The following is a 72,089-nucleotide window of genomic DNA, read 5'->3' on the forward strand; positions in this document are numbered from 1 at the left end:
AACCTTAGGTGAGGAGCTTTTTAAAAGACAGAGTGTACTGAGTCAGTGGTAAATGGTTTTGTCCATATCTGCCATGTAGGAAGAGGACAGAAAGGATCAGAGCAGGCTCTAGGTTTCACATGAACCTCTTGTTTCTACACCATACTGCCATTCATCTAGCAAGAAAAAATTCTGATAGGCCAGGTGTTGCTAGCCCATTTGTTAGTGAATTGCTTTAATTTCTGAGTGCCAAGCAAAGATACCTCCCCAGCACACCTGATTTCCAGCAGTGTTTCAGTATCAAAACTGAGCATGGACCTGACTGAAATCTGTGCTACTCTCTACTACTGAATTTCTGTGGTCAGCAAATACACAGCAAGTGGCAGTAATGCACTGAATCAGTGGCAGCCCCTGGATGAGGCACTGGAACAGCTTCCCCTGAGAAGCTGTGGATGTCCCATGCTTAGAAATGTTCAAGGTCAGGTTGGATGGTGCTTGGGACAGCTTGGTCTAGTGTCCCTGTCCACTGTGGGGATTGGAATGAAATTATCTTTAGGAGCCCTCCCAATTCAAACCATTCTGGGATTCTGTGACTCCCATCCCTCCTCTATCCCATGATAATAAATGCTACAGAGTAATCCCTGTGTAAATAACTCCAGATTTCTGACCAGAGGTTTTGCTCAGAAGAAGGCACCCCGAGCACTGGACCAGTGTGATCCTTGGCACATGGAACCCTGCATCCTGAGCTCAGCCTGCATTTCACATTATTTGTGTTTTAGACCTGTACCACATGTCACACAGTCATGCAGGGAACTTACTAAGACCCAACATTAAATTTGGCCTAGTGCTGCAAAGTCCAAGTCCCTGTCAGTTCCTGATACTGTCTTGTCATTGGGAGTTCCTGAAGAAATTTGGTACCTGAATAGCCCAGTATTGGGGCTTACAATCCCTGACTTTTTTTTGCACATATTAATGCCTAGGAGCCAACCTTTAGTCACTAGTTCTCTCTTTGGTAATGCAGCTCCCATTAATAGCAGGTGAATATTGGATTAAACCCACTTACATTAGAAGTCTGCAGAAAAAAACAGTGTAATGAAAAGAAACTGGCACTCACAGCATGTGATTCTTCTGTATGATCTACCACAGATAAACTGTGTCTTAAGAGTGCCCATTTGTCAGAGAATTCTCCAGCTTTGGAAATTAGGTATCATTACCAAGATCTGTTATATCTTGGGACACTGAGCAGATCTCCAGTCTTTCATAATATGTTCCCTAATGCCAATTAAAACTAATGATTTGACATTTTGAAAAGCCTTTTGACTCTTTAATATCTTTTTGACACCTGGCCTTTAAGGAATCTTCTTTCAGACTATGTCACTAAAAGCACCTTGTTCAGAGAAGCTCATACTAAAAAGGAATTTAAAACATGCTATGGTGTGGGGGTTTTTGTTCAAGTCCTTCTTATAACTACGAAGAACTGCTGATCTGTAGAAAAAGGTGCACTGATTTTGAATGGGATAGAGTTAATTTACTTCACAGTACTGGTATGGGGCTGTGTTTTGGTTTTGTGCTGGAGACGTTGATGACATGGGGATGTGTTTGTTACTGCTGAGCAGCTCTTACACAGCACTAAGGCCATTTCTGCTCCTTACTCCACCTGCAAGTGGGCTGGGGTTGCATAAGAACCTGTGAGGGGACAGAGCCAGGATGCTGACCCCAAGTAACCAGAGGCATATTCCATAGCACACAGCATCATGTTCCATATATAAAACAGGGGGGAGATGAAGAAAGGGGGAGGACATTCAGAGGGATGTCCTTTATGGTGTTGGTGGAGGTCCACTCCCTGTAGGTGTTTAGAAAAGACTGGGCATGGTACTTAGAACCACGGTCTACCTGACTTGGTGGTGTCTGGTTGGAGGTTGGACTCAGAGATCTCAGAGGTCTGTTCCAACCCAATTGCTTCTGCGATTCTGCGATTCTGTTTGTTTTTCTTACCACATCACTGTTAACACATGATGGAGCCCTGTTCTCCTGGGGATGGCTGAATACTTGCCTGGCCATGGGAAGTAGTGAGTAAATTCCCAGTGTTGCTTTGCTTTATGTGCAGCTTTTGCTTTACCTATTAAACTGAATTTTCTGATTCTCTCCCCCCACTTACAGGAGGAGGAGTGCATGAGAGACTGTGTGGGGCTGATGGCTGATGTTAAACCACAATAGGATGTAGATGAGAAAACACAAGAGATGAGTATCAGACACAGGAAGACAATCTAGGGATGTCTACTGGAAACAGTAAAAGAAAGCAACAAAAAAGTGGAGAACAGCAAGACTGCAAGCTGTGGGAGCAGCAGGCACTGAGGTCTCTTGTTGGGTGGTTAGCTCAACCTTTCTTGCAACAAAGGAATGAAGTGACTTTGGAGCAGTTTCTGCTTCACAAGAACTTGGCAGCATGTTTTTACAGCAAACTTGCACAACACTGGCACCACAAAAAGGGAAGATGTTACCCACTGTGGAGCCTAGGGAGAGTTTTGTTACTTTTATGCAGCATAGATGAGGGAGTGAAAACCAGCGGCGAATAGCTCTTGCTGAAGATCTTTTTTTTTGTCTCTTATTCTAAAATAAGCAAAGAGTTCCTGCAGAGCCCAAGTATTTGGTCTGCTGGAAGACAGAGTCTGCTGTGCTCACTTGCAAGGTAGGACCAACATAAGGGGAGCTGGTTGTGGACAGCATTTGAGTAGGTGGGTGTAACCTGGGCAAAGGGCTGAATGAGTAACAGGATCTGCTGCCTGCTCTGATATGATTTTCTTCTCATCTTACTGTATTTCCCCCAACATCTATCCAACTTCAAGTAAGAACTTGCTTCAATTATGCTTTGTACAAGGTTTCCATAGATGGTGTCTTAGCATATCAGTGAAACATCAATGAGGTGTTAGAACTAGCTGGTTCATTACCATGCAAATAAGCTCACTCTTCATGAAAGAAAAGCTTTTACTAGCTCATTGTATCTCCAATACTCCAATTTCTTCCATGTCCTACAAATAACATTTTTATAGGTCAAAGACACATATGTGTGTATATATGTGTATGTCTCTCCCCCGCTGTGTTTTGCTCATTCCTGTCCATGCTCTACCTGTACATGAATTCTAAATTCTGCCTGGGTGACACTGGACAAGGAAGGCCAGATAAAGTTATTCCACTATTTCTGATATCTTTCAGTGTCAGAGACAGTGTTTGTATAATAGAAAAATAATAAGCTCATTAAGAGGGCTAAAGAGCTGTTAATTTATCTGCAAAGATCTGCTGTAGTAGCAGTTCTGGTGAACTGTCCCACGTCCCACTACACAGTTGTATTGCAAAGGCCACAGCCAGTGCTAGAGCAGAGAGAGCCCTTTGGTTGTTTCCCTCTGTGCTATTTGGGAGGAGGTACAGCTGCCTGGGAGGAGAGGAGGTACAGTGCCACAGCTGTAGAGTTAGAGGATTTGTGTATTGGATGTGCCAGTGGGTGATTGTAGAGGCGTATCTGTGCTATGTGTTTTCATCTCTGTGTAAATGTGTTATTAAATCCCTAGACACACAGAAATCCCCTCAGCTGTGAAGTGCTGAACCTAGCAGAGTACTCTGGAAATGCAGAAATGTATTTGAACCATGCTCTTTACCTTCTCTATACTGACCATTGGGAGATAGGTTACTTTCAAGGATAGACTCCTGGCTTGAGTCTGTCTCTCCATTCTTATTCTTTCTTCTTCTACTTTGTTGCAATGTGTTTGGGCTTTTAATTATATGGGGATTTTTTTTTTCAGTCTTCTGAAGAAAAATAGGTAATGCCAAAGAGTTGTCGGGAGGAAGACCTTTGTACAAACCAGCAAGGGTGCTATGAGTAAAATAAATGTTTTAGTGCACGTTTCTATTGTAACTAAGTTGACATGCTGGCCAGTAAATGTCTACTGTCTCTGCAGTTTCCATTCTGACACTCTGTGTCAATAATGAGCTGCATTTACAGAGAAATGAATCATGTAGTAGAAGAGGTGCAGATCCATGCAAAGAAGCTGTACATGAAATAATATGTCACCATTCAAAGCCCATGTTTACTAATAAAAGACTTGTTTTCCCCTGAAGACAAGTTTAGTGAGAAAGTAACAGAAGAAAGTTCCTCTTGCATCTGAAAATAAATATGTATTTTGTTCTGAGAGCTCTGGATTCTTCTCAGGACCCAGAGTTAATCAGCAACAGAGATTTCCTGGAGGAAGAGTTCATTTCAATTTCTACACGCATGGAGTGCAGTTTGAGGGATTGATGTGAAGCCAATGCTCTAGTTCAGCAGTGGGTAATCAGAAACCGTTTGAAATGTCCCAAATCTATAAATTACACTGTAGTTGTTCCCTGCTAGCATAAAGATAAAGCAAGTTAACCTCAGTGTTCCTACTGCTCAGAATGGAGGGCAATAGAAGAGAAGCATGGAAGAGCTGGTACTGCTGCTGCCAGCAATCCGTGCTGCCTCGGCGCCTGCTGGGGGTAGCAGAGTCCACTTCTGCAGCGAGGTGATTACCAGAAGCACCCCTCAGAAACAGGTCTCAGCCAAAACCTTGTCTGCAGCTCCTGGAATTGCTCCCTTAGCCACAATGGTCCCAGACACACAGAACAAGCAAAAGCAGAGGTTTGTAGGGCCAAAGCATTAGACTCTCTCATACCAAAATTTCTACTGGAACTTGCAATCCCATTGATACCACCATCACTTTGATCTGCTGCTTTACTGACTCACATTCATCAGACAGGTAGGAATCATACCTGACCTTTTATTAACACAGTCCAGATTTGTATTTCTTGATATGCAGATGTGCTATATATTAAGCATTGTGCTTTTCAATGCCAAATCAAAACTAAAATTCTTTTTAATGAGTAGTGGGGGCAGTGGGGTGTGTATGTGTGTGCATGTGTGGTGTGTCACTTGCAGATGCCTTGGAAGAGACCATGCAGGAAGCTGAGCAGTGCACTTCATCATTTCTGCACAGTCAATACTAAGCTGGGCAGTTCCCATGAACAGGAGGAAAGAGTCTTCATGCCAGCTTCTCTCAGAAGCACAGACACCACAGTGAGGATGACTTGGGGGTGCCTTGTTCAAATCAGGATCTTCAGTCCCCATCACTGTCCTGGGATAACCATCTACATGCCCTCTCTTTCAAGAAGCTGAGCACATCTCACTTGGTTTTCGTTCTGCACAGCTGCTGGCCATAAGGCCCATTTCTGTGTCATTGCCTGGTGGTTACAGCTCTGGAGGAATGAACTTTGTCTCAGTTCTTACCTTTGCTTAAGAAAGCTTTTCACCTTGCAGGAGAGCACCTAATTATGAGTATTTTGTTCTAGGTAGGGTACAGTTTCTACATTTTACAGTAGATATTTACATGTCTAGGCAGTAAAATATAAGAACATTTCTGGAAGTGGGTACTGGAGACCCAGCCTATTTTTTTCCAAAGGAAAAGCCTAATTGCTACTCCCAAATATTAAATTGAAGAGGTTGCTCAACTTTTCTGTTTCTGTAGTCTATTAATGCTGCATTCTTTTCTGCATGACAGCAGATCTTTAAAAAGGGATGCAGAGTGCTTAGTGGCCAGAACAGATCCTGCAATGAGGTAGCTGCAGACTGTTTTGTTTGTGCTTAGGAAGGCATCAAGCCTGACTCCTTCTGTGTGACTGATCTGCCCAGTGAACTATTATGTAAAAGGAAATACGAGCCCTTCCCCATCTGCTCCTTAAATGAAGGTAGGCAATCAATTCCCTCAGGCACAGCCCGCGCCAAATGGTGTGTGCTGGGCATGTCCTGGGAATATTCACCCAGCTGAGCCCTGTAGAAATGTTTAAACATTTTGTTTTCTGATTCAGTTCTGGAATGAGTGTGAGCTGAGCTGCTCTTATCAAGGGTGGGGGGATTCTTCACCAGGCCATGGACACAATTACAGGTGTCTGAGTAACATAAAATAAAAAAGTGTGGCATTTATTGACGTACTTGACAAATAAAGTGCAGTTTTCTAAGTAACCATTTTAGATTGAAGTGTTTATATTCTACCTAGATCTTAATTCTGACATCCAAGTGCATTACAATTTTGAAGTGACAGAATTCAGACAGTACAAATTCAAAACTGTGAAAGACATGAAACATTTTTGGATCCTACATTTCTGGATCATCAAATTCTGCATTATACAATGAAGGGTATAGTACTTGGTTTTATTTATTTAGATAATTATTTTATGCAAAGTGAGCTTATATGTCTAGAAATTTCCCAATTTTTATTTTGAGAAACTGCATTTTCTCTGTTTTTTTCCTTATTGATTTTTATTAGAAACAACAGAAATTGCTTTCTTTTCAAGACCTCCTCAAACACAGTAAGTCATACTTTAACATTACGGTTCCAATACAAAATAATGACATTCCAATGTAAGAAAACGATACAAAATGATAGCTAGCAGGAAATTAATTCTTATTTTACTTCAATTTACTGGACTTTCAAAGTTGTGGGTTTCTATACCCAATCATACCTGTCAGTGAGAGCATATGACCTTCCATCAGTCTCCTACCTGCTACATAGCAATGATAAGAAACACATCCTCACCCTTCTCTTAGTTCTGCCAGCACATCCTGCATTTTGTTTCCAGATTTCTTTTTCATTCTGATGTCTAGAGGACTGCTGAACATAAGGTTAAAAAAAATGAGCATGAGGCCATATAAGCAAATTTACAACATAAATTTAGATAAAATGTTCCCCTAAGGGCTACCAGGAAATCATGCTGCACGTCAGAGGAGGAAGGAGAGGGAGTGGTGGGATCATGCTCATGAGCAGTAATGAATACAACAGATACAAAACTCCTCCTCAACCAAAGCAGTTAAGGCAAGGGACTGTGCTTACACAAACTTAAAAAAGCTAAAAGAACACAGACCCCAAATTTTTTAATCACATTTTTGGTAGGCAGGAAGTAAATGCCTTGTTGTAGGTGTTCTGGTCTTCTGAAATTCAGTTCTGTTAGGCCTGCACTGGTCTAACTGCTGTACAGTACATTCTCTCAGTTTTCCACAGTAAACTCAGTTGATAGTGGTGCTCTCTGAAATACTCCAGTACATTCCTGACAGTTTCACCAGGAAGTGTTTACCAGAGTGTTCTAGTCAGTATTTTACCTCTTTTAAAAGCACCGCCACTCTTCAGCAGCACCACGTTACCTAAGGCTGCAAGAAATACAAATTCCCTGTCTAAAACTGCTGCCTTCTCAGAGTCCATTTTATCTTCAAGTCAAAAATAAAGAACTTAAACAGATCACAAGCACTAACTTATCAATCAGCTGTCTTTCCTGTGTCAGGAAAAACAGTATATACTTTCATCCAGAGTATCCTATTATCTGTAAATATTAACTCTGCCAAGTTCTAAGAAATATAAATGGGATTTTTTTTCTACAGAGGCTGAAAGTATACTGTTATTGTAGTTCTAGTTCTCAGTTCTTTGGTTATTTCACACAAAAATTGTCCAGTTGTTTTTAGGTGTCTTGTCATTTCATCAGATGTCACATTTATTTACTTTATGGACATGAAATTCCTCTAAGTATGCATGGGATTTGAAGGAAAATTAAAAAAAAAAATAGGATATGCTGTACTGGAATTTAACCTATTTAATAAACACTCTAATGGTAGCATACACTAAATATTATTGATTACCCAATTTTAATCTGTAGTTTTGCAATTTAGTCTTAAAATACTACCAAAAAATTAACAAAATTTCTAAGCACTGAAGCTAGATATCAAAACCACATTTAATTAAACCTTTAAGACAACATACCAGATACACTTCTTTTTGACAGCTACCCCTCATGTTTCATAATACAGCACTGCAAACATATTTAAAATATTTATTTTGGTGATATTCATCAAGATTATTAAATAAATTTGTACTGATCAGCCTTTGCACTTCCTTGTTTTAGCAAACAGCCTGGTTCAAACATTAGATCTACAATATACTCTTGAGGAGGAAGCAGAAGCCCTTTGGAAGAGTATTCAACCAATTTAACTTCATTCCAAGCTCTGTTATACTTGCCACGAACTAAACTACAGCCAATGCCAATTCTGTCTGCTATCACCTAAAAAAGAAAGAAAATGCAGTTAATTGCAGTTAATTCATGTAGCTTCTGTGATATACAGCAAGGCCCAGTGATGCTTAAAAAACAAAACACCTGAAAGGCCTAGTGCTTTCTTGAAACAGACTTTATAAATTTCTCAAGTGTTCCAAACTTCAAACCTTTAGTTTTGCGTAGAAAGTGTAGGCTTTTAAACCTTATTTCTCACATATCCTAAGCACAACATGAAAAACATTAATTTTAACTCTTTTCAAACACTGATATGGTTATCAGCCAGTCCTTCAGATCTCAAATGAAGTGCAACACCCACAGTACCCAGCAATGTTTTTTGTCTACTTGGAAGACTTACTTCTGAATAACATTTTGAAGTATATTCAAGCAATGAGGTGTAGGCACACTGCACACATAGAGCTAGTATGAAATATTAAGTGTAAAAATGTAACATTTTTATCAGCATAAGTTTAGGACTGTTGCTTCACTCTGAAGCACACTCCTTGCTTTTCAGCCCTGGAAATGTGGGAAGCAATGAAATGTGAGGCAAGTGTCTGCTAGATGAAACACCTGCCTTTCCTCTGGGCTGCACTATCACAGACAGACCTATAATGGTTTCCAGCTACCAAACTGCTTTTTCAACACACATCTGCTGGAGTGAAATCCTGGAATCCATCTTCAAATGAAGAAAGAACAAATAAAACTTCCCAGTTTCTTCTAAGAAACTAGAACATAGAAGCTGTTATATACTATCACAGAATACTGGATAGATACCAAATTAAAAATTGTCTCAACAAGTTTACATTTGCAGCATGGAAAAAGAAGGAAGCTGCATAATTCAATATTTTGCAGTTTACAGAAAATGTAAAATGTTTTGACTCCAAATCAAATACTTTGGCTTTTTGCCATTTATCAAGTATTCTGCTGATATCACTTAAGACAATTTAATGACAACAAGAATGTTTACAGAAAAAAGCGATGCTGGCTTTCATTCACTGGGAAATCAACTTTGCTGTCGAAAAATTATGAAACTGTATACAAAAGATTTTACATGAATATAAATAATGTATTATACTGATGCAAATGTACTTTAGTTTAGATTATCCATTTAACAACAATATGTTATGTTGCAAAATAAATGATAATGTACCTTGAAAAGCAAAGCTCTGTGATAGAACGTCCCTCTTTTGATTTTCCCGATAGGCACAATGTTGCTTTTCAGTTCAAATTCTATTTCACTCATGTTAAGTTCCCAGCAGAAGTTATGCAGTTCCTCTCGTTCAACAGTGCCACCCATCTTGTCTGCAACAAACCTGTTACAAATGCATACAGGGATCAATTGCATTTATAATTCCTCTAGTATTTATTGCAAAAATGTAGCACAATAAAATGTATACAAGCAAGAAGTGAATGACCTTTAAGACTGTAATACTTTTTCTACTTTTGCTTAATTAATTTTTTGCTAATTCAGTAATTGGTATTTTAAGTATGCTTACTGATAAATACAGATAACCATAACTCAGGTCATTCGTATTTGTCACAGACCTAAACCAAGGTGCAAAAGCAGAGATTCTGGAGAGCTGTAGTATAGACACAAAGTCCTTAGAAAAAAGTCATCAATAACAGTGTAATTACTGAGGAAGTAATTACAGAAGCTGATGGTCATGTTTACAGGTAACAGATTAGGTGAGTTACATATCACAGTCTCCAGACCTATAATTTGTTTGAAATAGTAATAAAGGCACGAGAATATGTATGACAAAAATAAAGCCATAGGTAATGATCCCAACATAGAAAAGCAGCTGTATTCATTGAAGGCTCTTATCTTCTACATGTTTTTTCTTATACTGAAGCCAATATTTTGGAGGTGAGCGGTATTTATCCATTTAACAAATGGCTCAGAAATAGGAACAGATCAGAACTCACTGTTAGTGCAAGATCTGCCAAAAGCATGTCTTTTGGGGGACTGTGCACACACAGGACCAAGCCCTGGTTTGTGAGTCTCCCCATACACACAAACCCCTTCATCTCTCCTGTGCAAGGTCACTGTATGTATAAAGACCTTTGTTCCCCTCAGTGTTTCAGCCACAGAGACAAGGGTTATTGAGGTCTCTCACTCTGGACAAGACGTTACAGAGCTGACATGAAAATCACAAGCCATTGCTTCAGCCAGGGAGCTGAAATCTGCATCCCCTCCTCTGCAGAAGCAGTGAACGTGTTCCTCTGCCCAGCACAAGCAAGGCAACCTCTGAGGCCTCACTTTTCAAAATTTAGAGTTGAGGAAGCATTGGTTGCAATAGCATGGGCACAGCCAAGCGTGTCAGACAGGGTATCTTGAAGCTGGGAATTACTGGGTGAAGCTAAGTGTGGGGCTCGAGGCAGCCCCTTGTGCTGTGTGTGCCCATGAGCAGCCCTCATTAAAGAGGGCAATGCTGCCCCAGCCAGCTGCTCACCACCACACAAAGGTGTGCTGTGTTTGTTCCAAAGGAGACATCCAGCATTACTGATGTGCCTCATCTAGCCTGACCTCCTCCCCAGCGAGCACAAGGGGAACTCCAGCCAGGCTGCCGAGGGATGCTGCAGCTGCCTTCTCCCCCACTCCCTATTCAACACATGCTATTCAGGCAGGCGCCTGCAATGGAACACAGGCAGAAAAATCCCCACACATTAACATTCTACTTAAATTTCCCATGATTGTTTCACTGGGTTTTGTGTCTGCAAGTATTTCACTGGTGTGTTAGAAGAGCAGATTTATAAGAAAATTTTATGGATTCCACCTTGAGGAAGGCAGTATGATTTATACACAGCTGGATAGTTAAGGATGAATATCTGTCCTGTCAAATTCTGCAATCAATGGAAAATTCATTCCTCATATCACATTAGATGACTTCATTAAAATGAGAGTTAGTAAAAGTAACAAATTTTGTGAAAGTAAGTGGGATCTGATGCCAAACTCTCCAGATTCAGGAGGCAGGCTGGAAACTGCTAAGGCATAAAGGTTAAACTGTGGAGAAGATGAAAACAGACACACTGCTTGGAGGTGACAGTGCCCAGGCTGAGCAGTCAGTGTAACCAATGAATCACACATTGATACCAACAGTCTGTACATGTACTATTGCAATATTCTGGCACTATTAAATCGTCAGGATATTAATTACAAGAGCACTTAAAAGCTATGTTAGAAAACCTGTATAATGCTTTTGGCCCTACAGAGAACAAAATACAACAGAGTTGCTATCCCAAGGGGTTCCAAAACCAAGTAGGCAGGAAAGATGGTAGGAGAAAGAACAGATGTGATACACGTAACTTGCAACCATCTTGACTGTTAGGTTTGGGTTCTAATCATGTTTTTAGGCTTTGCAAAACCTGGAACTCTGGGGCTTCTTGATTATGTAGATACTATATGCAGCTGATGTGTTCACTGGAAAGAATCAGTACAGATGTACAAATGTGAAAAATAACCTGAAATTGTCTATGAGAATATTTTTTTAAATGAGAAATTGATACTCTTTTGTTGCAAGTGATACTTAATTTTAAAATAAATTAATTGAAACAAAATTAGAAACAAGAAGCTTAAAATCTAAATATGTCAGTATTCTGGGCCAAAGCTGGTTTGGATTCCACTTAAGCACGGGAAAATAACTATTTTGAAAAAGTTGACTTTAGATAAGAAAACAGTTATTTTAACAATTCAGCTTATGGAAATACGATTTGGTACTCACTGTGCAAGAGCCACAACCTGTTCCTGGGTAGTAGTCAGTGGTAGAATTGTTTTGGAAGCATCATTAATGTAATCCATTAAAATGAAGTCAGGTGGTGGTAGCCAAGGGGAATTTTCTAGCTTTATCTCCTCTGGGACTGTAGATGTAACTTCTTTTGGTTTTTCCTCCTCTTTTTTCCCTTTCCCTTTTCTTACATAGGAAAAAAAAAATTATACACTTATCTAGAATACTGTATTCTCTAAAGAGCAAATTCAAACACATTAGTTCTCTAACAGGACATTTAGACAAATTGACTAGGGAGAGGTGGAAGGTAGGAGATATCTTTTCTCTTGATAACAAATACCCAAAATCTACAAAGCTGTTGAGAACACTTGTGGAACATGCCCACAGCAGGTGGCTGGGAACAAATGCCGCTAGCTCCATATTAACATTGTTGTCAATTCTCATTTTATTTTTACTTAATGGCTCTGATATGCCTTTCCTAGGTATGGATTATATAGAGGAGGAGACACTTACCTACTTTATACATAAAGGGCATATTTTTAGTTATGGTTTAGTTTTGTATGGATATGAACTAAAAACCACTAACTCCAATAAGTTTTTACTTGATAAAAATCTGGTCTTCAAATAAAGGAAAAAATGGTATCAAAAGAACAGCTGAAATCTTGGCAGGACATTCCAAAAGATAGCCTCTGTACTTGCAAGTTCAGGTACTTCAAGCATTATGCAAACTACAGCATGGCTTGTCAGAGAAAGATTTTACAACAAGTCTGTATTTCTGCTGACTCTTTTTCTTTGCACATGCTTCCCATTTTCCTAAATCTTGGGACCTGAAAAATAACTGTGATCCTAAACAGGCATCTTAAGCACCCAGCAGAAGTATAAATGAAATTACTGTTCTGCTTAAATTAAATACTGTGCATTTCACAAGTTATGCAGCAACTATAAAATCATTATCTTACCAGAGATTTTACTAAGGTCTATACAGTCAGACAATTTAGGATCTTTCATTTGTGGGAACACATGAAATTAGTGTTTTGTAAGCATTGTGTCTTTTTTCAGTGTAGATCCTGAAAATTTTTACTGTGAAATACAACAAAACTTCTTTCTTTTGTTTAACAGTTCTGGCTCATTTTTTAAAATCTGTAATACTTCTGGTGATCTTGGAAGAAAAAAGAAAAAAAAAAGAAATAAAGGACCTCTAGAGTACATGGCTCTAAGACACACTATCATTATTGCATGCTCTTCAAATTATTCTTAAAATTTATACTATGAATAGCACTCTTAAGATGGAAGGCACTGAACAAAGCAAAAGGGCATACATCATTATCAGTAGTTGAATTCAAGCAATTTGTCTTCAGAATACTTTGCAAACTTTTCTTTAACCTATTGAGATTTACCATATTCACAAAGAGCCCTTTAAATAGGTGTCACAAAGCACATTATTTTAGAAGGATAACCAATTAAGATTTAATCTTAAAATTATAGAAAATTCACCACCCTCTTAAATAAACTGTTCTGGTTATTAATTACACTTATACTTGGAAAAAAGCAGACAAACAGTTTTCTTTATCTAATTTGACTCTAACTAACTACAGCCAGAGAACCTTATAATGCTGGATTAAATACCTATCTACTTATTAATTTATCCATTTATACATTATGATTAAAAATACTGTGTTTAAAAAATCCTGAATTATTTCAAACTCTCTGGTGTCCAGTTTAGGAGGTTTTCAAGAGAACACCATTTACAAATGCTGTAATTCTTTTTTCTCTGCCATTTTCCCTTTTTCCCCTTCTTCCCTTCTATCCTTCCACTACTTTCTTTTCTCTATGAGAAATGCACCATTAAATCACAGTGCTATAGGAGAATTAGTTTCCTATTCCTATCTATTCAAATGACTCTAGAATCACACTTATTCTCCTCCTTTCCAATTTTCAGGAACAAAACACCTGAGAGAGATGAGTTTGAACACTGATTTGTTTGGGGATTTGCTGCTGCTTATTTCTCTCAGGTATGACTATGTTGTGCTCCCTGCTGGAACAGCTGATTTAAGGTTGTCTTCCACACTTGTCTGTCTTACTCCTCAACTCTTTGGTTCATCATATCTGTCTAATCCTTATCTCATAAGGAACTGTGGAGCTGCTGTCTTACAGCTCAGTGCTATAAAATAACCAGTAACCACTACAGGAGACTTCTACTGCCCTTTTTCCTTGCCCTCTTTTTTAATCCCCATTTTCTTGCCAGTGGGAATTGTGACATCAGAAAAAAATCACTCTCATTTCTCAGAGCTGTCTTCCTAGTCGTGAGACTACTTGCTGTGAAAGCAGAGGAATATTGCAAAGAAGAGCTCATGGCACTTTAATAGTCTCCAAGCTGTTTCTGATTCTTTGCAAGTTTAGTACAAGAGTCCAACAGGTCACCAGAGCATCAGCTGGAGGAAGAAGGCAGCCAATACAATATCCTACCATCAAAAAGCAGCCATGACACCTATGTTCTTTCCCATTTTGCATAGCTTAAATGTCCTGGATCTCTTTTGAAAAGGAACAAATGAGCATTGGGGAGTGTTTCCTTAAATGCAGTACTGAAACACAGGACGGAATAAATACGCATTTATTAGTCTACATTAAATACAGTCTTTTAGCCCAGTCAATGTGTATATCAGATATGAAACTGCCTGGTTAAAAATGTTGCTGTCAATGAAAATATATGTCAAACTATCAACTAGGCACTTCCTCACATCTAATTCAAACAGTTCCAGCAGACAATTACAACTGCCCTTTCTCTTGGCTTTCAACTATGGTTTATATAAAGTAGTATCACTTTTTCAAAACAATGGTTTTAAACAGTGTTCAGTAGTACTTTGCAAAATAATGATGAACAGAAACATATGATCAAAGGAAAAAATACGCAGGAAAAAGTCTAAGCATGCTTGAGACTTGGAGTCAGTTACTGACCTTCAAGTAACTCCCATATATCTCAGAAATTAATAATAATAATGACGTATGAATTATGGATTCAAAATGAATGACAATGGGGTTATAAATCATAGAACTTGATCATGACATTCAAAAGCAATTATTTCACACTTGAAGAAAGGACTCCTTGTACCCCTCCAAGGTTTACTATGGGAAATTGAGTCAGGTATTTGTTTTTTTCCTAAAGAAATTTTTTTGCTTTTCAAAGGAGTTATGGTTGCAAACAGAGCAGTCATTTACACTATAAGTGATATAAATTACATTAGAAAGCAACTATTCAAGTGTATCCTCATCACACACTGTAATAAACAAATATATTATCTTGTCAGAACAGGTCTCCCAGCTCCTGAGACTATACAAAATGGCTTATGACTAGAGCGTCTTCCAAGGTGAAGGAACTCCCCACTGGAGCAGAGAAAAAATAACTGGGGCTCAGCATCTCCCCTTGCCTCTGCTCCCGTTGACTAAACTGGCATAGGCACACTGGGTCATGAGCAGGGCATGCGGGGCAGCAGGAGGACCTGGGAGGGGGCAGAAGCTGGGACAGGCCTCCTAAGGCACTCAAGCTGCTGTATCTACTCTGGGGCATCCTGAAACAGGAACCTTCCGCACTGCAATTCATAAAATCCATTTCAGGTATCCACTGTAAAATTATTTAAACTGAATTTCAGAAGTGTTTGCAGTCCAAATAACTAGTCAAATGGGAATGTCTGCCTTGTAAGTCAATAACTTTTGGATAGACTAGTCTGACAATTTGGGTCCTGATTTAAGTCAAAACCTCAAACATTCACAGTCAGTAGCTATTATCTGTCAATAATTTGCATGTCTGTTCTAAACAAATTGATATAATTCAAACATACTCAAATATAACTCAAAGTATAATATTTTGAGCCTTTTCCTCTAGTGCTGCTTTTGCAGAGTGAACACCATTGTCCAGGTAACTTCTGATTTTCCTCTATTGGAGATACCACTGAATTATTGAAATCAAAAGCAGGTTTCAGTTTTGTCTTGATTTTTTTACTGCACATTTCATTTCTCAAGTGCAGATGCAAACATACAAAGAAATATACAAGCAGTGTCAGAAATCAGCCATTATCTCTGTCAATAAAACACCTGTACAGACAGTAGGGTATCACAGTTCATAAACAAGCTCCAAAATAAAAACTGGAAACACAGTACACCAGTTCCTACAACAGACACGTAATTTCTCCTTTTTCTCCAACCCTGCAGCACTCAGCATTTTGTAATGTCCATCATTGACTAGAAGTCACAGCCCTTAGCCATTGCCAAGGCTCCCTTTACCATAAAGAAAGGAAAATTAGGTGGTCAGGACTGGGACCCACAGAAACCAGCATGATAAATAGTCAGCTCACTAAGTTAGCTAACAGAAAAGCCAAGGACAGTTGTAGATTGTATCACATTCCTATCAAGGACTAGAGACCATTCCACTGATGGCAAGGAGGCTCTATTTGGACTGCTTTTGGATTCCCCTGGCATGCCATCTCCAGATTCTGCCATCTCCAGAAGGCACTGTTTTGGTCATGACTGTGCTGCTGTTTTACAGAAAGGACAGCTGGGAGACCATGGCTCAATTTCCTTCCACAGGAACAAACTACAGGTCAAGTATTTTATATTAGACAAGAACTAAAGGCCTGGTCTTGGCAAAAATAAGGAGAGTTAAGTACCTGAAGAGCTCAAGTAAAACACCCTATTCATTACACCTCATCATTAGTGATCAGCTACAACAAACCACAAAGAGACTGCTAAACCCCAAATATCTTGTGGTCAGCTCTCTGCAGGTGTGAGGGACAGACTCAAATCCTCTTTCTGTAAAAGAAGGAAATTAATTTTCCACTAGAAGAGTAGAAGTTCTGATCTTGGTATGAAGAGACAGACTGCAGCACTGTACCTAGTGTATCGTATGGATCAGGACAACCGCTGCAAGAGTGAAGCATTTTTAGGCTAGTTGCCTGAAAAACAGGACAGCTCTGAGCACACCCTTCTCATCTGTCAACTGCACTGGAAGAGATTTAATCTAGAAATAAGGAGGCATGTAGGCAGTGTAGGAAAATTTTATGGGTTTAGGTTCTAAGCTGAGAAGGAACTTCTACTGTAATTTCCCTGTGTCTTGGTTGTTAAGTTGTAAAATAACAGTATTTCACTGCTTCCAAGGGATAATGAACAAAAAAAAAAAAAAAAAAAAAAAAAAATAAAATAGTGGGGGCCTTTGAAAAAAAGTTGGGGGAAAAAAAAGCAAATAAGTGTGAGCTGTTCAAATACAGTATGGGAAGAGAGGAAGAATGATCACTCTAAGATAGGCAAAGGAATGTTACTGCAAATAGGAGGTGAAAGAAAGACTCCAAAAATATTTAACATTGTGTTTAGGTATTCGTACTCCATTCAGAAACTGTCACTATTTCCTCAGACTTCTATTTTTAGTGTTACAGCAATAACACAACATTGACCGCTAGTAAATCTGAGAACCATACCTTGATCTTTCTCTGCTGCTTCTTTCTGAAACAGACGGTGATACTTCTTGTACCTTTTCTACTACAGTACTGAAACAGAATAAGATATTTTTGCATATGTTTGCAGAGTTAATATTTGCATGTGAAGCTATGAAAATGGAGTTTGGATTTTAAAGGACAATAAATATATTCATAGGTGGTATATAAGTGAAAGAAATAACATAACTATTAATAAACCAGACATTAATTCAGGGATCAAAAATGAAGTATGGAATCACAGAAAGACAGAATATGCTGAGTTGGAAGGGACCCATCCAGATCATCACATCTAACTCCTGGCTCTGCACAGAACCTACCCCAAGAGTCATGCCATGTACCTGAGAGCATTGTCCAAATCCTTCTTAACTCTGTCAGGCTTGGTGCTGTGATCACTTCCCTGGGCAGCTGTTGGAAATCAGGTTGGATAAGCAAGACTTAAGCAACTTAACTTAAGCAGCTCTCAGGAAATTGTGCTGGCTGTGACCAATGACTGTGTTGTCTTTAAAGTGTTTTTCAATACCTCCCAGAATAAACTTCTCCGTAACTTTACCAGGCACTGCTGAAGTGAAACTAACAGGCCTGTAGTTTCTGGGATCCTTCTTTATGCAGTGCTTGAAAATCAGGACATTCACCAGCTTCCAGACAGCTGAGACTTCTCTCCATTCCAAAGACTGTTCAAAAATCATCAAGAGAGGTTGTGCAATAACATCATCCAGCTGTTTGAGGATTCCTAAATGAATTCCACCAGGCCCCGTGGATTTGTAGGGATCCAGCCGGAGCAGCAGATCCTGCACAATTTCAGGGTTGACTGGGAATGGAACATTCTTGCAGTCATGGTTCTCCAGCTCAGGGCACCCTTGGTCCATCATCCTTGTTGAAGACAGAGGCAAAGAATGTGTTAAACACCTCTGCCTTGTCTCTGTCCCTGTTTGTGAGGAGACCATCCTCATCCTGTAATGGGACAATGTTGTTTTTACACTGCCTGTTGCCATTAATATATTTGAAAAAACTCTTTTTCTTGTCCCCCACAGTTCTGGCTGGCTTCAACTCCAGCCAAACTTTGGCCACATAAATTTTCTCCTTACAGTGGTCAGCAGCAGTTCTGTGTTTTTCCCATATCATCTGACCTTGTTTCCACTGGGCATACACCTTCCTTTTTTGCCTTATTTTTAAGAGAAGATTCCTGTTCTGCCAAGATGACCTTCTGCCTTATATGCTTGACTTCTGACATTTGGGAATTGCCTGCTCTTGTGCCCTTAGGAGGTGATGTTTAAAAAGTGACCAACACTGATGGATGCCAGCATCTGCAAAAGCTTTTTTCCCAGGGGATCTTACTCACTAATTCCCTGAGCAGTCTGAGGTCTGCTCTCCTCAGGTCCAGAGTCAAGTTTTTTGCATTTTTATTTCTGTTAACAGAGATTTTAAACTCGATCTCTTTGTGATCGCTGTGGCCAAAATGGCTTCCAATCTCCACTTACTCACAAGATCCATCCTATTGACAAGGAGTAGATCAAGGAGAGCATCTTTCCAAGCCTGTTCCATGAAGTTGTCATTCAGGCTTTTAGCAATCTTCTGGCCTGGGTTGTACCAGCTGTGTGATGGTCCCAGTTAATTTCTGGCAAGTTGAAGGACCCACAGGGACAAGGGCAGTTGACTTGGAAGAGTCCCTTAGTTCCTCAAAGAATAATTCATCATTGTCCTGTCCAGGAGGTCTGTAGTGGACTCCCACGATGGCATCTGCATTATTTGTTTGTCCCTTGATTCTTATCCAGAGGCTCTCAACTGTGCCATTGGCAGCTGTGAGCTCCATTCATTCTACCCCTTCTATTCCATAGAGTGCCACCCCTGCACCTCTGCTGCCCTGCCTGTCCCTCCTGAAGAGCCTGTAACCATCCAACAGGGCACTCCAGGCACAGGACCCATCCCACCAGGTTTCACTTCTGCCAGCGACGCCAGATCTCTGGGACTGGGCCAAAGCCTGGATTCCCCTTGTTTGTCCCTCTTGCTGGGTGCATTAGTGTGGACACATTTCAGGTGTGGTCATTGTAGCCCACACCTCCTGAGGCAGATGGAGGAATCCTGTTGGTGCTCCTTTCCTCAAGTACTGACACCCCATCCCATCACTCATCACTCGCCGACCTGGCTTTATCTCTTTCACCCTTCCAGGCTGGTTTAAAGCTCTGCCAATAAGTCCTACCAGTTCCTGTGCTAGAACTCTTTTTTTCTTCTGAGAATGCCCAATGATGAATACAATAGTAACTGGGGAGTAAGGCTGCTGCCAATTGCAAAAGCAAGAAGCTGTATCAAAGTCAAAGAATGAAGACCTGATAGTTAAAGACAGCTCGAGGGATCAACAAAGAGCATGGATGTCTAATTTATCACAGATATTCCCAGACATCTTTATGGTGTCATATACAAGCTTAAAAGGGAAGCTAATGATACTGTAACCCAAATATGTGATGTGTTGACAGAGAAGAAGTTTTTGGACTTGCAAAATGTTGGTAGAGCAATCTTTGATCTGTGAGACTGTTTACAGGAAATGGCTCCCAGTTAAACAAGCCCAATACCAATTTCCTGCATTCAAATCTAAGAAGATTTGCTAGGCTGGCTTCAACTTAAACAGAGAAGAAATGGACACAGGTTCTTTATCAAGCCTGAGAGCTTAATGCTTGGCTTTGCCCCACCCCTTGGAATGATGTGCTTAAAATTCCATGCATTTGTCAGTACAAGAGGACTGTCAAATCATAGCTTTCATTGTCGAATGTTGACATTCAGCTCAGATGACATAATTATTGCAGCAGATGACAAGCTTTCTTATAACTAATGAAACACTGGGTGTCCCATCATCAGGAATCAAAGAGTGTTAAATAAATGAGTGTTCAAGGCTAAGATACATAAAGCAACTCAACGGAATAAGCTATTTTCCAAATTCTTATTTTATAAAATATGAATGTTTTGCCTCCTAGGACATAAAAGCACTGTGCTGGGAATAAAATAGATGTCTCTATTTATATATGTGTGTGTGTGGATAGAAAGATAGATAGATAGATAGGTAGGTAGATAGACAGACAGACAGATAGAATGAAGTTTGTACTGGAAACAGTGAAAACCATTGAAAAGATGAGCTATTACAACAAATACTAGTAGATGTAACATGACTCACACTTCTTGGGGTTTAGCATTGATGAAGATTATTGCCCGACGGTCAGTAAGCTCTTGCTTGCTTAGTTCTTCCAAAGACAAAAATTTCCCTCCATGTTTTACCTACAAGAAAGTGAGTATACAATATAAGGTTTTCTGTTCAGTTAAAGATGCAGAGAAAAAAATCTATTTAAAAGATACCTAAACATTTAAAATTCCTAATCCTAAACCAAAGACTCAATTTGCATTTCCTTAATTTTTCTTAGAAAAGATTGTTTATAAATAGTTTAGCTTGTAATTATTGGTTTGAAGCATTCCAAACAATTCCAGAATAAGGAAATGTTCCTGCATCTGAAGGCTTTACAACATAGAATGGAATTTTCAAAAGCAACCAAGTGCTTTAGGAGCAGGTATTTCACTGATTGTCAGTAAGACTGGTATTTCTAATTTATCTGAGTATTTTGAAAAGTCCTTCTCAGATTTAAATTGAGCACAGCACTAATAAGTGATACTGGAGTCAGTCTTTATACACAAACACTTCTTTTGTGAGAGAAAGGGTCATGACCGAGGTGAAAATATGAACTCTTTGCTTCCTTATGTAAAAGTTAACAAACAAAATGTCCATAGGTCATATAATGTCAAGTTAGCATTAAGTATAGTGCAGGGAAAGAGACCAGAAGAACTGAAGTTTGAGAAAGGATGTGGAAGGGTCTGAACATCTCGGATAGGACTGGGAAGATCACAACTAGAGAATACCATGAAGATGATTTCATCTATTAAGAAAGATAATCAAAAGAGATCTGTATAACAGCTGTGAAATTTCAGGACAAGAAAACAAAGTACTTTCTGTAGCCAGAATTTTGCTGTTGCTACAGTACTCTTTCTAAATTAAGAGGAAAATGTTACTCTTTCTAAATAATTTGTTTAGAATAGCTTACCTGACCACAATCATAGAATCCATTAGTAATTATATTACTTGATGATAAATATCCCATCCGGCTGTACTTTTGGGAAAGATTATTATCAAGTAGCTTTTCCAGAGCAGCTTCGCTAAACTTATTTTTATGCTTTGTTGACAAATTAATTTCTTCTAGGATGTCTAAAGCGCTGATAAATAAAATACAAAGGCTAATTAAACATTAAATACTAATTAAATGTTATTATACAGCTCAGCGGTAGTTTTCAGCATTACCAAGGACAAGATAGATTCACTTCCAAGCGCTGATCCTGTGCTCTCTGGGCCAGTAAGGAGTGGCTGTGCTGCACAAAATTCCTTCTCTAGGGAAGGAAAACAGTGCTCAAAAGCAAAAGCAGTGCTCAAAAACAAAAGCAATTTTTTTAGGTAGTTAAATGCTACCTAAAGAAATGCAGACAGGATGCCGCAACCTTTTATCTAGAAGGATGTTATAGAGCACTGTAGAGAACTTGGGAGAAAAAAGAAAATATGGGATGTAAAAGGAATAATGATCAGAGCTGACCATATGATACAGTCCAGGCAACCTCTCTCACTCTCTCTTTTCAGCTGCAAGGCAATTTGCAGATTCAGTTGTGCATTATGCAATGTGTGAATCCTTCTGGTCTAGCAATGTTACTGTGTTTGGGGGAGCACAACTGGCAGATATTTGCTAAACATGAACAAGCATAGAAACACAAGGAGTTATATCAACACCACCAGAATGGCAGGATTTTTGCAGCATAGATATAGAAACAAATAGTAATATGGGGACATGGGAGGATAGGAATTAATTTCCTGAGCTTTTTCTGGTGTTGAAACCCATAAACTGACAAGTTTTGACCTGAAAAACTTAGGAAAACATCACTAAGAAAATAAAAGAAACTGAATCAGGAAAACATTGCATACTGCAGTTCTAAGACTGTTCAGGAATGAAAAAAAACACCGGGAAAAAAGGATTGTATATTCTCATGTGTGTGTACGAGTACATATTCAAATATCTGTGTGTGACTATGCACACATTCAGATATTCTTCATGTCCCAAGGAATCAATTTTATATATACACAATAAATATATATATTCCTGTGAACTACACAGGGAGCCTCAGCTGTGGACATCTACAATGTAGACTTCCGAAGGGATGAATTCAGATGAATTTCAGAGAACAAGTTTTTCAGGCAAGGCAAATAACATCCTTTTCTTACAGAAGAGAGAAGTGGGAGAAGATAGTGGAAGAGCAGTTCAGGCTGTATATCTACAGCATATTGCAGATAATCAGTAAGTAACATAGGGGAAAATTAAAGGGGAAAATTAAAAAAGAAAGGCAGGTAAAATGTGTACAGCAGGGTCTAAACCAAATTACATTACAGGCACAATTACCCTCATATGGAAGATAACCCAAAACCAGACAAATAAAACAGCTACACCAAAAATTCCATGAAGAGTTGAAAAGAAAAAAAAAAAAAAAAAGCCAGGAATCAAACAGAAACGAATGACACTTCCAAAAAAAAAAAAAAAAAAAATAGAAAAAGTATGGGACAAACCTGAAAGATGAACAGGCAAAGTGAGACACAACTATTCAGGGACTGAAACAAAAATAAAAGTTTCATATGCTACAAGTAAGAAAGGAAAATGTACATCTATTACTCAGTGTGGGAAGAAAACTCATAACAGATGGCACAAAAAGACTGAAGAGTCTGATACCTTTTTTGCTTCAGTTTTCATAGAAAGGTTTCAAGCAGATGCCTGGCAGTAATATTAACTAGGAGGTGGAAACAATAGTCTTAAAATGTCTAGGATAAGTTTGAGGAGACACAGCCAGCAGTCCCTGAGGACACTTACCTCATACACTCTATGAATTTGCAAAAGCAACATTGGAACTATTTATAATTGTATTGGAAAATTCTAGGCTAGATGGCTGGAGAGTGGAGAAGGGCAAAGATACTATCTAGTTTTGAAAAAACTATGAACAAGGAAATTATAATAGAGATCATTCAGCCAAATTTCAGTGTCCAAAGAATACCATATTAAATTATTAAACCATCAGTAGGTAAGCAAGAAGAGATGAAATAGCAATTACGTATTTGTCAAGAATCAATCATGAAAAGTCAATCTAATCCTTGCTGCAACAGGGTAATTGACTCAACATATAGGCAGAAGAAGTAGATGTGAGAGATGAGCTGAATTTGAGATATGTTTTGACTTTCATAAGTCTTTTCACTTATTCCTACTTGGATACTCATGAGCAGATCAGGGAAATACGATCTACATGAAAATAACATGAAGTAGTGTCTGGTTAGTTGAAAAACTATGCTTAATGTATTATTATCAATAATATGCTGTCAAACTTGAAGGACACAAAAACTGGAGTCCTGCTTAGATACTGTAAAAAAAAAAAAAGGGATTAAATAAGAACAGTGCCATATGCAGGATAGAGAAAAGAATTACTGAGCTTTATTTGATGGTGGTATGGCCTCACCTGAAGTACCTCATCCAGGCTGGGAGATGGTACTTCAAAATGGCATAAAAAATTAGAGAAATTCAGAGATGTGTGATGAAATGATACAAACAAAACTTGTCTAACATTTTTACTCTGTCATGAAAAAGAAACAAGAGGGACATGAAAAATGAGAGAATTCAGTGAGTTAAACTCAAATTGCTATAAAAAGTGGTTATTCAATCTCACTAAAAGCAGGACAACATTATTTGTTTTAAGGGATATTTAAAACTGAGAAACCCCTTCTAAGTGTAAGGATATTCCAGCACTGGAACAGGTTACCTCAGAAAGTTGTCAAACTCCAGCAGGATCAGTATTTACCCAAATTTACCCAAGCCAAAATATTTCAGTGTACCTTATTCAGTCTTACACTAGGATAGATGGATATCACCTTTGAGGTCCCCTCCTGATCTGAATTTCTGAGAGTCTCTGAAATTCCCTCATAGATGGATTTAAAGTATCTGTGCAGTCATCAGAGAAGTGCCCAGCAGAGGGAGCAGGGCAATTACAAATACTTTAATTTAACAGTAACTAAAGAGTCGCCTTGTCTGAGGAGTCCCGTGTCATAATTCTTATAACCTAAACCAGCTTTTGTAATTCAGATACTAATATATGGACCTGGGAGTTCCTAAGAAAGAATAAAACTGAGCCACTTTTCCATGACACTTCAGCACACCTGCAGTTAACCAGAGCTTTTAAATAAAATCTAGCCTGTGTGTAGTAAGTACAATTTACTGTATATTAAACTTAGTCTGAAACCTTTATTTCACTTTCAAATGTATGGGGCACTGTAGTCCCTAATATTGACTGATATAAGTTATCTTCAATATAAAGCCTAATCCAGTCACAGAAACAAATGTTTCATAATTCTACACAGTTCTCTCAACAGGCTTACATTTTTGTCAGAAGATTCTGTTCCTTAAAATCAATACCATTTCATCTCTAACATCTGTGGTGCTAAAGTAGTTTCAGCTTACCAGAAAGCTTTGTTATTCTGCTATAAATATGCAAAGATTGACTTAAATTGAATTCTCTCATCAAACATTTTCTTTTGACTTTTGATATTATTTCTACTCACCCTAGCCTGCACAGTTCAACAGCAGTTAGTTCATCACTTCCACAGACCATAACAGCCCAACAGGCATTTCTTCTGACTTCTTCAGTCTTAGAATGCAGCAATTCAACGAGTGGTCCCAGCCCACCTACATTTCTTAACTATTAAAAAAGTGAAAACATTGCCACTTACATATTTCATCTATTCCAGCAGGAACAGCCTGTGAAATTCACCTCCCAAAATATTCAAGCTTTGTAGAAAAGCTACATTGGGCTGAAAAAAAAGGTAATTTATGGGGATTCTGTGTTTCTGTGAAGTCTGCATAGGCTGGAGCTTTTAAGTGGTACAAGGCATCGCCCCTTCTGGCTCTGCCCTGCTTTTCAGTTATTAGGCTGCAGTATGGAAACCAAAGAGACTATGCAACCCAAGACTGCCACAGAGACTTACACAGCTTTTTCTGTGTTCTGGTGCCTCCTAGCAACTAATTTACATCACAATACATTTGAATTTGTATTGTATGTATGACAATCTTATTAACATCCTATTCTCTTGTGTGCTACAGTATCTTTCCTATACATGCTGGAGGAAATATTGCTCATTTGGATTTTCGAAGAGAAAGACATTTTAAGGACACTGAAAGATGTAGATTAATTATCTATGCCCCTTATTCATGTCCTAATTAATAGCCTTGACCCATGAGAAAACCCTACTTTATGATTTATGAATGCACATAGCATCATTCTTATTTATGAGAAGACAATGCTATGACCAATTCATAAACAGCAAAGAGTTCAACTTGCTGGATGTCACTGATCAAAGGATTAATTATATTTTGAGTTTTGTCTGAAATACATTTACTCCATGCACATCCAGTATCTCATTAATCAAGGTCAGACATTGCTGTTCAGGCCTTGAAAATGGGCAACAGAACACTGAGGGAGAGTAAAGGGGACTGAACTTCCTATCTTCAAAGTTGAGCCGACAGTTGCAGCTGAAAGAAACCTTGATGTTTAATGCTCCTAAATATACAGATTGAGATATAGCCCTGCTTAAAGCTCACTGAAGTCACTGAAAAGCTGCAAAGCATTAATTTGGTGCAAGCAAACACAGTCGTGAAAATTCAAGTTAAAGAAAACCCTTTCCAAAATCTCCTAAAAAACTGAGCTATATTTAGCAGAACAATTATCACAAAAGTAAATAACTAAATAGAAAGCTCAGGACTTCTAGGTCAGACACAATAGATTCCTGGTTAATATAACTCCCACCTCAGATCTAGAAACATCACCAATGAACACAACCTCAGTTTTACCTCAGCTTGTGCATCAGCATCACAACCAAAGGCAGCCACAGCAAACGCTGCTTTGCTCTGCACTTTGCTGTTGGTTGAGCGCAGTGGCCCCACAAGGGCACTCATGATGCCGTGTCTCTGGATACTGATACGGGATGGCTCTTGCAGGGACAGATTTGTGAGCACTGCAATGGCATTGGAAATGGCTCCATCTCTCTGGGCATTCAAGGTTTTCATTAATGGCACAATTCCTCCAGCCTCAGCTACAACACTGGCAAAATGAAAAAGGAGAAAGAATATTAGTTATTTGGGACATTTTTTCTTCTTACCATGCTGTTTTTACCAACTAAACTAGTATTACAGTTCAAGGTTTGCATATATACATATGTAGGCATCTGTACATATATATGTGTGTTTGTGTGATTTCTATATGACTCATGGCAAGAAGTTCAAGAGGCACAACTACAGATAAACCAAGTCACAAACTTCTGGATTCTTTAACTTGCAGGGACATGGATTCTTTCTGAGGTATTGAATAAGTCAATTAAATCCTGCATATTTTCAAAGGTGCAGAATTCCTGTATCTTTAGTTCCAGGCAAATGCTCCTGGCAGCCTCTTACCACCTCTCCCCATAATCATTCTAGCACTACTAATGAGGATTATAGTGAACAGAGTATCCAGATCATCCAGTCTATCTATCCAGATCATCCAGTCTATCAACAGCAGATCCAGTTTACATATTCCCTCTGTTACCAGATGATATTGCATCCATGGCTGAGGGGGCTGCCCCCAGCAATGCTGGAACAAATGCTCCTGTGGACAAGTCCTAAGATAGATGTGCAAAATAATCTACTATTTTATTGTTATTTCAATATATGTTAATGTTATTTCAAATAATATTGGAGAAGATGGTTGGGATTTTTTTCTAAGGAGAACCTCATAGATTTAGGTTAGAGAACAGTCAAGGGAAAAAAATAGCTGAAGAAGCATTATTAATGAAATAACAACTTTGAGCATGAGACAACAGAAGGTGTAAGGAGCTGTACTATTAGAGGATATATAATTTTATTTAAGACTAATCTGTTTGTTAAACAAAAGTTGGCAATATTGTTAGCAATGGGAAAGCACAGATGGCAGGTTGAATTTTCACTGCAACTGCTTTTTATACCCTCTATTAGTATGTGTTGTCTACATCAAAGCCATAAAAAATAGTTTACACTTTTTATAAGTTCTGCAGAATTTCTGTGAACACAGTCATAAAAGACATCTGTATGTGAAAATCCTTTACTTTAACAGTACCTTACCAAATTTTGACTAATATTTGGATAACTTTCATGGATACAAAATAAACCAAGATTAGAAGTATCACATAAAAAAGACTGTTGGCATTGATAACAAATAAAAAAACCCATGAGGAATACTGACAGTCACAGTTTTATGCAAACAGAACAGAAAGTGGAATACATGCCAACCTGTGCCACCAATAATAATTATGAAAATAATCCCAAGACATGGGTAACACGATCTAGGTCTTACTGTGAACTCATCTTAGTGCAAGTATCTCCACATGGTCAGAGAGGGGGATACAGATGCTCCTGAGCATACCTGAAATGAACGAGCAAAACCTAATGGGGTTTGTTACTCTCTTCTCTGCCTCAGGTACAAGGCAGTGGCAGCTCACAAGCAGTGCTGGAGCAGGGATCTAACAATATCTGACAGGCAGACAACAGTTACTTGTTTAGAAAATCAGGGAAAAAGCAGCAATCCAGGGACTGAAGGTGCAGCATTAAGATACAGGGTCAGTTTGGTGTTGCCTAATTAACCCTCCTGGAGCACCAGCAGCTTTAATGCAAGCATTCTGGTCTCTATTCAGAAGTAAATCCCATATTTTCAGATGTCCCACACTGCACCCCTCTGTCTTCCTTCAAGTAGCTGGATTTCCCTTTGTGTTCTCCTTCCCCTTTCCTACTTGACCAGATCAAGAAGAGCTGAAAATGTTTTATTTGTTGAGTGGCTTTTTTTTTCCTTGGTTGTTTTGGTTTTGTTTTTTTTTTTTTTTTTAGGTAAGGCCACTATACTTATTTGGTTAATACTGTCTTGTCTTGCCCATGAAAATTTTATCCAAATTTTCAGCTTTAGGACTGTTGTAGCTCTATCCAGGCTGCTGTATGTGAAGAAATTCTGGACATGGTGATTGCACATGTAAGAATGAGCTGTACACCACATGTATCACAGGCTTGCTGGAAAACATCACATTAACAGCACGTGTAACAATGCCATGAGGTACCTGCTGGCACAGCTTGGGTGAGACCCACTACACATACACACACACAGCTGCACACAGTGAGCTGTGTCCATGAGCTATCAGATTTACTGCATCATGCAGTGCATACACACACACTTTACCCAGGAAGGAAAAAAACCAAAACCAAAATCAAGCTGTTTCTTCTTTACAATGGATCCAGGAATTCCAGGATTTATGGGACAGATTCACTACTCATAAAATGCAGCACTGTATCTCATAGGTACAGTATATCCAATATTTCTGCAGTAAGTACAGGACTTACTATTCCTATAGTACACCCAAGAATACACATATTCTCCCACAGGATCTCCTAGTAAACATATAGTCCCTAACAGACTGGCTACAGAATGATACACAGCACTGAATGACATAGCTCACATCATAAGCAGATTTACTATAATTTCCATAAAACCAGCAAGTACACAAGCACTTAACAAAAGAGCAAGGTGACGGCTCCTCATGAGCTCAGGGCTGACCTCAGCAAGGTACAGAGCACAGCCAATTTTCTCAAGTGCCACTCAACTTCAAAAAGGTTGAGAACCACTGATTTAGAAGATCATACATATTTATTTCTGTCCTGCGTTCTCCTTCTGCGCAGACTCGTTTTGAATCCCAGTTTCATGCACATAGTTTAATCAAGTAGCACATCTGAGCACAAGGCAAAAAGAATTTGCTCAAAGTGACAATGGCTGGTAACAAGAGTTGAAGGTAACCAATACCTTTGAGAATAAGTTTTTAAGAGGGCATGAACACCTGAGGCCAGTGCTGTGTCCTGGTAACAGAGATGCACACAGAAGGAGGAGGAAAGGGGAATCCATAGTTCAGCTCACTCCTACTCCACAGGCCTCTGGAGAACACAGAAATAGCACTGTCACCCTGGGCCACAGAACCTGACCTCAGAAGGGAGCTGAGAGAATGAACATGGCTAAGTTTAAGGTGCTGAAATGCCACAACACTAAGTATGGAGGTCCTTGTTCCCTTTTATCTTGGACAAAGACATGCACTGTTTAATTTTCTTATTAGGAGCCAAGAAAAGTCAGAGAATGTTTTTACCAGCTCTGTCTTTGCTTAATGCAGATCAGCACTAGACTCTCCCTGCCTCCAGACTCCAGAACACCCCCCTTCAGACACATCCTACTGAGACTGTGCAATTTATCAGTGCTTCACTACAGAGCTATATCTTCAAGGAAGAACTGAGCCTGAGTTTAGCCAAAAAGAAGTATATATTTTGATGTGGAAAAATCACAGGATTTTTCCTCCATGTTTTGTATATATTCAAAGTACATACTTTCCCAAACAAGGACAAAAGAGGTTAGGGAAAGTAAAGAAGACAAAAACAAGAGAAGGAAAAAAAAAACAAACCAAAAAGGATGTTGCATCTGCCACATCATTTTTTTCCTCAAACATGGAAGCTGCCTATCTGAACTACAAACGGGAAGACAATAAAAAAGACAAGAAAGCTGTAGGAACTGCAGAGTTTAAATTAAAGTTAAAATAATTGAAATGTTAATAATTATAAGCACATATTATGAGCCTTAGAATGCCTAACTTAACAAAGTTAGGCATTTACCTTAATCAAGGTATACAGAGTTTAGGTACCCTAAGAAGCCTAACCATGCTCTTTAGTGAAACAGTAAAATTTTGATTAGAATTGGATTCAAATTATTGTATTCAAGAATAGCTAAAATATTTTTTTCAGCTGTCATTGGGGACACAAATATTAAAAGGTTATATAATAAATATTTAATTTATTCATTTTAAATACACATTCTAAGCTTAAGACATTTTTCTTGAAAATTCTCTAAAAGATAACACAAGACTCAAACAATAAATGCTGAGAGACTGAGGATAAACAAACATTTTCTTTACTGCTTTTACTGCAAAAATAAATTAAAAGTTGACAACAAAATCATTACCAAAAACTTCACAATACAAACTTTTTTTTAACAGACATTTTGGAGATGTGTATGAATGTCACTGAAGTGAGCATTTTGTTGCTGTAGTTATCTGGGGTGTGATAGGAAAGCTCAGATATTGGGAGAATGCTGTGAAAACAATCAGCAGTAAAAATTTGATTAAAATCCTGTGGGTTTTTAATACAGTTTTTATATACATTTTACTTTTAGTACTATAAGCACTCTGCAGCAAGAACCACCTTTTAGCTGGCATCATAGGACCATAAAAGCTCTGCTCTGTGACCAAACCTTCTAGCCATGGCAAGAAAAATAACAGATTATTTACTTAGAGCATCAGGAATGGTCCAGCTTTTCTTCCTGAAGAGAAAGTCTAGCCTAAGGGAGAAAGCAACTAAGAGTGTTCAAGGAGCTGCCAGAAAATACTGAGATTGCTCCTCAAAACCCCCAACCTAAACAACCTGCGGGGGAGGGGAGAGAGAGGAGAAGAGCTGTACAGCTTGACACCACTGTTTACTCAGGATTGTACTAAATTTACACTAGTGAGATTGACACTCCACAAAAATGGTGAAGTATGTTTGGTTTTGTTTCTTCTACTATGACTGAACATAAACTGTTTTATAATCAAATATATTTTTATTCACTTCTATGTGGTTTACTCCCCCCCTCCTGACTGAGGATTTAACACAATTTCTGCTCAGAAAAAATTCAAATTTTTCGTCCTCACTGGACTTCATTTTTTTCAAATGTGTTTGCAACTGCATGTTTAATTTCTGTGCAAAATTACTGTGATTGTGTGTGAGGTGCTTAGCTAGCCATTTATGCCTGTGCATAGCTCATTTTCATACATAATTGCATGTAAATTATGCATAAGAATTATGCATCTAATTACACACATTTTTTAAAATCAACCCTATCTGTGTTAAATCGTATGACTTCTTTTTCACACAAGGCATTTTTGATCCATCTCTCTTATGCAATTTCTGTCTGAGAAAGAATACCAGAAGTTTGAAAAAGCGTTAAGAAATAGCTTCCTTTTTTATTCCTTAAATGTATTTGTATTCATTAGCCTTGTTATGCCATCAGAATAATCACATCCAATAAATGCCTTCTGCACTTATCAAAAATTTCACTTTGTGATTTAATTATTTTCAAAAGCAATTGACTGTTGTAAATAGTCACTCGTATTTTATTTAAAGACTAATATTACTTCCGTTTTCTTCACTAGACAAGGGAGATTAATGTCAGAATGTTTATTCTGAGTAAGAGAATCTTGCACAAGAGACTCTGATCTACAGTCTGGGGACCCTTTGTGCTCCAATAAAAATATTGATTATATCAACAAACCATGCCAATTTTTCATTTCAGGAACTGAAGCCTCTATTCCTATTTTCTAATGACAAGTATCTTGTTAAAACTGTAACAAAACCAAAACTCAATAAACCTCACAGTCTGGATATAATAAAAGCTTAAACTGTCTGAGTTTGCAGAGACTGTAATACCTGACTGTCATTTAGCAATTCCCAGAGATCTTCTAATGTCTATCATTGAACTCATCTGACAAAGTCACACAGATCTCAGTTCTAAAACTGTAGTATAACTAATTTAAAATATTACAGGAACATTGGTAATGAACTATCTGTTTATGATGCCTGAGACTTTCAGTTATAGTAATATTTGCAACCTTTGTAAAGAATTTCTGATATTTTCACTATTATGTGGAAGGCATAAAATTCAACAACAGAAACCCTTTTTGCTTCTGAAAGATCCCATGGTTCTTCTTCTTTGGAAGCACCAGCTGAGGAAGGATAAAAGAGCTGTGCCAAGTCAGTCTCTACACACAGTACTTTGAATTGTGAACTTCCGCTTTCACTTCTGGATAACTCTTTTCTGGACAACTGCGAATATATCTCAAATGACAGCTGTCTGTTCTGCCTTGCTACAAGCTCAAGCTCTTACCATGATTTAGGGTGCAGAAATGTATGTTTTTAGCTTTGTCTCTTTAAATTACATCTCTAAGAAAATACATGTATCTGACTATGTTATGATAAAATTACTAAAGTCATATGTCAAAATGTTAAAGTTACTTGTGAAACACTATTTTTACCAGAGGACAGTCTGAGTGGCCAACATGCCATAGTCAGTGCACAGGTTAAATTCACAGCAGGGCAGAATTAAACTTGCATGGTCAGTCATAACCCTGAAATTTCCTTACAGAAAAATTTCCTTAGTTCAAATAAACAACTTCAAAAATAAACAAATAAACAACTTCACTTACTTTAAGTTAAAATATGTACTTAAATAATTTAATTTAGAAATCTACTACAAAAAAAAAAAAAGTGCATGCAAAAGCACCAATACATTTGTCTGAAATATTTACTTATATGTAGAATAACCCTTGCCACTTTTAATTCATAAAAAGCATCATTTATCTCAGTGCATATCACTGAATGATATTGCAAAGATACACACTCAAGAGTAATCATGGTACTTGTGCCACTACACAACAGAAAGTTTTCTCTCCCAGGCTTAGGAGTCTCCATCCAGGAAGAAAAAAATTTTCACCTGATCCTACAGAAATCCATCATGGGAAGTTACAGATGACAACAAACATGCTGTAAGTGAAATTCCAGCTGTCCACAGCTAAGATAAACAGTGATTATACTGCAAGGCTTTGAAAGTAGGGTTGTAAAAACAGGCCAAAAGATTCTTCAGTATCTACAAGGAGTAAAATTTCTATGTAGTTAGCATCATCCCAGATCAGAAGTGTTCTGCACTCTGAAACTATTTTGGACCTACTTAGGTTTCCATGCACTTCATGATGTGGTGACATGAGATTTATATTAGATAAACGCTCTATATTGGTCTTTGTCTTGAATATAACTCTAAAGTTAAAAAAAACCCCAAAAAAATAAACCATCCAGGCAAATGCATAGCATTTTTTTTTTTGTGAAAGTCTACAGGGAAGAAAACAGTTATTGTGTCTGAGCCTACAGAAGGACTTTGCCATGCAGCCACACCTTCCCAATCTAAGAGAAAAATACAACAGCTGGCTGTATGAAAGGTTTTTGACTGCCAGCAGGGCACAGACCCACATACGTGGGTTGTGTATCACTCATCTGATGTGATGCTGAAGTCTTAATGGGAACCCATTTCTGAGTGACATCCCAGGCACAGGACTTAAATCAGCTTTTCTGCCAAGGGAGAAATTTGTCATCAAACATTTTGCAGTTTTCAATGGAAGTCAAGATGTAACTTGCAGGGAAAAGCTTGTGAGCTCTTAGGTAGTGGGTAAAATGACTTTGTTGTCTTTTTTTTTTTTTTTAACACAGTTCCTCTCACAATATGGATATAGAGTAAGAGAAAAGAAAAAGAGGAACCTGTTTGTGGCCTGAGATTTTACAGGGTATAAATGTGGATGCTAATATAAAAAAGTAACAGCACAACACAAAAAATTCAAAAACATCCCTTTACCTTGCAGCACATTAGCTCAAAAATAGAATTCTGTCACTAGGGGTCAGTATTAAAACATATTACAGCTACACAATACAGTCAGCATTCTATTGTTGATTTTCTCCTTCAGAAAAACGAACTTATGTCATAAAGAACTAAAATCAAAAAAAAAAAAAAGACAAAACCTGCAGTGGATCATCACCTTTTTTATACTATTAAATTTGTGTTCCTGTTCTCATAAATTAACACATATATTCATGCAAATATATTATCTTACATAATACTGACACTTTAATATTTATGTGAATTAGGTTCTATTTACAGTCTTGAAATAGAAAAGCTATTACTAAGTTTCCCATTTTCTAACAGAGAAGATTACTACCTAATGGTAGTAATCCCTACTTCCCAATAATAACAATATTTGGAATGTAAAAAAACCTGGATGTTCTTCAAATTTATTCCTTAACAGCCATACTCATCTTATAAACAATAAAAAAAATCTATTGTGCACCAAACTTTCAACTTTCTCAGTTGAAAAAGGTGAGACGCTGTCTCTGTCTCACTACAAGTGAAACAGACTGAGGATGTATTTTGAGTCATTAGATCCGTGTATGAATTTCAGTTTAGAATAATAGACATAACACCCACTAAAGTCAAGGGAACAACTCACTTTCTTCTCACTGGGCACTGTCCATAACCTGTAAGTTCCCAACCTCTCCTCCTATCCCAAACTGCTCTCAAATCTTGACAGTCTTGATACATTTGAAAAAGCATACATTCAGATGCTGCACTAATGCCTGAAACTGCCTATATGGATATGACCTTTGCATATTCAAACAGGTTCTCTGATTCCTGTCAATTTAAGAATTAGAAAATTAAATAACATCAAGCTTGCTGACTTTGTAAATTTTGGGATGATACTTTACTATCTTGAATCCAGATATAAAACAGAATTTTGTCACCTGACACTTATTATAAACTCCAGGAGAAATATTCTGTCATAAGTCTGTCATGTAGCACAACTTTCTGCAGCCCTTGGTACAGATGAAGAAAAACCATCCCTTTTCTTCTTCCCCCAGACCAAATTCTAACTGAATGCTATAAATTTTGATGTTAAAATAAACAATTGAAGACAAATATAATTGAAGCTAAAAATTAGTTTTCATGTCCAGCACAAAGTTCTAAATTTCAGAGCATATGTTTTCCTTTAGTGGCAAACCCATTAGGTGCCCAGAATTCATACATTGCCAGATTTATGAAGGCAGCTATTAGAAATGGCATTTGTGCTACGACAATGCTGAAGGAAAGAGCTGGTCAAATTCATGTCTGACTAACTGGTATACATGAGAGCTTATTTCTATGTGCTACTTCTCATATCATATTTATATTTAACATGATTATCTAATCCTAAATACATGAAAAGTGAAAATAATTGATTATAATTTAAATGAGAAAAAATAGGCAGAGGCTGAGGTAAGCCATTTGTTCCAGGATTAGATGTGCGGCACAGAATATATTTTGCTGCCCAACAGATGACGCTGCTGTTTCTTTGTTCATGTGCAATTGTTCCATTCGTGCATCACATCCGTTACTGGAGTGACTGCACCCACACTGCCCGGTGCCTGGACACAGCAAAACCAGAGAGCTTCAGGGATTCTTTAGATGGCATTCTGCTGCCCAAATAACTGTTTTCAATAAAGCAAGTTATTGCTCTGGATTAAAAAAATGTGATAGAAAAGATGGGTACAAATACCCAGCTGAATATAATTCTCTTTTTTTCCAGAAACAAATTCTGACATGCACATCAAGGATGACCTCAGAGCTATGTATGCGTAGTAACATAAGACATTAGAATAAGCACATGAGATATTAAACTGCAACGTACTTTGCAATTTTATTTTTACTGAGCCTAATTATTAACAAGGATTTATCATCAATATTGATCAGCATTAAAACTCTGTCCTTATGGTAAAATTCTTATAAAAACGTATTCTGAGGATGTCAGTCTGTAAACTAAGGAGGCATTTGACCACTGTATTTTTTCCTATGTGCTATTGAAGTGTGACACAACATCAGCTCTGCAGCAAAAACTTAAATGCTGAAATATTTTAGAAGTTATTAATTGCTATGTGTTCTGGTAGAGATTCTATTGAAAATCCATGTTCTCCAGTAAACCTGAAAACTCAAACCACTTGTATGGGACTTATGTCCTCTTCTGCTCTAGATTTTTTGATAAAATACAAACAGGGAAGTGGAGTAATTAATTAATTTATTTATTTTTGCCAAATCGTGGTTGCTTGAGGACTTGTGTCAAATGACAAGCTGGTCTCTTGTCCCGTTCATCATGAACAGGTGTTCTAATTACCAAACCTCCACCACATTTGACACCGTTATTAGCTGTCTCAGTTGAGGAACAAAGGATTGATTGGGTAGGGGTATAGAACCAGCCTTTCATTGCTGTGGGGAAGCACCTAAAGGTCAAGGTTAATATACATTAGTGGGGGGCAGTATTGCCCATTGCCTATGCTGTTCTTGTGCTATTAATCAATGGAAGACTTTAGCTTTATGAGCTACCTATGGCGGGAGTTTTAATTAAACAATTGCTTTAAATTGCATTTTTTTTTGTATTATATGAAAAGCTGGCAGCAGTTTTTGATACTCCTAACAAGAACAACAAATCTCCAACAAAAATAGCAACATCTTGTGTTCATTTTATATCCTCAAACATATACTGTACCAAATAAAAGGGCAAGGTACACATCCTTCAATCAACATAATATAGAAAAATGCTTATGCTTATGAAATGAAATACAGCAGAACACACGCATACGAGTTCAACAAGGTTGAATATCTGACTGGCCAGTAAAAAGTGAAAGCACTTACATCAAACAGTCTTCCCCACCACTGGACCCATTTTGTTCTTGCCACATAAGGTCCACCTGCTGCTACCACCTTTCTGATTTTATATTCTTGAAGGGTTTATAACAAGAATTTAATACATAACTGATAAAAGGGCACTAGTCTCATCGGCTTCATTTGAGATCAGCATATTGTCAACATAATCACACAGCAAAGTCACATTATTATAAAAGTGCACCAGCATCTTCATTATTTATACACTTATTTTCAGTGGTCTACAGGACATACAAATGAAACATTCTAGTATGAAATATGATTATGGTAACTCAATATGGAATGAATTTTCTCCAAACTATTTTTTTTTCCTATTATATGAATGTAAAATAAATATGGGCCTGATAGTCAGTCAGTGAGCTGGAACTATACCAATTTGTATCAGCTAAGGGTTCAACACTATGTATTCATTTATAGATCCTAGTCACACTCAGACCCTTATGTGACTTATTAATGGTTTTGATTTAGAAATGAAGCTTTGAAGTAATTATATAGTCACATGGAATTCATCCAATATACATATTTAATATAAATTATTGCTTCCTGATTTTCACAGAAGACCTCTGATTAGATTATCTGGTGCTTCCATATTGTACTTGAAGCTGGATTGCGAGGAGAGAGAAGTATATGTAAGCCACCTTTACAATTTCCTGACTCTGCCCAGCAAGAAACAAATAAGGACTTCATTATAATGCAGAGGAACAGAGACAGTTATTTCCCTGCCTGAGGTCTCAGAGAATTGTTCCAGCAGTTGAGCTAAACAATGTCCTGACTATCTCCTTTGCAAAAGAAATGGAATGAGTTGGCATAAGCTGCTATACCAACTCAAAACTCTCCAGAGATCCCTTTTTCACAATGTGAAACCTCAAAGGGCTGCACTACGAAAACCAGCTGTAGTGGAGCTGAAAGTTTGACCTCTGGACTCCAGCACTGTGCTCGTTTTATGTGTGTGTGACTCCCACTGACACCAACTGAAGAGTCCAGCACATGAGGACAGCAGAATATTAGACAAAAAAAAATGTACTATGTGAATCTGAGAACAGAGTATTATTCTCTTGTGTCAAATTATTGCTCCATCTGGTAACATTAAGTGAATACGAGTGACTACTAGAGCTGAATCAATAAATTGAAACAATTTGTTTTGTGAGTTACTTTACTTTTTCACTTCAAAGAATGCCTGTGACTCTTTTACAACTTCTTTAAGTATAATCCAAGAAACTTGGAAGGATTTTTTTTTTTTTTTTTTTGGTTTGTAAGTTACACGTGATTGCTCATATACATCACACTGCTCTGTTACTCTTCTCTGAACAGGACTTCTAATACAGTTGGGATAAAAGAATGCTGCAGCTGACAGTAGAATTTAGTTGATATAACTGTTTTGGCATATATAGTGAGCTAACCATTGTCACCTTTGTTAGTAATTTTGGATTCTGAAGGTACACTTCTTTTCTTTCAGAGAATACGTTGTAAGCATTCTCTGTTACTTGGGAAATAATTTAAAAAAGGAAGAGCAAAACAATGCCAATATTCAGAAGATCCATCTCCCTCAAAGAATGGATTTAGATCAGTCAAAAAGGTTGTATGAACCATCAAGTTTTAAAATATATCAATGATTTTGGATTTAAAATAAGAACTCCACATCAAATGCTTTAGATTATAAGGCATATTTTGCTCATATGTTCTCTTCAAAACATGATTTACAGCTCTGTTTTCATTACATCTGCTTCATACCTTTCCTTGATGATGCTAACATTAGTAGAGACAGCACAACTCTTGTAACACTGATGAGAACCTAGCTATTCCAGGTGACTCATAAGCACCAAAAAGTGCCTTATAGTCAAATTCAAACAGACCTGCCTTGTAGCATAAGAACAAGATGAGGCATTCTTTAAAAATCAAAATATTATCACTTCAGGTAAGTGTTTAAAACTATAATTTAATTATTGCAGACTCACCTTGCATTTCTAGGACTGGCTGTTGTCAAATTAGTTAATGCTGTCACTACAGCTTCTTTTACCTCTTCATTACCACTGCTTAGCAACTGTACTAGCTGAGGAATCCCTTTGAAAGAAATAATTATATATATGAACATTTAAATAAGCCATGGAAATATGCAAAATTGTAATATTCTCCTTATAATCAGAAAAAAACCAAATTCACACTTCATCCTTTCCCACCTTACTTACCCTGGAGTCCAAGGACACATTTACTGTCTATATTCTCACACATGGCAGAAATGGCTTGGGAAGCAGCAATTTTAACTTCATCATTGTTAGTTTCCAAAAGGCTTAGGAGAAATTTCTCAACCTCTTCCCAATGTAAGATTTTTCGTATTTCAGCTTTAAATGAGAAATAACAATAGCATTAATCTGCATTTGTTTTCCAAATCAGTGAAACGACATTAATTTGATTTCATTTAGTTGTTGGATATATTTTGGTATATCTTAGGCATCAGACACTAAGAAACAGGCACAAAGGACCTGAGCCAAATCCCATCATAGAACATCCTGAGTTGGAAGAGATGTGCAAGGATCATCCAAAATGCAGCTCTTGGATTAGGCTTCACTGAACTCTGAACCAAGCCCAAATAATGACTATTAAACACAGTATAAACATACATGGCCCAACAGAATGCAAAGTTTGTTCTCTGTAAGACTTTAAAACCACAGAATGCATACAGGCTTGATGGAAACAGCTTTTCCAATGCAACAGATCAGACTTATTCAGGATTGTTTGTTAGCATAAATATTTCAGTTTATGCTAACAAAGTCCAAATGCATAAAATTGAAGAACATACCAGTAAATGTACAGTTAAACGTGGTGAAATACCACTCAATGTATTAAAATAGCCCAAAAAAGGCAAGGAGCATTACAAAGAAAAATTTCTGCCCACTTTGCAGAGAATTTGAATGCTATAGTTTTAGCACAGTGTTCACTGCTGACCTACACTGCACTGACCAGCAGCAGCTGTGGAAGGAAAGACGCTGCTTCCTCTGCACAAGTAATAACACAAAGCACCCACAAAGTATCTACAGACATCTGTATGTAGATACCAATAAACTGATAAACTCCCTCATCTCAAAACTGATGAGATCAGAAATGCAGGTGTTCCTTAGAAAGATCCCTGAAAGAAACTTTCTCATGCAGACAGGCACTGGAGAGCATGGAAGCTCTACAATGAGAGTCAATAAACATTTAACCTTATGCATAATTTAAACCGGACTAATTTTACATGCTGGAAGTTATATCTACATAGTAGAATTTGGAATGCATTCAAGAATTTCAGGAACTGAGAAGTCACTGGGACTTCAAAATATTTAGAAATTTTACCACTGCATGCTACCGTTCTGAGGGATCACTCCCTTGTTTGGATTGTTGCCCCCCAAATAAAAAAAAAAAAATTAAAGGGAAAAAATATTGTAAGTATTCTTTTACATAAATCTGAATCTGTAGTGAATAAAAGTAAACAAATACAAGTCTGCAAAGTCAATGAAAAGCAAGTTTGATCGAAAAAGTAATTAGAGCAGAAATGACTCAAAGCATGGAGATGAGACAGGTGCAGACGATTTCTCCTTTTCAGTTCAGTTTTAAACTTTTTTAGAACCCTCAGATACACAAATGAAATCTCAAAACAACAAATAAAACAGAGAGGGTTTTAAGTGTCAGCAGAACTTTGGCCACAACCTTGATGCATATCAGCGAGCTCTCAAGAGAAGACCTCAGTTTTGGGATGAGAGACTATTCTGACCAGTTGTCAAGTGTGTTGCTCACCTGCTGCTTGCCAAGGTAGTCCATAATCCCTAATAATGATCTCTAGAGGTTCTTCATGCCTCAGTCATTTGTTTATTGTACAGCAAGTTACTTATTTGTTTACAGATTTTCTTTAAAATTATTCTTGCTTTTAAAAGCAGCTATGATGATGGGTAAGCATTTATTTGAAAAATAATTTATGCCTATACAAAATAATAATATGAATAAATAATATGAATGAGTGAAAATAGTAATTAAAATACTTAAAACAGAAAAATAATTTTATAATAATGTGAAAATGATCTTGAAATTGAACTTACGATAAAGAGTATACATGTATATTTAGGAAGTTAGATCAATGAAAATTATTAATATTTCAATATGCAGGTGCCAATTCTACCTAAGGGATGAACATTTTCTGCTCATCCTCTCTTTGTGTGTATGAGTTGTTTCTTTTGTGTCTTTTACTACAGACTAGAAAGACTGCACAACTGAAAAGCATAGTTTATACTGAAGTACTTAATATGTCAGTACCAACACAAATTTTACAGTGATTAATTTCTTGACCCCTAAGTGATTTGAATACATTGATTTAACATGAAGGAAAATAAAGCACACATGACTAAAAGAGTTTGGAGTATCAACCATTCTGTTCAGATTTTAATGCATTGACCCCACGGTGAGACAACATTTATTTTTCAATATATTTTCCTATTTCCCCCTCTTACCCCAGAATAATGACGTGAGTTCTGCTGATTACTTTTCAGGTCACTGCCATCACCTTATGGAATTATTTATACCAATTTCAATGAAAAAGTTAATGTTAAAGAGTATCATGACCTCCCACTGATCTTGAGATAAACAAAGATCTGTATTATGAAAAGCATTTGTTAATCAGGCTACAGAGCATGTTTAGTGTGCTTCCCTTTGAGCATGAGATGCATTGAGATACACAGAAAGAATGTGGAGAGCTTCAAACCAGAAGTTTGGCAGAGCAAGCATGATCATCACTTTCTCCATGTACACTCCAGCATTTTGTTGCTGGTGTGTCTGGCATTGTCAGGTGAAAATCAGGCTCTCCTTAATCAACAGTCCAGATAATCCACTCACAGACATTCAATAATTTATAGCATTAGATTACAATTTAGCATTCTGAAATGACTACATTGTTTGGTGGGCAAGGCAGAAATCACAGTACAATTCACCAGTGTAATTCTGAGCATACAAAACAAAATCATCAATAAATTAATATAATAAATTCAAAATTATGTTACAGAACAAAAAAAAATTCAGGGACAAAGGCATAATGATTATGTACAGAAATATGATTCATTTTAATGCACTTAAAAAGAGAAGCATCCTAAAGATGCTATTTAAAGTTTAATATCATGTTTATACCGTGTAATTTATTCTGATACTGAGAATAATTCTTAAGGGATAAATATATCTTATAAGAACAACACCAAGTTACAAGAGTCCCTTTCCAAAGGGTTGAAAGGGACATAAAACAAAACTGCTTTCTATGATCACATCTATCAGGGAAAAAAAAAAAATCAAGTCCAAAACCAAATTCCATCTGTCAACAACAGTAATTTCAAAACCAGATACTGCTGTATACTCAGCTGCCAGGATTAAAAAAAGCCAGCTAGATACATGTTCTGTCATGGCAGAAGTAGGTTTTTCATTCCAATGAAAAGCAGTATTTTTTTACCCAAGCATACAGGAAATGTTGGTAAATTGCAACCATGATTATCAAACCTGAAGAATGTGGGTATAGCTATTGCAAATTTAATGAAAAAGTCACTACAGAACTAAGAGCTGTGTTGTATTACACTGGATTAACATCAAAGCAAGTACTGGTATAATATATGTTAGTGTTGCATTTTGGATAGGCTGTTTAGTATGCTTACAACCAGAACCCAATCAAAAACCAAAACCTGAAAATATTTCTGTTTTCTTGTTGCTCTTGGGCTGTTTCTTATAATGGCCTTTGCTTTTCACTTCAAGGCTGACTTTAGACCAGTATCTCTAGTTAGCTGAAAAATTTTCAGTGTTTTTGGGGACTACACTGAGCAGCAAGTTTACTGGACTGTATTTTCCACCGCACCAGGACAAGGAGTTTCCTGTTGTCTAACTGGGTGTCACCAAAATTCCACAGCTTGAAAGCAAATATTTTAAATCTCCTTTTGATGTATTTCCCCAGCTTGCTGCATCCATACTAACTGTCATAGGCTGAAGAAGAGAGCAAACCCTTATAATGAAACCTCATTGACTCCATTTGTAAAGAAGCATGACAAGAAGATGCATCTTCACTGACGGTAACATCCCATGATATAAGATCAGAGGCAGTACTGCAATATATTATGTGTGGTTCTTGCAACTGTGCTTTAAAAATGTGCTCAGACATGCTTCTACTAACAGCTGCTAAAATATTAGGCCACAAAAACTGAAAAAAAAGTGTGAAAGAGGAAAAGAAGGCTATGCTTATTTGAAAATAAATATGATAAAGGAGGAAGATGCAGTAGAAAGCAGTGGGAGCAAATATAAATCTGCTTAGCATACAACTTACAAGCCTGTCACAGGACTATAAAAATGATACTGACAGTGCTAAGTAGCGTAATAAAATAACAACACAGGAAAATACACAAAGAAAATACTGACATAAGAAGGTCCCTTCCTGTCTTTGATACCTGAACATTAATGAAAACAATTTTCAGTGACTTGCCAAGCTTCCAAGAGATAATGACAAAAGCAAAGAAAAACCCACAGAATACTTGGACACTCTTTCTCTCTATCATTTTCAATCCAAATAATTACAAATACTCAGGATATCAAACTAAGCAAGGTGAGAAAAGAATCAGAAAGATAGCATGGGGAGAGATGAAAGGAGGTCTGAAATATGGCAGAAAGGAGACATTATTTTATCCACGTATTAAATTAAATGACCTATTTTTAAAATACACATAAAGCCACGATTCAACCACAAGGTGCCAGAATTACGAATTCAGTATTTAATTTTTACTGTCATAAAAATCCCTTGACAGAACTAAAATCTATAGTCAGAAGTATGTTATCAGTTACATTGCATTTTGTTATATAACACTACTTGGCACATGTTGCAACTCAGTAGCCAATGTATGGAAGGAATTTCAAATGTAGTTTGATTAAAAGAGCATCCTTGTGGGCATAAATGATGAGCATGTTCTGCCTAATTCAGAATTCCTCAGTGAATTAAAGAAAAGTATATAAAAAAGAACTATAGGATGAATAATTATAAAAAGATTACAAAGCAACTATTTAACTCCCCTGGGAATATTAATCTGCAAGCCATTTGAAAGGTTTCCTTTCATGCCTCTGTTAAAGGAATTTGTATTTGAAATTGCCTGACATTTAGAAGAGCAGTTGAATGCAAAAGGAAGTCAGCTTGCAATGAAGTCTTAACAGATAGAGGCAGAAACAGTGCCAGCAAAGGTGGCTTAAGATGGCAGTCAGCTGGCATCACTAAACAAAAGACAAGGATCATATTTTCAGAGCTCCATTTTCCTTTGACGATAGCATTTTACAAGAACATATTAAAATAAAATAATAAAAATTAATTGAAAACAAATTGAAGCAAAACCATAACATTTTCAAATACATACACATATATACATATATATATATAAAATCTAGCATCCAATTGCTGCTCTGATTTCTGATTGGCAAGACTCATCACTGTAATTAATTCTTGCCTGTGTTTTCCTCAACACAAGTACTACCCTCAACCAGAGAAGATGATCTCATTTGGGATAAAACTTTACTTCATAATTTCATGTCCATGGATTATTGAAAAGTCACATACAGTCATAAGCTGCCTTGGTAATTGCCTTTGCTGCATTCTTCTGAATATCAGGAACAGTAGAGACTTCTAAAAATGAAACTAGCTTTTTAAGGCCTCCTGTCAGCTGAATCTGTTGCAGAGTATGCACATCTTCGAGGCAATTTCCCAACACAGCAAGAGTTTCGCCATGTAGATCGTTGAGTTCCTAATAAAAAATTTTTAAAAAGCAAAAAATAAAACAAACAACCTTGAAATCAGGACTAAAATATCTTAGGTTTTTAAGTTTGTAGGATAATTGTTGCAACTTTCTTTTGGACAGTTTATTCATATTGCAAAGTACATATTTACAAATTCATATTTTAATATAATTTATTTGATTATGACTTAAGATTCAACACAATTTATTAAAAAATAGTAAAATTCCCAGAAGTTTTTAATTTACATCAAAGTGGGCTGGACAGGAACTCAGAATGAGCCTTTGATCTTAAAACTTAAAAAACTTCACTAATATCTCTATGCATTATATTTCCCATTGCAACACCTGAACTCCAGAAGCACTAAACTGAGTCTCATAATAACATAAACTATGATAGGAAATTGTGTCTAAAGCCATTATATAAAGTAAACTCAATTCAAAAATTGAATAATAAACACTTTGAGAAATGTCTTTGCTTCTTTTCTTAGCAAGCTAGATATCCTAGCTTATCCTATTTCTATCAAAGTTCCCTAAAAGTAAGTAACTCTTTGTTCTTATATCTCTCTTCCATAAAATAAGTATTATTACTCATTAGTCATATAAACATCAGCACCAAGAACAAAAAATCTTTTAAGGCAAGTAAACCGTACATTATTTTCCAGTATATTCAGAAGGCAATCTAATCCCTTATTTTCTCTCAGTAATATCCTGGTTTCTCTGTCTTTGCTAATTGCCTCTAAGGTTTGAAGGGCCAATGACTGAATGGCCGGATATTCAGATTCCAGTAGTCCCAGCAAGGGTGGAATTACATTCAGTTCACGAACTGCAGCACGGTTTTGAAAATCCTGCAGTAAAATATTCCAACAAAGAATGTTAGTGATAGAGAATATAACAATAAATCAATTTCTCACTTTGCAGGAAGAACACAAAAAATCTGATTTCAGACATTAAAAAACGAGTCAATACTGCAGAGCTTCCAGTTCTGCAGACTTCTTTGTTTTAAGCTAAGAATCAAAATGAATATAATCAAGCCCCAAGAACCTGAAATTCTAGGGGTTTTTTTGTATGACTGAAGTATACACCACAAAATCTAGTCCTGTATAAAAAAGCCTATTCACTCTTGATTTTACCATGTTTGCCTCAACATAAATGTTTCTTTGAGAAAGTTTTTAAATTTAGTTTCACCATTTTATTTACCTCCGTGGGAGGAAAACAGTTTTTTGCACTCTGCTGTGGTTGCCTGGTTATATCTTCTTTTGTTTTAGTAATTATAAAATGACAATTTAAAATTTCAACTTTAAACAGTGAATGTGCAGCTTAATAAAAAGACAGTAGTTGATTATATTAAAAAAGAAAATAAATAAATAAATTACAATTTGCTTTTAAATAGCTTATTGCACATGTGCAGCATGCAATTATCCTTATCAATATAAGCAAGCACCAGGTGCAGTTATCCAGATATACCCGGTAACAAAGACAGCGAGATAGTAAAAAAGGAGAAAGAGTAAAATGTGATTCTGAATAGACATGCTCTGATGCCCCAAAAGAGATAGAGTTATAAACTGAATTCATTACTGAATTGATTCGCTTAAGCCATGGGAAAGAACTGCCATACAAATGCACCATTCTTTTGCTAAGCAGCATATGGATGACATTAGTGGAAGTAGCCAATAACGAATCTATTCCTCCCAGTATGGAAAGTAGCTGTTGACAGCATTCACCTATCATTAAAAAGATGTTCCAAATTGTGCTATGGACTTGCCGGTCAAAACAAGAAACAATGCAATTGGTAGTTCTTTAATTTACAGGATAATTCCAACCTTTTGGATAGACAGATTACAACTCTCATTACTAAGATTAACATTCTTCAACTAAGACAGAAGGCAAATTATTATTTAGTTTTAAAAATCTGAACCTCCTACTGATTTTACTTTCACTGCAGTACAGCACAGACAACTGCATTAAGTTTAACAGAATTAAAAACCAGCTATATTCATAACTAATTTAATATTTAGGGACTCAGGTGCAAGGACTCAATGTTTCAGAAACATTCATGAGCACTGTGGAGTAAAGGAAGTAAGTATTTTTAAATTACTAACCCCACAGAGAATGTCAGGGGTAGGGAATGCAAATGCTTATCTGCCTCTGAAGTTTAACACAACAAACAAGAGCAAACTTTACCTGTGCCAAAAGGTAGATACACTCAAGTGAATTCTTCGTAACATCAGGATCAGGGCTACCTAGCAGTCTAATAAGTGGTTCTAACCCACCTTGCTCAAATATTTTTACTTTAATAGTATATTCAACAGCCATATGTGCTAGACAAAGAGTAGCAAACTCATGGATAACTACATCTTCTGTGGGGAAAAAAAAATAAACATTTTGATTAAGTTTTATTTAGTACAGAATATTTTCACTAATTCAGTAGTGAATTAATTTTAATTTAAAGCATTTTTTGAAGTCAATAAATAATAGCTGTTAACCATACAATAAATAATAGCTGTTAACCATAAACATCTTCTTCCATCTGTACAACACAAAACACTACTCAGTGAGCTACAGAGCTACTCCTATAAAAGCACATACCTATTTAACATATACTAGGAAAAAATCACGTTACAGGGTAGATTTTATTAAATTGTCTGATAAAATGGCAATCATAAATAATTTCTGACTGCACTTTTGCACAAGGAATGAATACTATAAGGTACCTTCGGGAGCCAGCTGTGATATAAGTAGATTTGTGACATCCAGTTCCCTCAGTAACTTCTTGACATCATCTACAATTAAGTAAATACAAATATGCAGTTTTTTGTTTGGCAGTGTTGGCTGAGTAAAGAAACAGAATCTGGTCCAAGCAAAATGTACTTATGGTTATTCCCTGAGTGACAAAAAGACCTGACTGAGAAGGACGCACAACTAAAGTTAGACCAAGATCATAATGGGCCCAGGAAAAAAAGCAGAGACTTTCAAGTTGCAGATGACATTCTTTGACATTTGATACACATGAAGTTTCCCTATATTTCATTGAAACTTTACTCAAAATACTTGCATCTAGAAAGTTCTGACTAAATATCGCACGATTTTACTTGCCAAAGAAGTCATACCCCAATAGTTAAAAATATTTGTGGTTAAAATTATCAAATTACAAGCAATCCTTCTGTTATTTAGTTTTCAAGCCATCACTTTGCAATTTCATGCTAATGCCAGCCCACACAGCAAATGGAAAACATGAATTACACAGGTCTTACTAAAATCACAGTAAAGTCTTTCAGATTGCATTTCTAATGTTGTCAATGGCAAAGTAGCAAAACCTCAACCCTTGGATAGAAAAATCAAGTAATATTTTTTGGGGCAGTCTTCATATGACTGGGCTGTGTTGTTATTATCAACATATTCAACATGTTGAAATGGGAGAAAAAAAAGGCATGAGTTTAATTTACTTTTAAATAGAAAACCAATTAAGATGTGAATATAAATGGGAGAGATTTGTTCATTCAAATCCATGTTTGTGCAGCACCACTGACAATATGCTAATGCTGAATTAAAAGTAATCTAAGAGGGCAAGGTCCAGAGCAGCATGACAAGCCGGTAGCAGCTGATGAAAAGAGTAAAGAGTGTGGTTGGGATATCCTCATGGAAGACAACTGGGTAAAACATTCACTAAATTAAGACCTGTTTAATTACATTAATCAGATATAGGTCTCTAAAGCACTATAAAAATAACAGCCACTGAAACTCAACCTTACATTGCTTTACTCTGGGCCATTAATGTAGGATTTTTTGACATGATCAACCTCTTGTTTTGATGACCACACACTGAAAAATAGTAAAACCTTGAGATTCTTACTATTAGAAGCCATGATGCCAAATACCATGATGGCATTTCTGCGTACAAGTGGATCTTCGTGTGAGAGGAGTTTATACAGATGTTCCAATGCTCCAAGACCAAGAAGTGTCACTTTGTTTTCATCACCTGAAAAGGAACTGGGTTAAAAGCCCAAGAAAAAGGCCAGCAACCTCACAGTTTTAACGAATCAATGCAAAACCACTACCAATCTTTTAATGAACAGTAGAACCAAAGACCAGAGGCCTTTCCTTTGAAGATCATCTGATTTACACCCCTAATAAATATGTGTCAAATAGTTTCAAGGATTAACAGTATCTCAGATTAATTCACATTTTTCAAGCAAAGGCTGCTTCTGTCTATTGGATACTCCACTCATTTTTTGGAGACAAATGAAGTGGAAGTACAAAGGAAAGCTTCCCATTTAGCAAAGCACAGGTGAACAGTATCAGGAGAATACTGTTCACCTGATAAAATTCAGGTGAATACGCATTTTATTTCCCTCCTCTCTTGCCTCCCAATTGCATCTTCCTCAACATAACAGTTCACTGATTCTGTGAATCCTTACTATCCCTCAATGGAAGCCACTACCAGGATTTGTACAATTAATTCCTACCTGAGATTTCTACCACGTGAGAATGAAGTGCTTTGTAGCTGAATAGGTGCTGGACATGCAAAGAACAGAGGAGTTTAGTGTGATTACAGCCTTCTGTTCCTGCTCACACAAAACACACACAAACCGCAAGAAACAAAATCCCAATCCTACTGCTATTCTCTGTTCCCACAACAGCTTTATAATTCATTTTATAATGGACTATGCCTGCCCTTCCTGGCTACAAGTGAGAAATGTGAGAGGAAACTGGAGATCTATGCTCATTCTTAGGCCAAGACATGATTGAAATGGTGGAGGTATTATTTATTATGGGACTTTATTTACTAGCAACACTCCAAAAAATACATTAACTGCAATTAATTAACTGAAAACAACTCCTCCTCTTGTGCCACACTGCAAAGTTACAGTCTAGTCTTCTGGAAGATTATGGGGATATCTACATTAGTAATTTAAGGGATTATTCTTTTAGTATAAAAATAAAACACTTAACACATCTATCCTTCTGCAGTGTGACATATTTTGTTGTGCACAGGAAGGAAGGAGCCAGCAAGAGTTTATGGTTCACAGCTGTCCCCCAACACTCCACATTCTCTCTTCACATAGTCAGAATTTGATCTCATGCCCTCAACCAAGCTTGCCATATTAAGCAGAACCTAAATATCTTTCAGAACCCAGTGACTCCTAGCCAGCTGTCAAAGACTTCAGCTCTTCTCTCACAACTTCATCAGTGTTGGTAATTTACATCAGTATAATAATCAGTGTATAAATGCATCATTTAAAAAAAAACATAAATGGAAATTAAAATTAAACTAGATTAATCAGGGCAAGAATATCACCAGTGTATACCAATATGAGTGGTTAATATCAAATAACATGGAATAAGTAGGAGACAACTTAGGAAATTACGTGCTAAAATAAGCAAATTTGAGTCTTTGTGATACAGTTGTTTGTCTCCTGAGCACCTTGAACATGATGTTTAGCTACAGATTATACAGGGACCTTTGGAAGATGTGGAATCTTGGAGACTTGTTAGGTTCCCAACTCATACAGAAGTACACTTGATAAAGGAGGCTGAGCAGCCTCCAATGAATCACCCGCACAGAAATACTGACACAACAACTTTGTGTAAAAATAACAGAAAAAGGCTGAGAAGTTCTTGTCATTGAAAACTGAAGATTAAAATTACTACACTGCTACAGACATTTCAAACTCCAACATAAAAAAAAGAATTCTTTCTCAACTGCAGATCTGTTGCTTACAAAAATCCGTATCTAGTGTATATTTAAAACGAGCTCCATTAAAAATAAATATAAAATTCTCCAACAAAACGATAAAAGTTTCCTTCATGCAAACTACAAGACTTCTTTATTACTGCAACTACAGGCTGGATAGACATTTCAAAAACCTCCCCAATCTTCAACAGATGCCTTTGAGGAGAAAGTAAGATTCCAATGCTAGGAAATGAAACAATTGTGAACTACTATAAAATCTAAACAGTGCAAAACAAAGCTTATTGCAAAAATACCAACCTTTTGATGCAAATTTATATAGAGCATCGCATGCTTTGGCCAAAACTTCATTTTCAGGAGAACGAAGCATTAGCACAACTGTTGCTGGTGCTTTGCTTTCAATCAATAAAGGATCAAACTAAAAACAAAACAAAAAAAAAGGGAAAGTTTGATTTATACTGAGTCCTCCTGTGTGTTGCAGTAGATTCCCACATTTCGTTAAAAACAAAATAAAATCTTGTTTGATATCTACACTGAATTAGAAATATTAATGAGTTGCTGTTTCCTTGGAAAAGTCCAATTTTTTTAATAACAATTAGAGTCATTGTTGAAAAATTAGAAAGAATAAGAAGAACTTCCAAATAAACATAACCATGATTTCATCACATATGAAGATTTTGGGAAAACCTTCACGTTTCCCTGCAAATCTAGAAAGTTCTGAAGGTAACAAGCTATGTAGTTGTTATACATGTAAGAGCATTCTGAGACTTCAGAACCAGGCATGAGAAGGTTTTTTTGAGCAGCTGTACACAGAGCCTGTGGACTCAGCAGGTGTACAAGGAAGAGGATTTTGTTACTCTGTGGCAATATCACTTTGCTGCTGCTTAAAAAATAAAAGAACACTTTCTGTGCCTTTGTCAGCTCAGTTCACCAGCTCACCATGATCCTGTACTAGATGAAGTACTTCCAAGATATAATTCCTGCTCACCCAGCTAGAAATGATACAAAGGTTTCATTTCCATTTCTGAGCTCTCTCATGCAGAAAGAAATCTTCCAACAAATCAAACAGTTTTCAGCCTCTTAATAGACTCCTTAGGACTAACATCACTTGAGCAAGGGAATGCTCCAAAAAAGCCTTTTGTTTCCTAAAAAGACTCAAGGAATTCTGAAAATTCTACTCATTAAAAAGTTTTAAGCTTCCTTGTATTTAAAGTAATTGCTCAGAATGGAAAAGCTGTCTTCTATCCTCACACTTTAGGCCTGTACAGTATCTGCATTACATACAGAAACTACTAGGCACTGGAGTCATGCAGTTTCTCAAAAACAATGTATTTAACTTTAAAACATAGCAGACTATAAAACAGTAATACACATTAATTTAAAATATTATTAGAAATATATATACATGCATACATATAAATGTCAATCATTTGATTTATTTCATTAAAAAAACTTCTAACAGCTATATCAGAGGTACGTGTACAGTATTTATACATTGATCTAATACCAAAGTCAGAATTGCATTGCTCCATTTTCAGTGTTTCTCATGTTTACAAGTAATTGTACAAACCCCAACTCAAGGAAGATTCCTAGGATTTAACGAGAGGTCGGCACACGAGCACAGTGAAATTAGTCTAATCCCTACACAACTGATTAGACATTAGATTTGCTATTACTGTATGCAATATTCAATAGACACTTTCCTATTAAAAGCACTTCTGTGTTTAAAACGCAGTAAAAATAGTCTCTGAAATCAATGTATCTTTAAGAATCAGAGGCCTGAGTAAGTGAGTGATTAAGGAAGAATTTCTTTACTGTGTGGTGACTGTGCACTGGAACAGGTTGCCCAGAGAGGGTGTGGAGTCTCCCCCACTGGAAATACCCAAGAACCATCTGGATGCAATCCTGTGCAATGTGCTCTGGGATGACTCTGCTTGAGCAGGGAGGTTGGACCAGATGACGACTGTGGTCCCTCCCAACCACACCCACACTGTAACTTTGTTCATCAAAACTATCATAGAACTGTTTATGACTTCTCCTTATCATTATCTCAGCATAGCTAGTGTTCAACCTGTTTTTTTTTTTTTTAATCCAAAGTTTGCATCTAGATCTTCATACATTATTGGGGACTCTTCCTGTAATGGCACATACAGGACATTATGTGCTAGATTAATATACTTGAAGTTACAAACAACCTTGAATTAAACACAGAAATTTAACTAATTTGTAGGCAACAACATTTCAATCATTCAGTTGGTATTAAGAAAATAGCAAGTTAAATGAAAAAGAAAGCTAATGTGCCTTTGATCTTGACTTTTGTATATGTTTGACCTCAAAGCCATTAGCAACTGAAGAGCATTTGGGGTTTGGTTTTGGTTTGGGGATTTTTTGGTTTTTTTTTTTTTTTTTTGGGGGGGGGGGGGGGTTGTTTTTTTTTTTTATTTCTGTTAGATTTTTTTTTCGTTTCTGTTAGGGTGGGGTTTTTTTGGGGGTGGGGGGGATGTTTTGTTTTTCATGCATTGGGTTGTTTTTTTTTTTACTTCCATCAACTTAATTTAGTTGAAATTGAATGTAATACAAAATATGTTTCCAATCAGACCAAAGACCCACTTAGTCCCGCATCCCATCTCTGACAAGGGCCAAGTAATAGGTGTGGGCAAGCAGACTATTAAATTTTACTTATGTTCCATCTCAGATACCAGCTCTGCAACCTAGAGAACTGGAGAGCCTAGGGATTTTATCTCTGTGTTCAAAGAGTCCAGGAAAATTTTGCTACATAATTTTTAAGCCATCTGTATTTTAACACCCTTAATATTTTGAGACACAAGTATCACAGTTAAAGATTCATAAAATAACTCTTCTTTGTTTTAAAAATACCACCTGATAATTTTATTTATCCTCTACAGTTCATTCACTATAAGAAACGGTGAAATAAATTACACTCATTTGCCTTCCCTGTATATTCATAATTTTATAAGTTTCTATGATATTCCTCTTCACAGTGATTCCTTCTGAGAATGAAGAAACCTACTTCTTTGATCTTTCCTAAAACAGAAGCCACCCTGTCTGTTCTTCTTGTCTTTCTTAGTTCATTCTTTGTTCATTCTGTTGTCTTTCTATAGTTCAGGTCTGCCTTTTTGGGATGGGAACACCAGAACTGTTAATGGCATTCATGTGCATGTACAGGGCATTTGCTAGTAACACGATGTTCTGTCTTTTATTTTTGGAATTTGAAATTTTGTACTTAGGCGCTTTCTCCTACTTAGGAATTGGATGCCATTTTCATGAAAATATCCACATTAATTCTGATACACTGGATGACACAACTGCAGAAAAAAAAATCCCATGACTGGCAACTTCTCCCCATTGCAAAATCTGAAAAATAACTTGTTTTCTCACCTTTGCTTCCTACTTTATAACCAGACATTATTGCTACAAGAGTAATTTATTTTCATGTGCTCATCTTTATGGGAGTGAAAAGCCTGGTCTGAAAACTTTTGGAAAAGCTAAGCAACTCTATCAATCAGAACACCACTATCCAATAGTATGGTCTAGACCAAAGAACTTAAATAGATTTCATAGCTCAAACTTTCCTCTAACAAGCACTATTGATTCTTCCCCATTACTACCATATTTATCCTTGGGTTTGGTTTTGCTTTTATCAAGAACTATTTCTACCAATTACCGCAGCACAGAAGATAAACTTAATGTATAATTATTGTTGCATTTCCTTTAGAAAACAAAATTTTCTACCATCCAGTCTTCTAGTACCACATTTTCAGATGTTAGCTATTTTTCATTTAGCCCAAGACCTGGGCAAACACTATTTCTTCCTACTTGGGCAATTTTATCACAATTATTTTAGTGATTACCACATTGCTTTGTCTTTTGACACAAAAATAAATAATTTCGCTTTTCTTTCATGACTACAATCACCTAATAGTGTCGCGCCTAAGAAGCTTCTCGCATCTAGTAAATTTTAATAAGCTTTACTGCTACTTTTTGCATCTTTGCTAGTTCTCTCCCAAAATATTTTGATCCAGGGTGACAGTGCTTTTACTTCTCATTTGGGAGTGGAAGCATTTTTTGTTTTCTCATTTGGATGAAAATCCCACCTTTTGAAGGATGTATTTATCTGCTAGTTATTCTATTGTTTAATCATGCTGGCTTTTCTTCTTTATAATCCCTTAAATTTGATTTAAGGTCAGTTTTAACCCTTCACCTCTCATAGAATCTTCAGAAGCACTACAGATATCTTCACTATTCTTAATCCCTTTTCCTTTACCTAGAAAAACAGATTTAGTAGATACCTGGATATGCTAATTATTTCAGTTCTGTGAGTGTCTGATCTCTTGTACTAACAATAAATCCAAAGATATTCCACTGAATCACAAATAGTTGATATTAGAAGATACCTCCAAAGATGATCTGGTCCAACTGCTCCATTCAGAGCAGGGTGAGCTATAGCTCAGGGCTAATGCACAGTCTGATTTTGAGTAACCCCAAGGATAGAGACTCCACAAGCTCCCTGGACAACCTATGCCATGCTTCATCATTGTTAATGTAAAAGAGGAATTTTTTTTCTTATTATTAAATGGAAACCTCCGGCATTTCCATTTGTGCCTCCTGCCTCTCATCTTTTCACACAGCGCCACTGAGAAGAGCCTGGCCTGATTTCTTTACTTCTTCCCATCAGCAATTTTTACACTGGCAAGACCCCTCCAAGCCTTCTCTGAAGACCAAGCAGTCCCAACTGTCAGTCTCTCCTCCTAAGACAAATGCTCCAAGACTTTGTTCCAGTAAGGCCTCGACTCTCTCATACCAGAGAACGCAGAACAGGACACGGCACTCCAGCTGTGGTCTCACTCACCAATACTGGGTGAGAGTTCCCACTCTCAAGCGGCTGGCGACATTCTGCCTAATGCCCAGGATTTTATTAGCTTTCCTAGTCCCAAGTTCTCATTTCTGGTGCATGTCCACCAAAATCACCAGGTTCTTTCCTGTAAAGCTGCTTTCCAGCTGGTCTTCACCCAGTCAGTACCGGATATTCTTCCCCCAGGTGCAGGACTTAGTCATTTCCCTTTATTGAACTTAATTAAATTCCCAATTTCCTATTTCTCTAGGAAATTGCTGAGGTCCCCCTGAATGGCTGCACAACCACCTGGTCTGTCAATCACTCCTCTTAATTTTGTATCTTCTGCAAACTTGCTGGGTGTGCACTCTGCCCCATCATTCAAGCCACTAAGGAAGCGGTTGAACAGTATCTGCTACAGGATCAACCCCTGGAGCACAACCCAAGTGCCTGACCTCTAACAGGGTCTCATGCTGCTGATCACAACCTTCTGAGCCTGTCAGTTCAGCTACCTTTTGGTTAATTTACACTGTCTGTTTATCTTGTCTGTACTTCACCAGTTTACCTATGAGGATGTTACAAGAGGTAGTATTGAAAGCTTCACTAAAGTCAAGTCAAATTAATATTTAGACATTAATCAAAATAAGGTGTTTATGTAGAGACAATTTCAGGAGCTGACTGTGCCAATTCATGTGCTCCACTTTTTCTTAACATCAGTCCAGTGAATGAAGCCTTTTTCAAAAATATTCAGGTATCTATAGCTTTCTTTAAGTGATAACACCTCAGTATTTTCTCTAGGGATAATCTTAGGCTACCCTTTCAATGTCTATGACCTAGCTGATGATCAAATAATAATATGGTCTAGACCAAACTTAATGTAGATATCATGTGAAAAGTTCCTATCAATCTATGTCAAAGCTAGCATATTTTATTACTGTCATACATATTTTATTACTGAATTAAACATTTTATTACTGAATTATTGTCTTAGGTCATTCATATAGAGATAGAGGCTTAAAGCAATGTTTTTCCTCTTGGAGACCAATTGTCAGAACAGAGAATACTAAAAGACAAATTAGGAAAGGCAGTGAAAACAGAATCCTCAGGAATACTTTCTGAAACATATAAGCAGTGGCTAGGCTAAGAGATGTGTTTCCCACATGTTCCTAGAAACCTATAAAAATTAGTGGTCATCTGCAGTACCATATATTCTCAGAGCATTCCACATGCACAAAGGCCTTCTTTTATAAGCCTGTCTACATTATCTCAAGGCTTCTTTTCTTGGACTTGACATTTTCATAAATAGATTATCAGTCATGAGATAATAGCTAATACATCTTTTATTTTGTCTGCATCTCGTTTCCTGCCATCTGAAACACCCAGGTGAAATTTAAAGTTTTCAGATTTGATTTTACACAATCATTATGAACAAAATTCTCATTATGGTAAGCTTTTCTTCATTAATAGTTAAAATTATCTATTTTCATGTTCAATACTGTCCTGATATGCAACATTTCTCCTGCTACAACTGTCAGAATAGACATGCTAACCTGAAGTACAATAAGGGTAAAAACTAAGCCAAAAGCTGGAGATGCCATCTGGAATTTACTCTTTCCAATTCATTCCTTTTGATAGTTTTACTGAGTTTTTCTGTGTATTCATGTATATATACAGGCTATTGTAGTACCTAGCATGCTGTACCACCATTTTCTCTAGAAAATCTAATTGCATATTTTGGATATAGAAATTGTGGTGCTGCACCTACTGATTTTCTAGCTATTTACTGAAGAAGTCAACTTTTATCACTTCAGCTCATCTGTATGACTTAAATGTGTTCTCATGCCTTTCAAACCTTTTCTTAAGCTGCAAAGATACTTAGTATTAATTTCTCAGGCCTATTTGAATTAGACTCACACACATACACCTTCTTTGTGACTCCTGGTTTTCTAGGTTATTTTATACAGATAGAAGTTATGTTGAGGTTCTATGCAATTTCCTTTCAAAAGGATTTATTATTGATTGAAGGTTATGAATTACATTTGTAAAATTCACCTTTCTACAGAACAGCTGGGTAAACCTGATGTCAACTGCTATGTCTCAGTGACATCATGACTATTGGATATTACTGTCTTAGCCAAAACTATTTATGCTTATTTAATATTGAAACTGCAATGGAGTTTTTGCTAACTTTTCTGTGACCTTTGAAAAAGCTCTTGCAGTACTACATCTCTTTACACATAAATCCATTGGGTTTTTTAAAACAGTGTACAGAACTTCGCATTTAGTGGGACTTATTGAGGGAGTGGGACTTCCTCTGTGGTACTCATTGAGGTCCCCATTTTCATTAATTTGGTTGTTATTTGACACAGAGTTTATACTGTACTCTTTTCAATGTTTCTGTATTTCCTCTACTTCTTTCTGAAGAAAACAAATAAACTTTAAAAAATAGCTATGTTTCGAACAATTATCTTTTTGGGGGCCTCTTCGTACCTTGCGAATTTATAGAAACTCCAGAAAAGTGTGGTAGTGTGAGACCCTTAACCTCCACCGTTTGAAAAAAAACCTCTCACTATCACTATGATTCTATATTTGGCTTCAGCTCTTGTACTTTTCACTGTACTTCCAATGACAACAGAAAAACCTAAACTGCCTCTTAAGACTGTATATATTTGCAAAAGAGACAGAGTATGTAGTATTATTCAAAATATTTGTCAAATTTTGTATTCAGTAAAAAGCCACAGATCCATCTAGGCTTTTAACTCTTTCATCCTTAAAGAAAGGCAATGTATTCACAGTTGAAAAGACAGGCAGATTTCAGGTCGCTCTTCTCCATTCTCCTTTGATTTTTACGAAGAGAAAGCTAACACTGTTCTTCAAATAAAAAGAAGCCTGGATTGTTTCATACATAACTGTTTGCAATGCCTGCCAAAGACAACAATCTCTACAAAGAACTACACATGCCCAGTCACTCTGGTTTGTATGCTGTCCAAGAAAAGCAGAAACAGAGACATCTTTAAAAGCCATTTTTAGAATAATGTGGGTAAACTAGGAGAATAAGGAACTATGTAAACACGGTAGAACTGGGCCTGTAATTGTGTAATGTTTATTTTATAGCACATAGCAGTTTATAAACTTACCACATCCTTGGGTGGAGAGTCTGATTCCTTCTTTACTTTTTTACCCATTCTACAAACAAACAAACAAACAAACAAAAAATAAAAGCAGGCAAACAAACTCCCTTCTATGTTTTAGGAATCAGTTTACCAGTGATTCAGGGAACCTTGTTAGACAGACTTTCTCATTCATTTGACCCACCAAATCAGTCTGAAAATTTCTTTGACATAGTAATTTCTATAGAGAAAGTAGTCCCTCCTTCTGTCAACAACATACATAGCTAAAAAGGTCTCAGACAGCACAGGCTCAGGTTGTAATGTAGTACAAATACATAGAACATCCCTTTCTGTAAATTAGTTTTATCTGTATCTATAAATCATATATGAACTTGAAAGTTCTTTTTATGGCACTTCCCCATCTTTGTCTATACAGTCTATGTTGGCAAACATTCCAAACAACAGCAGAATGTATAAATAAGTTCTGCCTTGAAAACATAGTTCAAATACAATTTGAATTCTCTGTTCATATTTCACAAGAGACAAAAATCAGTTCTGCAGATATTAAGAAACAGTTCTGCACAGTATAAATTTCATTGATTTTAAAAAGTTACATTTATTTACACAAAGTCCAGCTTGTCTTATTACTTTTTCTTTTTCTTTTTGTATTAGCACACGTGCACATAACCAAGAAGACCTTCTCAGCTGCATCTAATAGCAGCTTCTGAAGCATATGGATGTAATACCTCATGAGGACCTAATTTCATGTAGCTTGCAAAACTTCAGCAGAGCCTTCCAGTTAAGGTACAGGCAAAAGTAAAGGGCAACATGAGCCACTAGCACTAGCTATGCATAGAACATAACCCAAGTTATGCCAAACTTAAGTTTGTTTTAACACTGTGTAAAAGTGAAATGTGCACCATTAGTACCCCTTGTTAATTCCTCGGTTAGTTCTCAAAGGGAGACCACACACTCACCCTCAGCCAGAGTTTAGTGAGAGCCTACCTCTGGTATAAGAGATTATTTTCTAGTGCAACAGGAGCTGTAGCCTGGTTGCTTACAAAAGTCAAGGCTATTTTTGTTGTTTTCAACAAAAATTTGGAGCTCTTCTTGAATTTTCCAGGTACTGCTCCTCTACCAATCTCTACAAATAAATTGTAACACGGCACTAATGAAAGTAGTTGATAAAGCACATCCTAAAAACAGATCTGAAATTTCAAACTTCATAGGCAGGTCAGTAATTACAGTTTTGAGAGGAAGATCCACACAGCCAAAGACTTTTCAGCTCCAATCTGCTTCACCCTTTTGCATCTGTACACACACTCGTATGAAACACACACACACACACACACATTCAGTGTTTCAGAAAGCACAGCTTTGGCCAGAGATGAATTAATTTATATAAGAAAAAGCATAAGGACAATTTACTGACAGCATATTCAACAGGTGTGATGGACATACTACCTTCTGATTCATGCAGTCACTGTAGAAAGCAAGAATCATGCACACATGCAAGAACCAGATTTAGATGGACATTCAGGAAATGTGGGTTATTTAAATTGTGCTAAATCCCAGTATGGAAATATGGACACAGAATCATTCAGTTCAGCTCAATTCATTTCAGATATAAATTAAGCTGCAGTCATAAAAGGCAATTTTAATTCTGAGTGAGTTTAATTAAGTTTAAACCAACTAATTTTAAAAGTTAATTAATGCAAAATTATTTATAATGTTATATAATTAATGTTCTCAGATTCAAATTATTTATATTTCAAGACCAAGAATAACTGAGGCTTTTAATGGCAAATATTTCTTCACTCATTTATACAAATTCACACATTTATACAAATACATCCAATTTCTGAGCATATTTTAAAGAAACTTTTACATATTTCTAAGTGTTCAGAAATATTTGGTTCCTTAAAATTTTTCATTAAAAAACCCAGTGTGTCTTGTAGCAACAAGCAGAGAGAACAGGTCAATTACTTTACTGTTGGTTATGGCCACCAGTCTATTTCTTTGGTGTAGTTACTAATCTAGATTTCAATACATTCTGCCATCAAACATTGGTGAGCTTTGCTTCCATAAAGCTCTATGTATTCAGTGGTCATTCTCTGACTTGAGGGAATGATGGACACAGAATTCTTTGGCTTACTGATAATTAAAAATGTGTCTTCTACATTGAACTATAATTATCAGAGACAATCAATGTGTACAGGTATTGAAAGGCTACTGACCCATAAAAGAGCTTCTTTATTTAAATCCCTTTCTCTCTAAGATAACTACATGCTGTCTTTTCCTCAGTAGGTTTACAGTATGCCTATTTCAGATTCTCAGTTTACCAATCTAAATATTTAGAATTTTGGAAACAATTGTAGTGGGGCTTAAATTTTTATATCTAGCAAATGCTCGCTTAATTTCCCCTGTAAAACTTACTTAAAAAATGAAAATTATTCACTAGTAATTACATGTATGTGTAATTAAATTAATTAATTCCTGGACAAACTTGCTGCTCATGGCTTGGATGGGTTAACACTTTGCCTGGAGAAGACTCAGGGGGACTTTACTTTTCTCTGCAACTGCCTGAAAGGAGGGTGCACCAAGGTGGGGACTGGTCTCTTCTTCCACATAACAAGCAATACAGCAAGAGGAAATGACCTCAAGTTGCGCCAGGAGTGGTTTAGATTGGATATTAGGAAATATTTCTTCACCAAAAGGGTTGCAAGCATTGAAACAGGCTGCCCAGGGAAGTGCTTGAGCCACCCGTCCTGGAGGTATTAAGACATTTGGTGCTTAGGGACATGGCTTAGTAGTGGGCTGGGCAGTGTTAGGTCAACAGCTGAAACGATTCTATGTTTCTAAATCTTAAAAGACAAAATAATATTCTCATTTAAGTAATATCCTCTATTTCATGTCCTGCACATTTCTAGAATCATAGGAGCATGCCTTTTCTACATATGTTTTTTGAGATTAAAGGGTTGATTGTTTTAAATCATGTAGAGCTAGAGGTAATAAAGTACATTGACCTAACAGATGTAGCCGATACATAGCTAAGCAATCCATGAAGTTATCATTCTATGCTACTTCCTGTCCTTCACCTGGAATTTATTGCCTCAGTGGTAGACAACCTAGCCTGCTTTGCTTTCTCCGACCCAGTTTTAGTGCAGTGGTGCAATCAGGTGGTGTCTCTCAAGCAGCAGGACAGTCATTATGTCTAACTAAATCCTCATTCCAAAACCACAATCCCCAAAGCTCTCCCTCAGCTCTGGCTATTCTTAGTGCTTTAGCTCAGTAGGCACTTCCCTGTTTCACTCTGAACTTCATTAGCTTTCCCACAGGACCAGAACCACTCCAGTGTGAGCATCCTAAGTTAAACCAATATCCAGAATCTATGAGTAGTGTCCATTAAACTCAACTAAGTATCAGCACTAAAGTTAATCACTCTGCTTGATAATTGATGGAGATCTAGTCAACATATTCAATAGCTCTTAAGGCAGATTCATCTTAAAGGAGATATCTAAAATGGAATAGCACCTTAAAAATAACTACTTTTTCCTTGGACCAAGACCAGAGTCTGGAGTTGTTAGCTCATGTATTTACACTGACATCTAAGTTTGTGAGCTAAGTTTATTATCCCATTTCTCCACATGAATCCACATGCCAGGCTAGGTCTGGCAGACACTATCATAGCAGACTGAACACTAGCAGAACCAGGCATACAAAGAAACACAGCCACCTTGTCTTTTTTGCAATGGCTGCAGGAACAGGCACACCTCCAGTAATATCTCTATGACCAGAACATTCTGCCTGTGAATGGAAAATGATTTTGCAGAAGGTCACAAATGCAGAATTTTTGGTTCAAAGTGGAAACCTCTAACTTCTCAACTATTTTATCAGGAATTGGCATCTTTGCCATGTCAAATAAAATGTGGAAAATTTATTTAGTTTTTGAAAGAGTTGCTGCAGATGCCTGCTCAGAGGAGCAGACTCCAAGTACTAGATGGTAAGATAATGATGGCCCTGATCCCTGTACTTATTTATTTTTACTGTGATGCTTTAATGTGAATAGTTGCTTTTCTCAGTGTAATAGTTTCTTAGATTGCAAACTTGAGATACCCACTTATTCCTAGTCACCATGCTTTTTGTTTTTTAAAAACACAAGATGATGGCTAGCAAGTGAGCTTTAACAAAGAAGGAATCTATAAATCGTACTTTGAAATATGAGGAAAGATTTCTGATTGTTTTTCTGTTTGAAATATCCAAGCCTTATAAATACTTCCTTTATCCTATTAGAGTCCTGTTGCATACATTTAAAGAACATAGTATTTCCTGGGTTTAAATCAGACAATGCACTTAGAAAACACTTCCTGTTCCATTTGCATCTTCTGTTTTCTAAAACCTTATATAACAGCTGCAACAGCCTAGGGCCCTGCACATACTGCAAGAGCTGAGTTGAAGAACAGGAAAAAATCAGGGCACTGCCAACAGTGGAACTTACCTCTTAGTCAAGGAATCAAAGGTCTGTGCTGAGAGCAATTACCCCTGTGGAAAAGCAATGCAAGGAGAAGGATTTAGAAATAGCTTCTAACCAATTGTTTATTACATGATCCACTTTCAAATTAACAGCCTGATACTTTAAGATAGTCTCAATCCATGTTACTACAACCCAGCCATGATTTTCAGGTCCTTACTGAAAACTATGCACAAGTGAGATTCTTTTTGCCTTATAGGTGATAATTACATAATGACAATTTAGTTGAGCAAGTTTAATTGAAGTATAGCTGTTTATTTTTGTCTCAGAGAAACTATTTTTTTCTTGTGATAACAGTGAAAATTGCCTATAAATCAGTCATTATCATTGATTATTTCAATTGATTTTTGTATGGACATTCTAGTACTGCTGCCCTCCAATGGAATCAAAAGATAATCATATCATCAGCAGACAATCTCATCCCTTTCCTGAGTCCATAAAACAGTATGTCCTCTGTATACCAGCTTAAATATCCTCATCATTCTCAGATAGCTTCATCTTAATTAAGAAAATAACGTGGAATAGTCTTGCAACTCTCTTCCTTCTCCCAAATTCCCCTTTCATCTTTTTTTCTGCCCAACTCCTTAAATATGGATCAACAGACTTCCCTTTCCCTATGTTGTCATGACAGTGCAAGCATTACCACACTATTAAAAAACTTGGCTTCATATAATAAGAGAGTTAAAAAGAGATACCAGGTCCAATTTAATATTCAGTTCCTGCAGATACAGATATATGTGCCATATGAAAATAATACATTATATGGGAGACCAATTAAGCCAAGGCCTTTGAATTTGCCCACTGTTTTATCTGTGTGCATGTGTATATTTGTTGAAAAAATGATGAGGAAGTTCCACCTGAATATAAGGAAAAGCTTCTTTACTCTGCAGGTGATCAAGCACTGGAACAGATTGTCCAGAGAGGGTGTGGAGTCTCCGTTACTGGAGAGATTTAAGAACCATCTGGATGCAATCCTGTGCAATGTGCTCTGGGATGGCCCTGCTTGAGCAGGGAGGTTGGACCAGATGACCCACTTTGGTCCCTTCCAACCTGACCCACCCTGTGATTCTGTGAATAAGAACAGTCTTTCACATGGCTGATCAGTATCCAGCCTCCAGAATGACAACAGACAAATGTTTCTGATAAATGCCTGCAACTAATCCTGAAAGTCAGATTTCTTCCATCTGTTACAGGGTTTCTATTTCCCTAAAGTACCAAGGTTTAGATCTCCTAAAGTTTTTATGTTCTTCCTAACAATAGTAGCTATTTTTACTGTCCACATAAACGCCTAATCCTTTTACTCCTCATTTTTTGACATGCTACAGCATATATCCAATTGTCAAGTGTACTGTATAAGGAACTACCCCTTAGATTTAAAAATATGTAAATAGTTTAAATGTGTTATTCAATTCTACACAATAACCCTTCATTCTTATATTACAGCTTTAGTTACCAGTTGCCTTGACTTGGTCTTTTCTACCTTCCAAGTCACTGTACACTCTGATTTACCTCCTTTCTAAGCTCTTAATTTTTTTTTTCCATATAGCTTTTCCAGACATGTATGTTTCCTGTCTCAGAGTCCCTCTGTGACTGTTAAACCTCTCTCAGATATGACGTACCTAACAAGAAATACCGTAATCAATTCTAGAACACTACTGACTTATTCAAGTGACATTGTAACTTTCAGGGTATTTATTTTAACCCAGTTTCCTCAGTGAAGAGTTTCACTAAGTTATCCACATATGGTAAACAGCTCATTTTCTCAGTCGATCACAATTAATTTAGATTTACTAAATCTATTTATTCTGAAGAGAATATTGTTCCAAGTATTCCTGACAGTATAAATTACACTGCTTTTATCAACAATGAGTTTTATTTGTCATGGTGTTACTAGTTCACCCAACTGCAGAAGAGCTCTCAGAAGTTTCCACAAGACTTCTTTAGTTGTAACAAATTATTTTCATCTCTTAAACCAGAATATTTTTATTTCTCTACATTATTGCTAATTTCCAAATTATAATGAACATATTAAATAACATCAGACCTAGGATCTATCCTTAGAGAATCCAAGCTGTGACAAGATGAATCGAGGAGATTTTCGTGTGTGATTCTAAATGTCTGAGATGCATAGTGGAATCCCTCATCCCATGAGAAATAGACTAAAGAAAAATTGACTCAGTCTAAACCAAATGAGAGACAGTAGTTGCACAACCATTATCTGAGCTACAATAGCCGGACACTTCCCATTCAGAAGGCAAAGATGGTCTGACTCAGGAAGAAGTACTAGTAAAAAATTAAAGACGCTCCTAAGATTTTAGCCAGCTGTGACAATCTACATGAATTTAAATGAATGCTTCCTCCTGTCAGTTTCATGGGAACATCGGGGGACAGGGACATTCTGAATGAGTGGACTTGTCCCCCTCCCCATCACAGCCACTGCATCATGTTAATCCCACCTATCACGCTATATCTTAAAAACCTTAAATATTTTTTCCCACCTCTCTCATTAAGAAGTTGTCAAAAAAAAAGTTGTTCAATTACTTCAATTACTTTCTTTGCTGGCATGTATGAAAACATTATTTATAGTAAATATTTATACTATACAATATATATTTACTATATTCTATGCAACTATCTAGTATATTATATAAATTCCACATATATTTAAGCATCAGAATATATTTAGAATCCTAGAAGGTTTGGTTGGAAGAGCCCTTAAAGATCATCTCCTTCCAACCCCACTGCCATGGGAAAGGACACCCACTAGACAAGGCTGCTCAAACCTCCATCCAACCAGGCCTTGAACACTTCCAGTGATGGATCCACAACTTCTCTGGGCAACTTCTTCCAATGTCTCACCACACTCTGAGTGACTTTGTAACCTAAACCTACTCTCATATTTTTTAAAGCCATTCCCCTATGCCCAATCCCTACATGCCCTTGTAAAAAGTCCTTCTCCAGCTCTCCTGTGGGCTTGTTTTAGGTACTGGAAGGTGCTCGAAGGTCACCCCAGAGCCTTCTCTCTAGGCTGAAAACCACCAACTCTCTCAGCCTATCTGCACAGGACAGGAGCTCCAGCCCTCTGATCATACCCTTCCTCTATCTGAAGGTAACATACATTTCATTTTGTTAGCCTAAAGAATTCTACTTGACTCCAAAAAAAGATTCCTTATTTCCCACATAGACTCATAGAATATGCTGCATTGGAAGGGACCCATCCGGATCATCAAGTCCAACTCCTGGCCCTGCACAGCACCATCCCCAAAAGTCACACCATGCGCCTGAGAGTCCAAACGCTTCTTGAACTCAGTCAGGCTTGGTGCTATGACCACTTCCCTGGGGAGCTGTTCCAGTGCTCAGCCACCCTCTGGGTGAAGAAATTTTTCCTAATATCCAATCTAAATGTCCCTTCACACACCTTGAGGCTATTCCTTCAGGTCATGTCACTGGTCATCACAAAGAAGAGATCAGTGCCTGACCTTCCAGTTTTCCCTGTGAAGGTGGGGGGCGGGGGGCTCCTCTTGGTCTCCTCCAGGCTGAACAACAGGAGTGACCTCAGCTGCTTCTCACACGGCTTCCTCTCCAGACCTTCACCATCCTCATGGCCCTCCTTTGGGCACTCTAACAGTTTAATGTCTTTTTTATATTGTGGCACCCAGAACTGCCCCCAGCACTCAGGGTGAGGCAGCCCCAGGGCAGAGCAGAGCAGGACAATCCCCTCCCTTGCCCTGCTGGCCATGCTGTGCCTGATGCTCCCTAGGACAGGGTTGGCCCTCCTGGCACTGCTGGCTCAGGTTCAACTTGTCACTGACCAGCACCCCCAGGTCCCTTTCCTGTGCATATATCCAGGGTTGTCCCATCCCTGACACTTGACCTTGTTAAATTTCACATGTCTGGTAATTGCCCAATCCTCTAATTAGTCAAGATCTTTCCCCAGGGCCTCTTTTAATATAAATAACTGAAGAAACATGTATCTAAATGCAACCAGGATGTTTAAAGACATATCTACATAAAAAGATGCTCAAAAAAAGGGCCTTGCAAGCTCTCTGAAGATACATGCTGTTGAGTGTTCAGATTGCTTTTGAAAGAAAAATCATGTTCCATCAGCATGTTATCAATTGAATAATGTTTTAATAAAATTGTAAAACATTATAATATATCTTATAGTGAAATTTTATAATTATTCAAGCTTTTAAAAAGTAAAAATCCTAAATGAAACACAAAAATAACGTTTATCCTCCTCTCTATTTCAATTGATAATACACATATAATACATATTATAATATAATATTATCTATAATAAATTTTTGATATATATGTATATTACATATATATTAGTCTCTGTCTATTTTAAGGATGCAAAACTGCAACCTTAATCAAAGGACTTCTCACACTGCACATACTGAAATCCTATGTTTTTCTTTTCTTGGTAAAAAAGTTTACCACTGCAAATATGTAGTTTATGCATGTACAAGCAAAAGAGCAAGAAGAGACATGGCCATATGTCACCATCTGGCTAACTAAAGTACAGTTGAAGAGTATGAAGTATTTTTCAGAAAATGAAGTTATTTTGAACAGTATAAATAGGCTCTGAAAAATGGCTGTGACGTGACATAGCAAAGGCAACAAAAGAGTTTCTGCAGGCTGTAAAGGGGACTCAATTAAAAAAAAAAGACAGCAATCACAAAACACACACACACACAAGAATTATGAGTAAAGAACACCATAACATACGTAGAACCCCAGGAAATGAGATAAACTCTAAGTTTAGCCCTTACTTTTCCAAGACCTGGTAAGAATATAGGGATATAACTGCTTCCATTAATAATTTTATCTTCAAAGAAATGTATTGGCTGTTTCCTTTTCTGAATTTTTGCTTTAGAAAGATCATCCTCATAAGCGTTTTTTAAGTCCTTTTGAAAACATGGATGACCTCTGCTGAACATCCCAGATGAAGCCTCTCCTGCCTTGTACAAAACTGTACTCATACTTCTTTGTCAACACGGGAAACGTCTCAGATGTGTTACTATCACGTTCATGATTTTGATGGTGATGTCTGCAAGGATAGTCCTATTGTTTCATTTTAACTGCTCATTTACCAGGCTCTATTATATTTACAGTAAAAAAAAAAAAAAAAAAAAAAGACATTTGTTGCAGTTTAAGACAAATACGCAGGTAGCGGATTTGCAACCTAAGGACAGCAGTGGACATATAAGCCCCTGCTGGCATTCATTGTGTTAGAGGAATATTAGATAATCAGAAGATGGCAACACAGTAAAAATCACAAAAATTAAAGGAAGTTAAAAAAGGAAATGTTGCTTTCATCAATAATTTTGAAAGTGATCTTGCCCACTGTCAATGAACAATAGAAAGCAAATATCTTTACCTTCCATAAGTATCAGACTACCTCACAGAGATGATAATTTCAGATAACCAAAAATATTTTAAAAGAGTTCTGTACTACAGATGATGCTTCTCTACCAGCTGATCTATATTTTGCTCCAGAAGTCCCAAAACCTTTGAAATACTAATAAATGAGGTGAGGTTTTCCCCTAATAGCCCAATCACCTGTTACTGTTCTTTTAGAGAAAGCTTCTGTATCCAATTGGGTTTTTTTTTAAATTCTCATCTCCAACCCATAGAATTTTAGATTTCATACCTTTCATGTTACTGTCACACAGAAATTCCATGTCTCACCTGAAGTGAACTGTTATTTTTTCTTTTTCCATATTATCTATCTAGACTTTTAAGTAAAATTCTTTTTCCTCTAACACCTAAGTTTCCTTATGGCAGGTCTTTCCTTACTGCAGTTTCTTGCTTCCCAATTCACATCTAAAAATACTGGTACAGTTATCTGTGGAATGTGTCCACCCATTGCTGACACCAGTTCCTAAACTCCCAGTTTCTAGCATGAAATAGTGTGAGGAGCCCTTCAGTGCAGGATATTCTTTGTCTGGGTTTAAATTTTATTTATGTTCATACTGATACACTTCAGCTGTTATGAAACACCACAATTTTAATATAAATCTTGCAATTGTCACTGCTGTTCTTAAAGGGGTAGATACCCTTACCATGCAAACAGTCTGTTTTTAGTGGGCTTTTTGGTTGTGGTTGGAGGAAACTTCAATGTATGCCTTTAAAAATTATAGAGTCTTAGAATAATGGCTGGAAGGTGATCTTGATGATTATCTAGTTCTAATCTCCCTGCTGTGGGCAGGGCACACTTTCCACTAGACCAGGTTTCTCAGAGCCCCATCCAATCCGGCCTTGAACACCTCCAGGGATGGGGCATCCACAGCTTCCCTGGGCAACCTGTTCCAGTGCCTCACCACCCTCACAGTCAAAACTTTTTTCCCAGGATCTAATCTAAACCTACTCTCTTTCAATTCAAACCCATTCCCCCTTATCCTGTCACTACTTGCCCTCATAAATAGTCTCACTCCATCCTTTCTGTAAGTTCTTTACTGGCACCTGGAAGGATGATATCACAAAATACAAACAAAACAAAACAAAACAAAAAACAAACAAACAAACAAACAAAAAAAACACACCAAAATCAAAACAAAACCCAAAAAAATAAACCCAAAAAAACCCCAACTTTTAAAACTTTAACTTACTTTGGGGGTCTACAGACACGAGGCCCTCAGTTCACTGGCAAGAGCCGAGGAGCCAGACCCACCGGGAGCCGAGGCACGGCCCGAGGGCTCCGGCCGGTAACGCACCGCCCGCCCGATACCGCCGATGCTGCCCCGGCACTGCCGCGACCCAGGGGCCGTACCGGGTGGTTTGTGCTCCCTGCCCCGAGCCCAGCTGCCCTCAGCGCCGCCGCCGCTGCCCGCCCTTGCCCCGCAGCGGGCGGAGCGCAGCGCCCGCGCCGCCCGGGGGCGATCGCGCAGCGCCGCCCGCGCCGCTGTTTCGGCGTTGCCGGGAGACGGCGGCGGCCGCGCCTGAGGGAGGCCGGGCCTGAGGGAGCCGGGCCCGCCGCCCCCGCGCCTCCTTCCCTCCGCTCTGCCAGTTGTCCCTGGGCAACGGCTTCGAGCGTTTCGTGTGAATTCCCAGAAGCCTTCGGGGAAGCGTTTCGACGTGACACATGCGTTTAATCCGCTTCTTCACAGTTTATGCCGACTCCGAAGTGCTGGTGACGCTGCTTTGAGGGAAACTTCAAGTCGTTAATGCTGCTGGGCCCTGGGTAATGATGGAAAAAGCAATCAGTTATTTCTGCAGACTAAAGGAAAAGGCAAACCCAAACACACAATTTTTGAAAATTAACCAACGTGTGCAGTCTGTCGAAAATTTGCAAGCTGCTATGTTCACACCTTACTTTTGTGATTTTTCTCTACCCCGTTTCACTGTCTATTTTCAGAGCATTCATGGGGGGAAAAAAATAAAAAAAAAGAAAAAAGAAAAGTGGAAGCCAGCAGTTTTCAGGAGAAATGGGCAAAACCTCTCCAGGAGGTAGAGCACGGCGCAGGCAAACCTCTGTGAGAGCCCCGTGGCAGAGCATCAGCACAGAGGCACCGCGGGGCCCCAGGGGCGACCACCTCTCTCAGCTCTAGGCTGGTGATGGAGGAAGCGCTGCCGTGTGGAGAACTGTGCTGGTCTCAGAATAATAATTCATTCCAGTGGTCTCTTTCGCCAGGCAGGGCTGTTCTGGAAGGAATCCTAAACTGAATTCTGAAATGAAATAACATTTTCTACTTGAAATGCAGCATAATTGCTATCAGTAGCTGCAGGAGTAACAGAAACCAGGCAAATAGAATCATTTGGGGGCCTCAAAGTCAGGTAGTAATAGGTAAAGAAATTACAGCTGCTACAGTCTCTCTCCTGTGATTCCTTTTAATCACAAATAGCACTGCTTTCTCCCTAGATTTCTTACAATGTTACACTGCAAGTATAAATTTAGTTCTATTTTTATAAGCTATATCATTCTGTTGATATCATGGCAGAAACATGTCCCAGTCTCACACTATGACAAATGTGTACCATCATAACAGAAGAGCCAGTGGGTCATTTTCAGCCGTAGGCAAGACACATGTGAAGGCATCTCCTTACACTTTCAACATCATAACTCCTATAGAAAATTTATGGAGATTTACAGTCATCTTCCTTGGAAAGCAACTGCCATGACAAGTCAAGAAAAATTTATACTGACTGGTACATCTGGAGACAGAAATCAGACTTTGTTTTCACAAACTTTGTGACTGACTGCCTGACTTTCCATAAAGCCTGACCAATGTATGTCTCAGGTTTACAGGGGTTAGAAGAGTCTCACCCTAGCAGGAAAGGAAGCAGAAACTTTGGGCAGAGGCAAGTCACCAGCTTCCCTAATTTCTTCATGGACTTTTCTCTAAACAGTCAGGCACCACAGTGACAGGTAGGTGCTATGAATGTAAATAGTAAAGGCAAAAATTTGGGTTTAACTCTGTGCTGGGTGTGGCTGGGCTGCAGATACTTTTCTTCACAGCAGGGTGTATGTTGCCATGTTGTGGGTTTGTGATTAAAACTGTGCTAATAACACTCCCATTAAGCAGTGCTTGCACAACGTCAAGGCTAGCTCTGTTTTTCGTGCTGCCCTGCCAGGAGGTGGGCTGGGGCTGGGCAGGAGTTTGGGAAGGAGACACAGCTGGGGGAGCTGACCCCAACTGACCAAGGGGTGATTTTATGCTTGATCACATCAGGCTCAGCAATAAAGCTGGAGGGTGGTCTTCCTAAAGCAGCTGTTGCTTGGGGACTGGCTGGGCACTTACCTGCTGGTGGGAGGTGCTAAGTCTTTGCAGATCATTGGGGTTTTTTAAAACTTTTTCTTCATTTATTACTCAGTCTTTATCTTGAGCCATTTGTTTTCTCACTTCTCTTTTTCTAATTCTGTCCTGCATCCTGCTGTGGGTGTGGCGATACAGTGATCAAGCAGCCCACTGGTACTTTGTTGCTGCTTGGGATCTCCTTATACCAAGCACAATATCCATTACTGGGAAAGCTTATCTTTTTCTTGGCATCACTAATAGTAGTTGTTATTGCTATTTCAAATATAATTCTGGCCAACTACTAGTTGGTTAGATATTTTCCTTTTTTAATATGAACGATCACATAAAAGATATACAAATGCAGAGTCCATGTGGAAGAGGAGGGACGTGGTAATCAGGTTCACCCTGCACTTCAGTACACTCACATGGAACCATGGGCTTGGTTGTCTTTGAAGACTAAAGTGCCTTCTACAGGTAGAAAACACACAGGTACTGTCAGACTCATAGCCAGGACTTTTCACAAATTTTGTGAAGCATGTGAGTCTGTTTCATGAAGCAGAAAGGTAGATGGACAACAGCAGACAACCAGGAG

At 37.5% G+C, this 72,089-nt stretch overlaps 1 protein-coding gene across 1 annotated transcript; it reads right to left on the reverse strand.

Annotated features, from left to right (window-relative positions):
* Window positions 1-7,890: 7,890 nt before the first annotated feature.
* Window positions 7,891-58,297, reverse strand: ARMC3 (armadillo repeat containing 3). Its single transcript, XM_041488591.1, has 17 exons — window positions 58,250-58,297; window positions 50,561-50,678; window positions 48,422-48,547; window positions 47,283-47,351; window positions 46,753-46,928; window positions 45,222-45,416; window positions 44,397-44,580; window positions 38,992-39,144; window positions 38,761-38,866; window positions 26,242-26,491; window positions 24,957-25,093; window positions 21,367-21,535; window positions 20,451-20,551; window positions 17,270-17,338; window positions 11,802-11,990; window positions 9,230-9,392; window positions 7,891-8,091 (listed from the first exon to the last, which is right to left on the reverse strand). The coding sequence occupies exons 1-17, from the start codon at window positions 58,295-58,297 to the stop codon at window positions 7,891-7,893; spliced, it is 2,454 nt and encodes an 817-aa protein (XP_041344525.1).
* Window positions 58,298-72,089: the final 13,792 nt, after the last annotated feature.

Source organism: Pyrgilauda ruficollis, unplaced genomic scaffold (genome assembly GCF_017590135.1).
Source record: "Pyrgilauda ruficollis isolate IOZ18807 unplaced genomic scaffold, ASM1759013v1 scaffold12, whole genome shotgun sequence".
Classification (NCBI taxonomy): Eukaryota; Metazoa; Chordata; class Aves; order Passeriformes; family Passeridae; genus Pyrgilauda; species Pyrgilauda ruficollis.

What these genes read in the sequence shown, in the direction of transcription:
- ARMC3 (XM_041488591.1), bottom strand. Translation starts at nt 58,297, where the DNA reads ATGGGTAAAAAAGTAAAGAAGGAATCAGACTCTCCACCCAAGGATGTG. An exon ending in ATATAAATTTGCATCAAAAG is followed by an intron (nt 48,548 to 50,560) that starts GTTGGTATTTTT and finishes GTTCCTTTTCAG; the next exon opens with GTGATGAAAACAAAGTGACA. An exon ending in CAGGTTGTGGCTCTTGCACA is followed by an intron (nt 9,393 to 11,801) that starts GTGAGTACCAAA and finishes CATTTGTAACAG; the next exon opens with GTTTGTTGCAGACAAGATGG.